General features: G+C 36.4%; 1 pseudogene across 1 annotated transcript; it reads right to left on the bottom strand.

Annotated features, from left to right (window-relative positions):
- Positions 1-40,328: 40,328 nt before the first annotated feature.
- LOC308416616 (protein tyrosine phosphatase type IVA 2-like) lies at positions 40,329-40,795 on the bottom strand (annotated as a pseudogene). The gene has a single exon. The product of its transcript is annotated as a protein tyrosine phosphatase type IVA 2-like (transcript).
- Between the last annotated feature and the right edge of the window lie 31,294 nt (positions 40,796-72,089).

Raw genomic sequence — 72,089 nt, 5'->3', positions numbered from 1 at the left:
TGGGCTGGATCTTGGAAATCTTAAACTACCTATCCACAGTGTATTAGACTGAGTTGATATTCTAGAAAAGAAAAAAAAAAAAGTTGAAAAGCTAAGCAGAAAAAGCAGGAAAGGAAGAAAGATGAGAATAAAAATGGCCACAGAGCCTAAGAGATCAAGAGTGTTGGTTGTTGCATGGCAATTTCAAAAGATCTGGTGCTGGTTCCCCGTGTTCAGCCAGCATCCAGAGTCACATGACACAGCATGCAATTCAGAACTGAGGAAAAGATGACTTATGTGAAGAAATTTATTTCTTCAGCTAAGAGATTATTCTAATGGTAAAGATGGAGGTATATACTGCATTAATAACCTTTATTAAAACAAAATTAGATCTGCAGAGGGGATGGATTTACTAGCTATTTGGGAAATTCAACAGTGATCTGTTCTTTACAATCAAGAGCAAGTACATAGAGAGAGGATGATAGGACTCAGGCTTGCAAAACAGATTCACATGGACTGAAAGTTGAGAAGAAGTTTCTAGAGATTAATTAGAGGCAATATAGTTCCATGAATTCATTTTGGATATTTTGAATTCAATTTGTCTTTTCGCTACTCAGCAAGAAATGTCCATAATTAGCTGTGCACATCAGAAATTCAAGACAGTAGTGTGGGCTACAGATAAGTATTTGAGACAGATTGGTATATACTATAAAGCTGGTACCAGGGAAATGAAATTATCCAAAGATTATGTGTGCTTGTGTGTGTGTGTGTGTGTGTGTGTGTGTGTGTGTGTGTGTGTGTTTGATGAGAAGGATGATAAACATGGGACTCTCATGGAATGGCATTATTATCCAAGGACCAATATGGGGTTCCATGGTTTTCATTTTAATTCAACCAACTAGAAAGAGAAAATCAGATATGAGAAGTAAGAGATAAATTTTAATCAAATAACAATGTATGAAGCTTACTCTAGAATTTTAAGTGGGTCTAGTACTATGTGGTGGTATTAAAAAGTGCTTAAAACTGTGAGACATTAGGAGAGTTATTGTGATGTAATCATTCACCTTTGGTAGTCTAATACACAGTAGTATTTTAAAAGTTTGCTGGCCAGAGTGGCACTCACTTACATTTCCAGTATTTGGGAGGCAGAGGCAGGAAGATCATTGCGTGCTGAAGAGTAGTCTGGACTAAATCACAAGTTCCAAAAATGTCAAGATAACAAAAGAGAACCTTGTGTTAGGGAAAAAAAAAAAAGGGAAAAAATAAGTTATATAATGAGATCAATTTTTCCCCAACCTGAAAAGAATACAATTGAGGCTCAAGTGTCTTACACTCAAGTCTATCAAAGCTGCAATAGGAAACCACAGTGCTTTCAAGGTTCCCAACAGTATTTCCTTGGTAAGATCAGTTGATCTCTTTCCTGGGGAAATTGAAGGACAGAATTAAACCAACTCAATCTACATTTCCTAAATGTCCTCAAAGCTGTACAATTGTGAATGTCCCCTGGTACTAATGAATAGTTACCCCAACTTACAAAAATACTACTTTAAATCCAATTAACTTCCCAAAGAAATAAAGTTTATGTCTGGGAGCAAAGTATTTCGTTTTGATTAATTATCATTCAATATTTATAAAAGTCCATGTTTCTGCTAAGCTGGAGCCCTAGCTCCCATCACAGGTTATAATAAATGATGAAAGATAATTATAATTTCAATTACCTTGCTTTTTTTCCCCCAAAGCAGTTCATGTGCACAAGAAGTTAAACACCATAAAAATAGTTTTCATGGCTTGACTCCAGAATGACTTGTAAACACTTGTTGATAATCTAAGATGCTTTGCATAAACAATATGCACAGAATGCCAAATGCGATCTGAGCAAGAAAGCATGTACTGGCAGTTGATTTCGTATAAGAACCACCTCTACAGATCCTACACTTTGTACATTAACTTTAAACTTTGGATTTAAAGAAAACCTGAGCAGGCAATTAAAAGGGTTCTAATGTATCCCCCTTTCTAGTTTGTAATTCAGCTGTCTCTAAAGCTTATGTGTTGGATGTTTGATCCTAAACACTATTGGGCAATAGTTAAAAACACCTGTAAGTAGGACCTGGTTGGAGGCAATCAGGTCAATAAGATTGTTTCCTTTAAGAAATGTTGATGATTTTTCAGCCCATTCCAAGCCTCTTAGCTTCCTGGTAGCTAGAAGTGAACAGCTTTGAGCCTCGCTACTCACAAGTATAATGTTTTTGTAGTTACTGTTGGTGTTTTTGATGTTCCAAAGGGTCCATGGCCAAGAAACCCTGAGCTAAAAATTCTGAAACCATAGCTCTAAATAACTCCTCTTTTAATTAGATTACCTTTATGACTACAACAGAAAGCTCACCCATCTTACATAGACGAATTACATTGGATATAACTAGTAAGTCAATACTGATCTATGACAATGAACTGAAGATCACAGGTTACCTGAGTCCCAACACTGACTTATTGTATAAATCCAGCATTATGCAGAGATGATTATTATTGTTTTTGTTTAGTTTTTGTTATTTAGGGGATTTGTTTGTTTTTCTGTTGTCATTTTTCTACTCTGAGATCACATCTGGGATGCCACACTACATTGAGCTGTCATGTCCCCTCAGGACTGTGATCTTTTCTTAAAGTTTTCTTGTTTGAGATGGCTCTGACCATTTTGAGAAGTGCTGGTCAGGTAAATTATAGGTTGCCCCTTTATTGGTATTTGTCTGATGTTTTCGTGATGGCTAGACTGGCATTAAGGTTTCAGAGAGAGTGTAATAGAGGTGAGGTGCCATCTTCACTCCCTCATATCAAAGAGAAATTCTATCAGCCTGACTCCAGGAGCTGAGCTCAGTCGTCTGTTAGCTGAAGTCATGTTTGCTCCAATTTTTCATTAGAGGCAAAGTTACCCTCCTTTCGACACTCTGGAACAAAGTTGTTATACAGAGCTGAAGGAGAAAGAATGGGAAGTTGGGCTCCTATTCTCTGAAGATTAAATAGTTACATAATCTTATTTTGGCTTCTTCTAAAATAGATTTTCCTGTTTTTGTCAACCAATGAGAATGAATAAGCTAAATGTATAGCAATATGAATTCAAATACATATTTTATGTGGTAACAGTTATTGATTTATTGATTTGCCTCATTGCTCAAACTATTCCTGCTTTGCCCATTTGGTAGTTTTACAGCTGGCTCACTTGCTTATGTTTCCTTAACTTTTTAATCATCATCTCTCTGTGTATTCCAGGTTAGCCTCAAGCTATGTAGCTCAGGCTAGCCTAACATTCTCAGTTAGACTGCCCCAGACTCCCAAGCATCAGCATTACAAAATTGGGTCTCTCATTGTTGTGCTGGGTAGAATTAGAAATAGCCCAAGATGCTCATAAAAGTATTTGGTCTTTAGGTGATGGTGCTGTTCCAGAAGGATATGGAAACATGCTAGTGGAAGCACATCACTTGGGCAGGCTTGAGGATTTTATAGCCTGGCCCCATTTCCTTTCTTTTCTCTATTTCCTATGGGTTGACAGACTGTGAACACTCTGCGCTCTTCTTGCCAGGCAGGCCTCGCACTTTTGCCACCATGCCTTCCCTGAATGATGACTTGTCTCCCCTCTGATTAGGTAATCAAAATAAATCCACCCTTCCCTGTTGCTTTCTGTCACAGTGTTCTGTCATGGCTACAGAAAAGTCACTAATACAGTTGCCTAGCTACTTGATTTATTTCTAATAAATATCAGTGCATTTTTGTGTGGTTTGAAATTATGAAAATAATGGAAAGAAGATAATAGAGAGGAAAAAATAGTGTTTCTCTCAATGAATATCAAATATTTGACAATAATAGACACATCTTATAGTTAGACAAACAAATATATACAAACTAGGTTCATATGTCAAAATAGTTCCAAGATTCATAAATGTGAGACAACATTTAAATTACTGATGATATTAAGTACAGTTTCATTCTTAAAATGTTATAAACAGCGCTAAAGTACTATAATTACTAATATAACTGAGTTAAATGTAAGATACTAGGCAAACTTTGGTAACATTATTCTGTGTAAGTAATAGATAAAACAGAAATTACAATAAAACATATTCTAATCCATGATGAATCCTTTACTAGGAATTAATCCAAACATTTTCTCTCAGCAGCTTATTAACAGACTGCCTGAAACAACAAAATATTTAAAAGAATATGTGCTAATCATTTCTTTTTTTTTCAATGTAGTTCAGAAATTTTAGAAGTTCATTTGTGGACATTAAACTTTTTACAAACATAAGAATGAAACAGGAATTTTGGTATGTACAAAGTTTTGCTGTCAAGGCAAGCGTGCATATAATCTTAGCTGTGTAGTTGACAGGTATCCAGAAGAACAAGTTTAATGGTGCTTATCCAATAGTAACAGTGTTAACACAGAAAGGAAACAATCAGAAGAAATTACTAAGATTATCTTTGCTAACGAGGTAAAAATCAAAGATAAATGCAGAAGCCAAAGTAAACAATTATAACAGTCATATAATTAGTTTAACAGAATATTTTTCATCCTAAATGACTTCTGAATCTTGGCCCTAGGTGCAAGCTCCACTCCAGATAGTGCTAGGGATTGAACACTTAGTGATTTTTACCTTCCAACTTCCTGACATGTACCTTTCAGGGATGAGAGGTAAAGTATGAACTAAAGCACAAAAGAGGCTGTTTGGAAAGATCATATAAACCTGGATCCAGTAGTTACATCTGAATAAAATGCAGAAAAATATTTAATCTATTACAAAGCAAGGCAATGCTGTACCCAGACTCTGAGCACAGTTAACTGTTATATAAAAAATAATTTTTTTAAGTTTTAAATTCATTCTTTCATATATTATATCCTGACTGTGGTATTCACACCACCTTTTTCTAGTCTTTCCCTCTATCCTATCTCCAAAATCCACTCCTCCTCTTCTCTCTTTAGAAATGAACTGACCTGCCATGGATATCTACCAAACACAGTATGCCAGGATGCAGCAAGATTAAGCACCTCCCCTCATATGAAGGCTAGACCTGGAGGAGACAATCCAGTGTGAGGAAAAGGGTTCCCAAAGCAGAAAACAGTCAGAAACAGCTCCCACTCCCACTTTAGGAGTTCCATGCTGTATAATATGCGTGTAGAACAGACCCATGCAGGCTCTGTGACTGCTGCTTTAGTCTCAGTGAGCCCCTGAAGCCTTGGTTAGTTGATTTTGTGAGTCATATTCTTATTGCATTTTTGACCCCTTTGGCTCCTACAATCCTTCTTCCTTGTCTTCCACAGCAATCACAAGCTCTGCCTTATGTTTGGCTCAGGTTCTCTGCATCTGATTCTATCAGTTGCTTGATGAAGCCTCTCTGATGATGATTACACTAGGCTCCTGCCTATGAGTACAGCAGAATCTAATTAGGAATCATTTCATTGACTTCTTTTTCCAGGTCACGTTTTGTTCTATTCTAGGTCTGTGGGTTATTAGGCTTCTGGTTTCTGGCCTTCCAGGCAGTGTCAGGAGTAAGCTCCCTCTAGTGGTGTGGACCTCAAGATGGAGCTGTCTTTGGTAGGCCACTCCCACCTTTTCAGTGCCACTTGTAACCCACTTGAGGAGCTATGAAATTTATAAAAAGGCAGCCATTTGGGTGTGGGGATTCTGAGGACATTTCCAGGAAAGATTATCTGCTACCCAACATTGTACAGCACCTTGTATGGGGTGACCCAGTTACAATGATCCAAGAAAAGGCAAAGTTGCTTGCCTACCTGCCTCCAATTTCTTGCTCCTAATTACATCTATTCTTCATGCTCTTCTTACCATTGTTGCTATCCTTAGCTAACATCAGACTCCAGCATCTTTAGCCTTTATTCTTGCACTAGAGAGTAACGACTCTATTAAGAATCTTCTAGGTCTTCAGCACCACACTACCACTAAAGAAGCATAAAGACTCACAGACTAGGCAGCTCCTTGTTGCTATCCTTTCCAGAATTCATGGGCCACTGTTGCTTTTTTCAGCCTATCCATAAAATGTAATATCCAAGTAAATCTGAGTTTATAATATATGTATGCTCCATCAATTCTACTGTTTTAGAGACTCCTATTTAGTGAGCCCCCTGAAGACATTCTCCAAATAACTTTATTTTTCTACTCAGGCACCACACTCAAATAGACCATCCAACTGTAAATTTAGTGATGTACCAACTCAATGAACTAAGGGTTTATATGATCTAGTTGCCCCTCAAAACCCACCAATTGAGAATCAGGACTTTGACATAGGAAACTTGAAACCTAAAACCTTTCTCCATTGCTTACTTTGTCCCAGTTTAGGGCAGACTGTATGTACATTACTATCAAAATTATGCAGACAAAATCTTTCTGCTAGTACTCATTCCTAACCCCATTATTGTCGCTGGTCACTGTTACACTGAGCAAGTGAAATCATTCACAAGACATGTTCAACTAGGGGTACAACCTACTTGCAAGGCAGATGTTCTCTAATGGATCAGTCATGTTGAGCTGTGTGCCTTTCTCATGGGTTTAAGTTTTAAGTGTTTTTCTAAGATAACTGTCAGTATAACTCTTTGAAGAGCTTCTGGAAGATGGTACCAGAGCAAAATGAAACTTAAATTCTTTTGTACTATAGTGTTCTTCTATCAAAGATTGAAATCTCATTGTATTTTGAGCATGGGGATCAGAGTAGACATGGTTGCAAATGTGTTACCATGCTGGGACTATATAGCTGCATCTCTGAAGAACTGTTGGACCTGTGCTAGTCTGATGGACCTCCTTGAGATCATCTTCCCTTGCCTCCAACCTTTCTCACATCACCAGTTGTTTGCTTATGTATTTGTAACAAGTTACTAAGATATTGAAAAGTTATAGATAGATTCTATATATGTATATATATATATATATATATATAGATGACAAGGGTGTGTATATTAGTCTAGGAATATTAGAGTATATTTAGCTAATGCAGCATAATTGAAGATGAGCAATAAACTAATTAAAACAATATTTTATATTTATACATTAGAAAACAAAAGTAGCCTGAGAAGCTGTACAAGGATCTGGAAAACTGTAAAATCCTTAATAAATAAATGTGAGAAATAATACAAGATCATTTTCTACAGCATAAAGGTAATTTAACCTATTAAAACCAAACAAATAAAACTCTACTCTTAGCTAGCACTACCAACAACAACAACATAATAGAGAAATAAATTTTTTCAGTGTTAAAAATAAATAAGAAAATTAGTGAACAAAATTGTGTTTGACTTCAAACTGTTTTAATAAATTAAAGTATCTCATCAAATAAAATCTAATATTCAGAATGTGGTACTCTGGGTCAAAAATATTTATCACATAAAATATGGATAATGCACAGAATTTTTATCAATTTCATGAACTGATATATATTATAAATCAATAAATTAAATGTTCTATGTATTGAATCTGATATACACTTGTGGAAGGTTACTTTGTTGTGGCGCATAACTAGAATTAAGTTTTGAAATTACTTGCTTGCACAATATGGAATTCTCACATTTCAAGTTTTTGTGACCTCATAAAGGCAAATAGCATTTAGTTATAGCTAATATATTGAAAAGACTGTTTTGGAAAAAAAAATCGGCCTTCTGCTTTTCTCTTGAGAATGAGTGTGAGCATTTGTAAAGATAGAAAATTAGGCATCTCAGTTTTCTCAGCCTTCCTCTGTTTCATCATAAACCCTTTGACATTTTAAGATGGACTGGGAAGTTTCTGAGATTCATATTCTATTTATTTGCTATGCCATACTAAATATTTCCCAACCTCCCCCTGACAGATGGTGCCTGGTGCATGGGACCACAATGAACACAGGCAGAGAACCTAAAGACAGACAAGCACAGATTTTTAATAAATGTCCATGGTGCCCCAACACGGTGCCTTAGGTCCAACCTGTTAGGCTTTGAGCTCCTCCTGCCTATACAGATCCATTTGGTTGAAACAACCTAGAATTATTTTCAGAATCACTGCCAGCGAGTTGAAGCATGGAGGAATCATTATTCATAATTTGCTGCCTATGGAAAATATCAGCACCAGTCTGCTCATTCTACTTACATATTCACTTAATAAATCATCCAGTAGACATGATTTTCAACCTTCCCCAAGAAAGACGAAATTCCTTCAGAAAATAATCACTCAATGATTTAAGCTGAAAATATAAATGTAGTGCACAGGGTACATAGAAATCTCTGTCAGCTATATAAATCTCGTAAACATTCTGCTTGTCTCCTGGGGTATGACAATACTAAAAGACCACAGCATGTTTATAAGCAAGACTATTGTTGAAATTCACAATGTCAAAATCTTTTCATGGACACTAAACTAGCCAAACCAAAACAATGCAATATCAAGTTAGATACAAACTTCTACCTCACACCTCCATTAATCAAGTCAAATTGGAAGAATGGATCTTTCTTTCTCTTTTATTTATTTATTTATTTTTAAATTCACAATGTAATGAAATTCCAGGTAGAGATTTTTGGGTTAAGAATATTAAGTAGACAGATACAGATGAGCAGAAAATTCAGGTGATAAAAGAAGGAAGGCAGGACATAAGCAAACAAAACAAGCATCACATATTTTATAAACGGTGAAAGAAGATATTGGTACCAATGATGAAATATGGGAAATTAGTGTGTAAATGAAAACTGAGGATGTCTGTTTAGTTTTCTTCTGCTAAGACCATGTCATAGTCACAAATAACTGACAATCTCAAGTGTGGCTGCAGGAAAGATTTATTTTTCACCCTTTCTAGCTTTAACCCAAATTGAAAAAGCAACCTTCCTGCCTTTGGAGCTCAAGCCCTCACAGAAAAGGAAAGTATCTGTAGTAGATTTGTGGGATGTCTTCTTGAAACACAGTTGTATTCAACTTCACTTTTATTGACATTCTATTGGCCAAAGCATGCCACTGTGCCAATGGGAGGAAGTACTCTTTTTCCTCACAAGGAGAGGGTCTGCAAACAGATTTGTCAGAGGGCAGAAGACATATGTTGATGAAAAATTATGCATGATTTCCCAGAAGTTCCAAGACATGCTTAGTTTCAAAACTAAGGTGTCTCTGTGGACACACATTTATGAAGTGACTGCAATGGAGTATGTTGTATAGCTATTACAAAAGACACCAGAATTTTGAGCATGTAGAAGACCTCATTTTTATGATTATAGTTAATATTAGAGTCACAGTACAAAGAAAACTGACTGCAACGTTCAGATCTGGCCTTCTTATCCTTTGGCCTATGTCTGGGACTTTCAAAACAATAGTAAGTGTTACCCACTTGCTTCAGTCTCTGAGAATGAAAAAATTATGAAACAAATATGGAAGAAATGAGATGAAAATGTGCAAGCATTTATGAGACAGTCATTGGGGAATATAACTCCAGATCTGGCAAGAAATGAATTTTATGACATTTATCCCTTTCCATTAAACAAAATTAATTACCTTATTGGCATTTTCAGGCTTTAGCCAGAAGGAGTAGTATAAGACCCAATGAATTGCTTCTAACCAAATCTACTACTTCTCTATATGACCCTATTTGAAATTTTTAATAAAGGAAAGGAATGGATTTTAGGTTGCAGTCTCAACTACTTCTTCCAAATCCAGCAATCAATACAGGACAAAAATATTTGAGGGGAAAAGGTGGGGGATAATGGAGATTGCATAACAACTCTACAATTATCTCTCTTTCTCTTTCCACTACCTTCCTTCCCAATGTTTATCTCAACCCTCCCCATCACAAAAACAAACAAACAAACAAACAAACAGGGTATTGCTATGTAACCCATTACAGTCTCAAATCCAGGATCCTTCCTGTTTTTGCATTCTGAAAAGCTAGGAATACAAGTATGGAGGACTATAGATGACTTCTATTTTTGTAATGGCCAACATTAAACATTAAGTTTGTGATCAAACAGGGTCTGAGGAAGTCTCTATTTTTACCTTTATTGGGGGTTTCCCCACAGAACTAAAACACTTTATGGCATTGTTTCTGAAGAGTTTATATTTTCCTCTGACTCCAAAGTAAGCTGTTCCTGTACATGAAATGAAGCTAGTGTCTTTTTGTACCTATGAAAATAATTACTTTCTACTCCATTTTTCATCACTTTATGCCTTTATTCAAGTTTTGCACCCTAGGATGTTTTACACTAGGAAGAATACTATGCTTCCAGGAGCACATTGGTTAGAGAAGTTCAATGATGCCTTTTTTCCTGTACCCTTCACATTTAAGAGAATTTAAAAGAGTCACACTACACATTGCAAACAGCCAATCCTAGTTCTAAGGGATTAATCCAAAGGCAAATGATGTTCCCAGAATTCATTACTTTGAGGTACCAAGCCTTTTACAGGGGTGATGAAAAACTCACCATGTATCCTCTTCAGCTGGGGATTCAGAAGGAAAGCAATGAGGCTCCTGAATCCCCTTCTAAATTCATCAGACAAGTAATTTATTCCTTTCCTCATTTTACAGAGAGAAAAGCCAGGCATGTTTGCATACCTGTAACACTTCTAACATAGTGTTAATGTAAGAATTGAGGAATAAGTATCATTTCCTAAAACACAGCCATAGGTCCTCTGGCTGGCTCTACTCCTTACACCAAGTTAGTCAGTGATAAGGGGTTTCTATCATGATTTCTGTAGGTTTTAAGCTTCTCTGTATTGACCTTTGCAAGATGCTTCTTCTATTCCTATCAATCAATAGATAGCACAAATAGATAACTGATAATACAAATTAGTCTCTAATTAATTAAGGCCTTCAATTGCTGAGCAAGTAATTCTTTCTAGATTCAATGAAGACCACTGAGTTAATGAAACAGTTCCAAAAGAGCAACCAGAGAGAAAATATATGTGATTATTGTGTAAATTACAGAAGAAATATATGATATATTGGACTATTTGTAAGAATGAAAAAATATTTTCATTTATATGTGAGAGAAATTTTGAAAACTCACTAAAAAATACAAGAGATTCAAGTAGTGCTTCCTTTACCTGGATGAATTCATCAATACATTCATATCTCCCATCTCTTTCTCCCTTTCTCTCTTTCTCTCTCTCTCTCTCTCTCCTCTCTCCTCTCTCACTCTCTCTATGTCTCTCTCTTTCTCAGACACACACACACACCATACCCTAATATTTATATATTTAAATTAATTATCTCAGAACAAAAGCAATAATGTAAAAAGAGTACTTTCATTATAGAACATTTGGCTTATATGAAGATTTGTTTAAGGCTGTTAAATATATAGACACTTAGTTTCATGTACTACATTTCTAAACTATCTACAAATGATACCGTGAAAAGCTACATTCTCTATGCTACTGCATGAAAGCAATACAGTAGATCTGACCCTAAGTGTCTAGTAACTGTAAAAGTTACTAAAGATGTTACCTCTGTCTTCTGATCTAGGGAAATTTTACCAAGTCTTCAAACTCATAACATGTAAATACAATATAATATTTATAATATAAAAATATTGTAAAATAAACTATAAATGTAAAAAATAAGTGTATGAAATAGTATACCTATGTAGTGTTATAACATGTATGTGTGTGTGTGCACATTCACATAGCTTGTCATAGAAATGCAAGTACAATCTGATGTAATATCTATGTGTATACCTCCAAAATAGCTTAGAGTAATTCTCAATAAAGTATTTGGTAGAAAAATAAACATGTGAGAAAATACTTTGAATCATGTTAATAACAATCAAGAAAAGACCAGTGCAACATCCTTGCAAATCTATAGATGTTTGTGTGTCTGAATGGGGAGGAGCGAAAAGCCAGATGGCAAATGTGACATTCAATATGCAAATTAAAGGGCCCAACTTGTTTTCCTGGCTAGAAATGGTGCTGTCCTAGCCCTAGACTATACACATGGAGGCACATTTGTTTTACTCAAAAGTGGTTCCTTTGCTTTGCCTCATGGGCAGAAGCAGAATAACAGGGGTCTGGAAATTTTTTAAAGTCAGAAAAGCTGTCTGAGAATTCCTCTTGTGGAGCATATGAATTTTGACTACTTTAGTTTTTCCAAATTAACTCACTGTAAACAAATTCCCTAGTAAATATGTGGTGGAATTTGATGTTTGCTTATTTCTATGCTGGGGAATCATATTTCCAAACAAGTTTTGTAATTTGACTATAGCTGTTCCTAAAAACAATGAAATAGTTTTTCTTCTATGGTTTTCTAGGGATGGTAGACTAGAAGTCCTAAAAATTTAATTAATAATTTATCAAGCAATGAAATGTTTTTTACTATATAAAGGTCTTATGCAAGGAGTTACATCTATAAAACAGAATGAATAAAAACTGCATGTATTATTGAAAAGATAAAATCACAATAACATAGTATGTCAAATGTTTAAATAATGCCTTTCTTACTCAGTATGACTGAATAGAGTACTCTTTATCCATCTTTGTTGATAACATTTAATCATGTTCAAATGCATCTGAAAGCTAAATTCTATCGTATAAAGATAGATAAAGGTGGTAAAAGCATGTGGTAAAATCTGACCACATTACTTTTTAATTCCATTTATATAATCAATGTGCTCTTTTTCTTTCTGAATGTCATTCTGGGAATTATAATAATTATAAAATGAAAAGGCATACTGATAACAGGAGAGAAACAATGCATACATAATGCATCATTGAAACTATTGCAAGCTAGGCAAGCTATCAATGATCAATATTGGAAATTATGTGTCACACTTACATAGAATATAGAGAAACACATAGATATGTACCAATTTTTTATTACTTTTTATGTGATTTTCTAGAGTATTTGAGATTTAACTATTGTTTTTCATGTCTTTGTTTTTCAGTCGTGTTCATGTACACAGAGAGCACTGTGACAATCGGGATATCATTAACAGATTTAATATGGATTATGTAAGTTACAATGTAGAAAAGTAATCATATTTAACCATATTTACTTTAAAAATAGCTTGCAACACTTAGAGGTATGGACATATGTCTGTTTTTATCCAACGTGTCTTTCTAGAGCAATAAAAAAACATACAAATCAATCATGTACAGTGTTATACATTATTTGGCCTAATCCAATGCTTTGCAATTTATCACTTTAACTTTTTGCTATTTAGCCTCACCCTTAAAACATAGCTTGTTTAGGAACACTCTATGACCTAAAAGAAGGCATCAAAGTCCTATGTCATCTGAGCTTTCTGTCTATATTCCAATAGGGTGTATAAATTAATAAACTAAAAAACTCAGAGGCACAGCCATGACATCACTATTATATCTCAGTATTTAGGCCAGTGTTTGCTGCAGGCCTGGCTCTATGCCAGGAAGAAATTAGATGACACACTTCCTGGTACCTTGTTTGTATTGAATTTGTTTTCTCTATATTATTTTTTTCTAACATCCTCACCATAATTTGTTGAATTATATCTTCCAAGAGATTCTATCTTTGGGTTATCTGTCACCTTATAACATCATCAACACAAAATATATTACATAAAAAATATTGAAATCTATGTACATTAAAATTTTTAATGAATTTAGCCACAGTAAAATATCATCAAGTCTTGTTTCATCAATTTTTCAAACTATAGATAGATTCTACCTTGACATCTGAAACATTCCACACACAATGTAATTAGGTAAACATGTAATTATAAAAGAACAAAATGCTTCATAAATGTACCTCCTTAATGTTAGCCTGGTTGGTCTTCAACCAGCAAGCATTTCCCAGTGGGTGGCTCAAAAGTAATCTTTCCTGTGTTTGGATGGCATGATAATCTATTAGATGCTTAAAGCTATTCTGGTGAGCTGGCAAAAAAAGTGCTACACATCACCTGCAAGATCGGAGATGCAATGAGTGATAACGATCTAAGGCTCTGCTCCATCCTCACATTCAATTTGGGGATCTTTCTGGATAAAAAGGCTATTATGTCCCTGAGATGTGATTGTCATCACTGTAGTCAATAGAAAAGCCATCTATTTTTAAGGAACTTTCTACCATATGTTAACCTTTCTAGACTGAAACTCTAAATTGTGCAGGATCAATTAGAACTAATCCAAAACACAATATTAGACTACACTTCCTTTTTGTTTATTTATTTATTTAATTCTACAGCCGGAAATAGATAATCAATGCTAAGTTTGCTTTGGAGTAGTCTCAAATATGGAAAGCATTTTCAGTATATGATCATTACACAATTCAGATATTTTCCTGAGACTCGCATAATCCATTATGCTACATAGAAAAATAATGTGGCCTTCATGCAGGCAACACTATGTGCTAGGAAGGAAGATCATGGGCATCCTGTTGAATTAGGACCATGAGGAGCTAGTTGGGAATTATTTTCTCTATCACCACCTGCTGCTATCTTACTCAGGTAAGGATTAATTGGCTTGCACTGAGTTAACAGAGACTGCAATTGCTTGATGAGTTAATGATAATCTCAGCTCTACCACTGATTAACCTGTTGGAAGGCCCAGGTGAAACGATAATGGGTTTTAGAAATTTGGATTTAAGATTTTAAAAGAGAAAATTCAAAATTTCTGGGGACAACATGGAAGAATAAGACAATAATCGGGAAAATCTGAGTTCATAATTTATTGAGATAGAAAAGGGAGCTCAAAATGCCAGTTCAGTCACCACCTATGTGTTTTCTTTTCTTCCCCCTTGAAAGACAGAAGTGGTTAAAATATTATGAAAGAAAGTGCAAATGCACACTATGTCTTTGAATCGACACCTGTGAGGAAGAAACATGGATAACCATAGCAAAGAGGTAACAGCTGAGAAACTGGCAACAGGTTATTATGAAGCTTATGTATACTCAGGAATTGTAAAGAGTTTTTAAAATTAGAATTAATCCTTACCAACCACTAATGTCCCTGTACTAGATTAATGCCACTATTCACAGGGGCTGATCATTCCCAAGGAAGTTCACAGTACATCAAACTAACACTCTTCACTAAAGGGCAATTATATTTGGTAGAAATAATCCCCTTACAAGCAGAAAAGGAAAAGAAAATCAATCACTTCATGATTTAATGGACTATCCAAAAGTAATGCTGGCCTTTACCAAGTATGAACTGCAGTGGTAATAATTAGAACATATCTTGTTAGAAAAAGAAATTCACAGTTTATATTATTTTAAATTAAAAACTCATTAAAATTTAATTTATATGGTCTCCACAATAAAAATTCAGCAATTTTGAAAGTTCACAAATTCTAGATTTCTTTTAATGACCTCGATCTTTTCATTTATTTAAGAACTACTTAATGGCTTTAATAAGTGCTTAGTCTTTTTTATACATATAAGGGAAGTTATCTCTTAATAGGGGTCTATATCCTTCTGATCAAAGTTGGTATGAAGAATGACAATGAGGTTTTATTTTAACATACAAGAATATATTCAATGGAATGGAGGACTTATATCTTACCACCTATTTTCTATCTAGTATATAAAACATATCTAATATATTGTTATACATTACCTTTCACTACCCTAACTGTGTATCTTTACAAAGTGTTTTTCAGACATAGCCCCAACTAAGCACGGAATTCAGCCTTCTGCTTTCACACCTTTTGCTTTACTTATTTTCTGCCCATCAGACTCAGCATTTCCATCTCTACCTGTCAAAACCTGTTCTTCCATCTAGGCTCTATGTCTTATCCAAATAGACTGGTAGATATTTTCAGTCACAGCTCATATCTCTTTCTGTATCTTCTCTTGTCATTGAATAGATACCTCTATAATTGGAAAGCCCATAGTTTATCATAGTTGGTTAAGCTACCAATGTTTCTTCTCTGGCCAATATCTATGTCTATTTCAGAACCCAAAACTACACAGAAATGTTCAGGTGAAATAATTACTGCAGAGAATTACAAAGGCCCCAGAAAATGAACACATCGTCCAATACCATTGATTAAATTATTCTCGATTTTTAGCATTTAAAAGTTAAGAAACAATCACAAAGCAGTAATACAAATAAAAAGTAAAATATCCTCTCTAGTGTGTTCCTAAGTTACAATATCTTATTCCTATGAAGGTCACACAAAAATAATTAGTGACAAATCAATATTACCCACCAATATAAAGTTAAATTCTTGGTCGTCATTTTATATTGATAGGAGGAAATTCTTTACACCCTTTAAGCTCAAATTCAACCTCTGGAAGTGGTAATGTTGAAAATATCACTGAAAAGTCACTTAACAAATTGTTTGTCAGAATTTAATGTACTGGATACACAAGGCACAGATGCCCAGTGGACTGACGCTAGGTTTACCACAGCCTTACTTAACCAGGGCTAATAAATACCCTAGGAGAAAGCTAGTATTAATTAAGCTCATGCACACTCACACAGTACATAAGTGAACCTAGAAATATATCTGTAGGATTCTCTTCCCTCATCAACGGAATTTTGAGAAATTATTTCTATTGCTTTAGACAACTGCTTGATACCTATTCTCAAAAACACAAACCCAATTGAAGGTCATATAACCCATGGAATGTTTTCAATTAATATTTCTCTTGATTATTCTCATTTTATAGACATTTTGTCTAGTAATGGACAAATATAATTGGAGGCTTATATTTCCAGTCAATGTAGTTACAGTTCTTTGTGCAAACCAGAACACTTGATTTTCTTAGTTAGATACTAGCAGATTTTTTCATCTCTTTAAACCCAAACACCCCAGGTTTCTTCAGGAATTTGATGAAGTTTTAGTCAATATAAGAAGGGCAATCACTATCTACTATTATTAAATGAATTTAATTGATCTTTATTCCTAAATATTTTAGCCATTATTGATGTGTATAAGCCATGAAGCCACTTCCAGAATGTGGAAAAACATTATTTCCAGCTGATCATGGAATTAGAAAATTCAAGAACAAATCTTTGATGACTATCTGCTCTCTTCAGTATTAAATCTTTGTTTCAATATTTCCATATATACAGGAAGCTTCTGTCACCTTGAAAAAACTTTATGTATGAAGATGTTTAACTGCTTCTGTTAAAATGTTAACTATTTTTCTAGTTCAGTAGAAGAATTGTCTTCAGCATAAGGACCTTGATTTATGCCTGTAAATAAATCCCTGCCTTCATTTTCCTAATGAGCAAAGCATAGTAGGAAATGAAACACATTTTTATTAATAGTGCTTTGATAGTTATCACTTCTTTGTTTATGAGAAAGCTTGTTAGTTCCCTCTAAGTTGTACTTTAGAAAATGATACTTTAGTCCTCAAATTCTTGATGAGGACTCTGAGTTCAATCACTTGTAGTTAGCTGTCTGTTAATGGACTCTTTTCTGGGCTCCATTTTTATTGAGTATAGTACCATGAGAAACTAAGGCATCCACCTTTCAAAAGTGTGTAGTTTAGTCATGGTGATAAGCAAGTAAAGGTGTTTTCAAAGAGCTGTGCCTTTAACTACCTAATGTCACGGAACTGGTGGTGTTTATAAAAGTCGGAGCGCATAGTCATTGAAGTGGGACTATGTAAAACTATCAAGTAAAACTTTCCTACTAGACACTCTGTGAAATCACTCAGCCTGTTGATATTCTTAGTTGTCACCTTGACTATGACTGAAATGAACTTCATCAGGAAATTAGGGCACACTTGTGATCCATATCTTCAGGCTGCAAGACACATACTTTTGATCTGGATCTTGAGGAATGGAAGCTATGAACAGCTTAGGTCCAGGCAAGCTGTAGAGTGTTTTAATTTCAGTAGACTGAGACAAGCAGATCTCTTGAGTACAATGCCAGACTGAGACATAGCAAATGTCAAATAAACAATAGCTTAGGACAAGGAAGGTGGAACACAACTTTAATCTGGGCCATACCTTGTGCTAAGACATTGGAAGAAGTAAGGTTTCATTCTTCTTTGCCTGCTTGCACTTAATTGTCAAAACATCTATTGGAACCTACTCTTCCAGGATTTTAGCTTATACAGAAGACCAAGTAAAACATTAGGCCTCATGGGATTGAACAACTACTAGATTCTTGGGCCTTCCATTCAGAGATGCCCAGTAAGTCAAACTGCAGACTCTAGGTGTTTCCAATAATGTCCCTTAATATATAGAGACATTCTATAAATTCTGTGATTTTAGAGAACCCTAACTAATACAGTTTTTCTCCATCCATGCATACTTCCCTTACATTCTCCTATTTTTGGTATCAATGTACACTATTAGGAAACAACCTATGGAATATTCTCATTGAAAGGTGTCATTTACAGGAAGCCTGCTGTCCAAACTGGATGATATTTCTTTCAGCCCCCAATTCATGGGAGACATACTGTGTCCTGGGCCCCATTCTACCACCCACCATGCCTTTCCAGCAGCTATGATAGCAGGTTATTAAGATATGGTTTACACCATTTCCAACATGATTTTTGCTTTTACATTCACCTAAGTTTGTCTTCTCTGTTAGATTCAGTATAAATCTTGGTTGCAAACACATAAGAAATTGAACCATCAAAAGTCTTCCTATAAAACCCTCTTCTGCACAATTATGAATGACCATAACTATACACTACATGTGAAATACATACCTACCAGGATAGATAGATAGACAGACAGACAGACAGATGATTGATAGATAGATAGATAGATAGATAGATAGGTAGGTAGGTAGATAGATAGATAGATAGATAGATAGATAGATAGATATTAATTGGATGAGATCAACCAAACTCATTCCTTAGTTGGACCTGATCCCTCCTTAAAGCACTTTAAGGAGATGAGCCTGGACTAAATATATGTCAGAACTAGACAGAAATGTAAGTGTGATATTCCAGGTTGTGAAATCACATTTACACAGTGCAGAATGGCAGGCAGTGTAGTGTTAAGGAAGTATGAAATTAATAAAAAAATAAAGTGAAATAAAAGTGATGTTTAGAGTTCTGCTGAGAATCAAAATACATTTAGAGGTTACAAGAGGAAGCCATTAATCCATCTCATCTTCAGGAAATAACAGTTATCATTATAATCTACCAAAATATGAAAAATGAGTGGCTAGATAGAGGGTTCAGTAATTAAGACAACTTGTTGCTGTTGCAGAAGATGTGAATTTAGTTTCCTGTATACATGTGGAAGTTCATGTGTGGAACTTAACTCCAGTTCTAGAGGATCTGATGTTCTTTTGGGCTCTATATTTTCCACACACATGGTGTACATATATAAATACCCAGATTATATATTTACATTCATAGAAATAAGTATTAAGGAAGTATGAACAGTAAAAGGTAGATTGAACTCACTCTTTTTAAAATAGCATTTGTGAAATAATGGTGATAATTTATCAGTTTGCAAATACAAAATTATAGCTTTCACTATGTGGTAGTCAAATAATCTTAAAGGAATACTGGCTAATAGTGAAAAGTATCATCATCTCCTAAATCCTAGATTGAATAACTTACTACTGATAATTAGTAACAACGTAAAAAAAAAGCAATTTGAAGATGAAGTATGAGAGTGGAAAAAAGGACAGATATACCCATAGATCACATTAGTTTATAAAATTGTGGTTAAAGCTGGATAGTATTTGTCAGAGTATGAACATGAAATTACATGCTCGCTCCTGAAGCATTTGATCATGTGGTTCTCAGAGATTGGTGTGCCTTTGAGACTTCTTTCGGACATGAGTTCTAGTTGAGAGAATTAGACCACTGGGGATACTTCGTGAGAGCCTTATAGTTCCAATATAGCACTGCTTCCTGATGAGCCCAGAAGTGAACAAGCTTGATTTAACCTTGTATCACCACATATTAAACATTCATTAAGCATCCATCTGTCCTGGTTAGATTTATTGTCAACTCCATACAACCTAGAGTCACCTGGGAAGTGGAATCCTCATTTGAATAATTGTCTCATCATCTTGGCCTGTGGGCATGACTGTGGGGACATTGCCTTAATTGTTAATTGATGTGGGAGGGCATAGCCTATTGTAGGTAGTAACACTTCTATGTAGGCAGCCCTAGGCTTTGTTAGGATGAAAATTATTGGGCAAGCTGGTGAGCAGTGTTCCTCCCTGAGTTCTGCTCTAAGTTTCTGCTTACATTTTCTACCTGACTTCTATCAACCAAGAAGTTCTATCTGCAACTGTGAGCCAAAGAAACTCCTCCCCAAACTTTATATCTGAAAGTTTTATTGAAATAATGGAATGAAATCAGAATGTCATTTCTACCCTGATAGACTGTAACTTTTAAAACTGTGATTCAAACAAACTTTCTCCTCCTTCAAGTTGCTCCTGTCCAGCATTATAATCATAATGATGAAAAAAACAGTAGTTATAGTGATGTCGAGCTTGGGTGAGAAAAGATGAGGTGAAAAATAGAATTCTGAGGAACATCAGAAATATAAAGTAAAAAATGTGATTTTGAAACTAAGATATGATACTTAAATTATTTATTCTGTACTTTATAGTACTGTGAATTGAACTCATTGCATCACACATTCCAAGGGAAGCTCTCCCCAAATGATCCATATTTTTACTTCTCATTACATCTTTGACTTGTAGATAAAATTCTTTCTATTCTTTTGAAGATTTCTTTTTTAACCTCTATTTATTTCAAGATTTATATAGTTCTTTTCAAAAGAAAGATGCCAAGTATATGATATGGCATATCTATCTATCTATATATCTATATCTATATCTATATCTATATATATATATATAGATATATAGATATATATATATATATCTATATATATATATATATATATATATATAGTTACTTATTTTGGAGAAGTATGGTTAAAATAAATGAGTCTAAACTCCCTTTCACAGCACTGTGTTCTAGTAAGTAAATTCTTTGTTTCATGATACTATTCAAAGTCAAGATTTCCATACAGTTCTGCTCTGTGTTGCTTCCCACATCAACATGTAGAGATGTGATTAGCAAGGTAAAGTCACAATGCAGAGATACGCAGATTTTTCAGAACATAATATCTTGTGGCTGAGAAGTTTCTTTCAGCACTATAGCAATAATTATACCTTAAAAGTCCAAGTAGGTAGCTTTCCTAAGTTGTTTGACGGAGGTGGGCAGGTATCCACATACTTGATGAAACTGTCACATGCAGTGTTTGATGATGTCACTCTGTGACAATAGGCCACAACATATTGTTCCAAAGTGTTGGCAGGACTTTTCATAGGACCAAGGCAAATGGGTTCTATGTACTAAGGATTTCATCAATGAGATGACTACAAAACAAAAATATACCTTGTAAAACTCCGCCTGTGATCTCCTTGGTCCTGTGGTGCATCTTCCTCAAAATCAGAAGGTTTCTGAACCAGGAGAGAAAGTGTATACACTATGACCTAGCAGAGAGGACAAATGAAACAATGCATGCATTTCTAGGCTCTACAGCTAGCTAGGTCAGCTGCAGTGCATGCCCTATGCTCCAGTTGTGAAGAGTATCATCTTTCTCTACTAAACCATACATCTGCACATGCCATTGTTTTTATTACTATGAGTTTTTCGCAGAAACTGAACATTATGTGGGACCTTCTATTATGGCATTGTCTAATAGACAATTTAATAAAGCGCTGAAGTTCAAGTATCTGAATAACTAACTAGTAACACCTTTATATCATTGTACATATAGGTAATAATATATATGTATCATGTTGCATATATACATATTACATACTATTAAAAATTCTTTATCCTTTCCCTGTGTCTTCATTGATTTTTAACACCTTTATTTAAAAAAAAAACAAAGAAATATGTACAAATTTAAAGCATTTTTGCATAAAAGTATACAAATACATTTTTGTCAGTGCTTGTTTTTTTTTTTTTTTTAAGGTTTGATAGTGTGCATTAAGATCTTACTAGTAACAATGAGCATAAAGTACATGTAAAAGAGGATGTAACCTGGAACTAGTCAAAGTTTTCTTGGTGTGTAAGGATTAAGCATAATGTTTTTTTTTTCTTTTTTCTTTCTTTTTTTCTTCAACTTCATATATACTGTGAGTTTTTTCTGGGGTGTTCAGAGCATTCTGGGGTTAGTATCCAATTATCAGTGACTGCATATTATGTCTGTTGTTTTGTGACTGGGTTATCTCACTCAGGATGATATTCTCTAGATGCATCCATTTTCTTAAGAATTTTGTAAAGTCATTGTTTCTGGTAGTTGAGTAGTAGTCCACTGTGTAAATGTACCACAATTTCTGTATCCATTCATCTACTGAAGGACATCTGGGTTCTTTCCAGCTTTTGGCTATTAGAAATAGAAAAACAGTACTGACAAAAATGTATAATTTTAAGCAAAAAATGTTTAAAATCTGTACATTTATCTTTGTTTTGTAAAATAAAGTTGTTTAGAAAAAAAAAAGAAATAGAGCTGCTATGAACATTGCGATGCATGTGTCTTTGTTGTATGTTGGAGCTTCTCTGGGGTATATGCCCAGAAGTGGAATAACTGGGTTTTCAGGTAGGATTATGTCCAATTTGCTGAGGAATTGCCAAACTGATTTCCAGAGTGGTTGTACCAGTATACAACGTCACCAACATTGGAGAAGTGTTCCTCTTTCTCTACATCCTCTCCAGCATCCGCTGTCATCTGAATATTTGATCTTGGCCAATCTGACTGGTGTGAGGTAGAATCTCAGGGTTGTTTTGATTTCCACTTACCTGATGGCTAATGATGTTGAGCACTTTCATAAATGCTTCCCAGCCATTCAATATTCCTCAATTGAGAACTTTTTGTTTAGCTCTATACACCATTTTTAATAGGGTTGTTTGGTTCTCTGGTGTAAAGCTTCTTGAGTTCTTCATATACCTTGGATATTAGGCCTCTATCTGATGTGGGGTTGGTAAAGATCTTTTCCCACTCTGTTGGTTGCCGTTTTGTTTTCTTGACTGTGTCCTTAGCCTTAGAGAAACTTTGCAATCTCATTAAGTTCCATTTGTCAATCTTTAACCTTAGAGCACAAGCCATTGGTGTTCTATTCAGGAAAATTTCTCTTGTGCCTATGTGTTCTAAGAGGTTTTTTCTACTTTCTCATCTAATAATTTCAGGGTACCTGGTTTAATGTGGAGATCTTTTATCCACTTACACTTGAGCTTTGTACAAGAGGATAAGAAAGGGTTTATTTTCATTCTTCTGCATGCTGAGTGCCAGTTGGACCAACACCATTTGTTGAATAGGCTGTTCTTTTTTCATTGAATGTTTACAGATCCTTTGTCAAAAATCAGGCGACCATAAATGTGCTCCTTTCTGGGTCTTCTATTCTATTCCATTGATCTACTTGCCTATCTCTGTACCAGTACCATGCCGTTTTTAGCACGTGTAATATAGCTTGAGATCAGGGATAGTGATTCCAGCAGATGTTTTCTTGTTGTTGAAAATGAATTTCGCTATTCTAGGTCTTTTGTTGTTGGAGATGAAATTGCACATTGCTCTTTCCAACTCTATGAAGAACTAGGTTGGTATTTTGATGGGGATTGCATTGAATCTGTAGATTTCATTTGGTAGGATGGCCATTTTTAAAATGTTGACACTTCCAATCCATGAGCATGGGAGATCTTTCCATTTTCTGATATCTTCCTCTATTTCCTTCTTTAGAGGTTTGAAGTTCTGGTCATGTAGGTCCTACACTTGCTTAGTTAGAATCACACCAAGGTATTTCATATTTTTGGGACTATTGTGAAGGGTATCTTTTCTCTAAATTCTTTCTCTACATGTTTGTCCTTTGAATATAGGAAGGCTACTGATTTCTTTGAGTTGATTTTATATCCAGCCACTTTGTTGAAGTTGTTTTTCAGCTGTAGGAGTTCTTTGGTGGAATTTGTGCGTCGCTTAAGTACACTATCATGTCATCTGCAAATAATGATGTTTTTACTTCTTCCTTTCCAATTTGTATCCCTGTGATTTCTTTTTGCTGTCTTATTGCTCTGTCCAGGAATTCCAGTACTAGGTTGAATAGGTAAGGGGAAAGTGGGTAGCCTTGTTGAGTCCCTGATTTTAGTGGGATTGCTTCAAGTTTCCCACCGTTAAGTTTGATGTTGGCTGTTGGTTTGCTGTATATTGCTTTTATTATGGTTAGGTATGGGCCTTGGATTCCTGCTCTTTCCAGGACTTTTAACATGAAGGGGTGTTGAATTTTGTCAAATGCTTTTGCAGCATCTAGTGAGATGACTATGTTTTTTTTTCTTTGAATTTGTTCATAAGGTGGATTACATTGATGTATTTTTGTATATTAAACCACCCCTGCATCCCAAGGATGAAGCCTACTTGGTCATGGTGAATGATGGTTTTGATGTGTTCTTGGATTTGGTTTGCAAGGATTTTGTTGAGTATTTTTGCATCAATGTTCATAAGTGAGATTGTTCTGACGTTCTCTTTCCTTGTAGGGTCTTTGTGGAGTTTAGGAACAAGGGTTATTTTAGCCTCAAAAAATGAGTTAGGTAGAGTTTCATCTGATTCTATTTTGTGGAATAACTTAGAGACTATTGGTGTTATGTCATCAATAAATGTTTGATAAAATTCTGCACTGAACCCATCTGGACCTGAGCTTTTTTTGGTTTGGAGGTTTTCGATGACTGCTTTTTTTTCTTTAGGTGTTATGGGATTATTTAGATGGTTTAACTGGTCCTTGTTTAACTTTAGTATCTGGTATCTGTCTAGGAATTCATCCATTTCTTCCATATTTTCCAGCCTTGTTGAGTATAGGCTTTTATAGTAGGATCTGTGATTTCTGGAATTTCCTCTGTTTCAGTAATTATGTCTCCACTTTCATTTCTGATTTTGATAATTTGGATACTCTCTTTTTGCCCTCTAGTTTGTCTGGCTAAAGGTTTGTCAATCTTGTTAATTTTCTCAAAAAACCAACTCTTGGTTTTTTTTTTTTTTTTGTTTTTTGTTTTTGATTCTTTGAATGATTCTTTTTGTTTCTATTTGGTCTATTTCTGCCCTAAGTTTGATTATTTCTTGCTGACTACTCCTCTTGGGTGTATCTGCCTCCTTTTGTTCTAGAGCTTTCAGCTGTGCTGTCAGGTTGCTAGAGCATGCTCTCTTCCATTTCTTTTTGGATACACTCTGTGCTATGAGTTTTTCTCTCAGTAATGCTGTCATTGCATCCCATAGGTTTTGGGTATGTCCTGTTTTCATTTTCATTGAATTCTAGAAAATCCATAATTTCTTTCTTTATATTTTCTTTACCCTGCTATCATTTAATAAAGCATTGTTTAGTTTCCATGTGTATGTGGGCTTTTTATAGTCTTTCTTCTTATTTAATACCAGCCTTAGACTTTGGTCATCTGGAAGGATGCATGAGAGTATTTCAATCTTCTAATATTGGTTGAGGCTTGTTTTGTGACCAATTATGTGGACAATTTTCGAGAAGGTGATGTGAGGTGCTGAGAAGAATGTGTCTTCTTTTGTTTTAGGATGGTATGTTCTGTAGATATCTATTAATTCCAGTTGCTTCATAATCTCTGCTAGTTTTACACTGTCCTTGTTTAGTTTCTGTTTCCATCATCTGTCCATTGGTGAATGTGGGGTGTTAAGGTCTCCCACTATTTTTGTTTGGGGTGAAATGTATTTTTTAAGCTTTAGTAGAGTTTCTTTTATGAATATGGGTGCTTTTGTATTTGGAGCATATATGTTAAGGATTGAGAGTTCCTCCTGACAAATTTCCTCTGCAATGAGTAAAAAGTGTCCTTCCTTATCATTTTTGATAACTTTTGGTTGAAAATTTACTTTATTCGATATTAGAATGACCACTCCAGCTTGCTTTTTGAGGCTGTTTGCTTAGAAGTTTTTTTTCCAACCTTTTACTCTGAGATAGTGTCTCTCGTTGTCTCTGAGATGAGGTTACTGTATGCAGCAAAATACTGGGTTTTGTTTATGTATCCAGTCTGATAGCCTATATCTTTTTATTGGGGAGTTGAGTCCATTTATGTTAACAGATATGAAGGAATAGTGGTTGCTGTTTCTGCTATTATTTCTTTTGTAGGTTAAATTTTCCCTGTGTGTCTTTTTTCATTTAGTTTTTTTGCTTAGGATTTTTCTTGTTTTTACTAGGAGGTAGTTTCCCTCATTGTATTGGGTTTTCCACCTATAATTTGTTGTAGTGCTGGGTTTGTGGTCAGATATTATGTAAATTTAGTTTTGTTTTGGAATATCTTCATCTCTCCATCTATGGTGATTGATAGTTTTCCTCAGTATAGCAGCTTGGGCTGGCACTTAGTGTTTTGACTATTATGCATTCGGAGGAATTTCTTTCTGGTCCAACCTATTTGGGGTTCTGTAGGCCACCTTTATTCTTGTGGCCATCTCATTCTTAAGGGTAGGTAAGTTTTATTCTAAGATTTTGTTGAAGATATTTACTGTGCCTCTTAGTTGATATTCTTTGCCTTCTTCTATTCCTATTATCCTTAGTTTTGGTCTTCTCATTATGTCCTGGATCTTTTGGACACTTTGGGTTAGGAGCTTTTCAGTTTTTGCATCGTCTCTGACTGCTTTGTCTATGTTTTCAATGTTGTCTTAGGGCCCCTAGATTCTCTCTTCCATCTCTTGTAGTCTGTTGGAAATGCTTGCATTTGTGACTCCTGATTTTTTTTTAGGTTTTCTACCTCTAGGGTTGTCTCTTTCAGTGTTTTCATTAATGTGTCCATTTCCACTTTAAATTTCTTCTTCCATTCCTTCATCTCTTTAGTTCCCTTTTCCTCTAGTTGAGTTCTTTGATTGCTTTTCTTGTTTTCTCTTTAAAAGCTTCTAATTCTTTATGCTCTTCCTCCCGTTCTCGTTTAAGGATCTCTATCATCATCTTGAGGTATGATTTTGGGTCTGAGTCTTCTTTTTCTGGAGTGATTGGCATTCTGCTGTTTGCTGTGATGGGGAAGCTGGGTTCTGGTGTTGCTAGGTTGTCTTGGTTTCCCTGGGGTACATTCTTTTGCTTTCCTCTTGCCATCTTGTTTTTTATGTTTATATGTGGTCTTGTTATCAGTGATTGGTTCTCGCCTCTCCCTTGTACCTGGCCTGTGTTCCTGGATCTCCGCATGTTTCTGGTGGCAGATGGCCTGAGTGCCTATTCTGTATGCATGGGCTGTCTGCTGATAGCAGATAGCCCAAAGCAGGGTTCCTGCTTCCCTGAACCAAGCAAGGGGGGAGGGGCGCACTTTCCCTGTGTTTGGCAGAGATCTCTCTGCTCCCTGGTTACTGGGAATGCCTTCTCACCAAGCCTGTATCCCTGGATCTCTGCTGTTCCTTCTTCATTAATTTTTTAAAGAAGGTTTTACACTCTGTCATTTTCATTCAGGCACTCAATGTGTTTTGAGCACATCCATCTCACTTTCCATCCCTTACTTTATTCTCATTCTTTCCCTTTCTAAAACATTTCTTTTGCCAAGTCTTCCTTAAAATTGTATTCCTCAACACATAGGTAATATGTTGTATCTACAATGGCTACTATTTACATCTTAGAAAAAAATGAAATATTTGTATTTCTGAAACTGACTTAATTCATTTAACATGGATATCCCTAGCTACATACTATGGACAAGTTAACTTTATTCTTATTTACAGTTGATTAGAAAAAGGTTTCTAATGTGACCACAAAGACTAATACATGACATGTGAGCAACCAGAGAAGCTATACATCTCCTCAGACCTTTGACTTACACTGGATACTACCCTGTCAGATGGTATTCCATGACAATTTTCCTACCATGGTTGTGTTTCATTATAGCACTCCCCCAAAGTCTCAGTTGTGTATCTATGACATCACTGAAATATTAGCTCAATATACTATGAAATATGAAACTTTGGAACACCTTGAGACAAGAGAATAGACACTAGAAAATGTTAGGATTTTCCCAGATATTTAAACATTCCCATAATGTTTGCAAATTTGCTATAGCACATGGGATGCCTCAAAAGACATCTTGCAAGCTGAAGATATGGTAGGATAACAGGAAGCAGTTCCTTGGTTTATAAACTATAACAGTAAAGTCAGGGTATAGAATGAGATTATGGAAGAATGATACAAACAAGGGAATATTAGATAGTTATCTTTTAAATATTGATAATTTGTTTTCAAGGAAAAAAGAAAACAAACAAGCAAAAAACTGGTAGCTCAAACCAGAAACTTAGATGCACCTGAAAAAGAACCTTTCCTTGCAGCAAGCAATTGTCCAATAAATCAAGCAATATTGTTTACTTAGACCTGTTGCTTGGAGAAGCCTATGGGTCATCTCTTCACAATGTCTTTATGGGGAAAATGAGACCCAATCTGTCAGGAACAGGTGTTTCCAGCAGGGGAGAATCATATTCTAGCAGAGACAGGATTTTCTCTTTTTAAGAATTTACCTTTGAAAGATGGAAAAGGTAATTACAGTCACAGATTTTGAAGCTTTGAAAAGCCAATAGAGAAACTTTCTGAATCAGATTCTTTGTTATGTGGCACATGTCTGCTTCCTGTCCTTCCCCTGTTCCTAAGGACAGCTATCAACTCAAACTTCTTTTTTTATTCCCTCATTCAGTCATTAAACATTCATTGATTCTCAGCTCTGAGCCAGGTGTGCTATTTTAGACTGTATAGGAAATGAAAGAATAGGATGTTGAGATGAGATAACCCAGGGATTCAAAGATTGGGTCATCTTCCACTTTTAAAACATCATCTTTGATTCTATAACTCAAAAAGCCCTTAAGAGTTTAGTGGACTCCAGCAGGGGTTGAGAAAAATGAAGCAGACAGTTCAAATGCTCTTTGTTCATGGAGATGTTTGTAGACACATATTCTCCTGGGCATGCTTCCTATAGGGTGGTCTTCCCTTGGGTACTAAAGATGAGTGTTGGCCATCTGTTCTCTGGGTATCACAAGGCCCCACAGTGGAAGAAAATGTGTTAGGTGAGACCTCCTTTTCATCCTCGCTTTCTCTTTAGCAGCATCATATTTTACCTTTTCTATCTTTTGGACATAAATAAAAAATTTTGAACAAGCAAAGGGATCCTCTGGATGAAAGATTTGACAAATAAATAAAAAAAAACTTGTTCTCTACCTTTCTACTTTCTCTTAATTCCAAAATTTGAAAAAATAGGCTCTCTTTTTTCCCTCAATCACAGTGTTTTGCCTCCTACTTGGGTTGAATTATCAGAAGATTGTTAGTCCAAGTAAAAAAGAAAAGAATTCAATGTAGTCATTTTCATCTCAGAGTTGAGAAAGTATGGGAAAATATAACAGTTTACTGAAAAGAAGTTAAGACACAGTTGTTTAAGAACAGTCATTATAACCAATCACACTCTTAAGTCCCTATGTCTTTTCTATGACAGTGAGAGACAAATGAAAGAAAAGAAATAATGACTATGTCAAATCTGTTGCTATTGAAGAATACCCACTGAGGCTGGTTAATAAAGTAGACTTGTTAATACTAAGTCCTAAAATTTAGGTCACTCACAGTGTCACAACCATTGTTATATAGGCCCCACCTGCAAGTCAACAAACTACCTAGAAGGTAGCTGGAGTTCTCTGCAAGCTGGAAGTCCTCATAGAAAAGCAAGTATATTGAATTATACTTCTTAAAGCATGAATCAGTATTTCTTCCTGGTCTGGAAACAGGGTGATGAAGTCATGACTCAATGGAGTAGGAATAAAAAGGGGTGGAGACTTCCTCTGCAGAATCATAGAAATAGGAAAGATCTGCAGTTACATCACATGGCATCACCTTAAAGTGGGGATCAGAATGCAATTCCAGTTGGATTAGAGTGTGGGGTTAGTAGGACTCTGTGAACCCATGTATAGGCAGACAGTGGAAAGAGACTATCTGTCAAAATTACTATCACATGCAGCTTCTTCTCCAACATCTGCAAGCAATTATATCAGTTGACCTTTGACAAGGTGATCATAAATTAGTAGTCAACTGGATTCTTAGTAGTAAAAAAAAAACCTCAGGGGAGCTTAATTTCTATTGGGATTATCACATTTCAGTGCTACCTAACATTATCTTCAGGGGGAATTGGTACCTGAACACACAATGAACTTAGAAGCATTCTGAATCCATCCCAGTGATTAAAATAAAATATACTAACAATGGAGGCTGTATTACATGTAAAAGAGGACTTCCTCAAAGAGTCAAGAGAAGGAAGATGATTAAACTTGAGAATGAGAATAAGAAAAAAATTACTTGACTTTATTCATTCCTCAAATCCTTAAGGAGACTCAGGAACTGCCTCATTTACAAACCATTCCTTTTGACAAGAGAGAATTATTTTTAAAAATCATTATTTTATCTTCCTCATCACTGTCCGCTAAAACCAATCTTTTTATTGATTTAGGGAAGTGATAGTCTCTACAAAGAATCTGAGTCAATTCTATATTCTTTTCTCACACCTGGTGAAATATATTTCTGATCTGTAGAATAGGATGCTCCAAATGCTCACAAAAAATCCTATCTCCTGGAACCTGATGCTGGGTCCACCTATTTCACAGAGGGCCTTTCTTATATGAATTTGGCCTTGGTCAATGGCCTTAATGATCAGGTAAACTTAAGGAGAAATGTGTATTTTTTTGTCATGTTCAGGTTCAAAGCATTAAGCAAGCAATTTCCGAAAAATAGGAAACTGGCTAACCAAGGGTCAGTGAGCAAAGAAACCATATGTCAGGAACAAGAAGTAACTTGATACTGAAAATGTTTCCAGGGTCTGTCTTTCATCTGAGCTCACTTTGCTTGTGCATTGAAGATCATTTTCCTGAAACCGGGAAAAATGCACAGGTTCTTTAAACAAACACATCTGAGAGGATGTCTGTACCAGGCATCAGTGTATGGGGAGGCTTGTGAAATGGACAAATGATGCCCCACCATAGGGGATTGCTAGGGTGCTGAGGCTAGAGTGGATGTGTCGGTTGGGGAGCACACTTATCGAAGCAGGGGGAAGGGGCTTGGGGTAGAAGGTTTGCAGTAGGGAAACGGGAAGTGTGATAACAATAGAAATATAAATAAGTAAAATAAGCAATGAAAAATTAAAATATGTTCACTTATTTTTACTTTATAACTGTACACACTGTGCACAGGTCTGGTACCCTTGGAAGTCAAAAGTGTGTGGGAAAATGCACTGGTATTGGAGTGACTGATAGTTGTGAGCTGCCTAGGTGTTCAGTACCAAAGACCCAGATATAAATAACTGTTACCTGAACCATCTTTCTAGCCCCAAAACACAAGACTTTTTTAGAATAGGTTTCTAATACCCAAAGGGCTTATTACATATATTTGCTTTCGTTATTTTTTTTCTTCTTCTTCTTCTTTTGTTTTTTTTTTTTTTTTTGTTTTTGTTTTTTTTTTTTTTTTTTTTTTCATATGAGCCAATGCACATAAAATTTATTTGTGGATGGAAATATTAAATTTAAAGAAGTTATGAAACTGCTATATTTCTCTCAAGATTAGCCATAATAGATACAAGGAAAATATACAAGCAAGGTCTTTAGTTCAATTGGACTAAAATTCACAGAGATAAAGGGAACAAGTGAAATGACAAAAGTTAAATATTTATAACCTAGTAAGAATAATTTATGAAGGCAGTTTCCATTTAATTATATAAATAAAAGAATAGGAAAATATTTTTGGAGTATGTCTCTGAGGATGAAAATACATGAGTTATATAATATCAGCAACAAAGCCTTTCTTTGTGAAAGATAATTTGGACAACATTTATGTGAGTTGATTTCTCTCGGTCACAGTTCAACAAGCAGAGTTGCCTCAAAGAGTCAGTGATCACTCTCACACTTAGATTTCCATATTGCCTGGCTTATTTGAACAACCTCATTCATTAAATAAAATCCCTTATTTTTTTTTTACTTCACTCATGTGTACAAGGAGATATGATCAAATTTACCATTATTTCCTATGTTCCCCTTTCATTTTTCTCCAGAAGCCCACCCGAATTTATTAAGTGTGATAAAGGAAGTCCAGTAAGAGTTGCCAATCGTTACAAGAGTATAGAGCCATCTGCCGCAGCATAGGAATCTACCAGTTACTACATCATCAAGAGTGGTTCTCTCTCTACCAGAGACCGTCCACTGTCATAGCTCCTTTGTACTGAATGGGGAGCAGAGATCAGTTATCCCATCTACGCTGCAATGTGAACTGTTCTGAGCTTCTGTGGTCTTCTTCAAGGACCATGACCAATAGCCGTGTGATGACCAGAAGACATAATTTCATAGAAGCCTACCACGACCATCCTCCACCACCTGCATTTTTGTGAGCATTTCTGCTACAATTTTCCCTAAGCCTTGAGAGACAGAGGAGTAAATATACATGATATATTTAGGTCAGCTGATCATGGAGTCTTTTACCTTTACCATTTTTATATCTTTTCACTGACTGTTGTCCAATAAATTTTAAAACAAAAGTTTCTTTGACCAAAGTAGAGAAAAGCCCAGGTCTTTAGATATAAAGATAATTATTTAGAAGGTAATTTGATGTAATTCATTTCTGGACTCAATCCCAATATATATTTTGAGGGTGATCCCTTGGTGGGTATTCTAAACAGAGCTATATAAAGGCAGAGCTTAGGAAAGAATGGAATAACATGAAAATGACATTGCTGTGTTGTCCAGCAAGTCTGCATTGCCTACTGAAAAATTAAAGTCTTTTTACTTGGACACCAGACTCCTCAAGACACGTTTCCAGCTTCATCCCTCACCAAGCCTCTGTGTGTATCATGCATCAGTATCTTGTCATTTTCTCCCTGTTCTGAAAACCTATCATGTAATTTCATTACTTAAATTTTAGCAGAAAGTCTTCCCTCTGTCTGGAATGACAGTTATTCCATTTCATTTCTGGAATGAGCTTATTCATTATTCAAAACTTCTTAATGAATGAAATAGAGGTAGAAGCAACCATAAGGGAGAAATAGAGAGAGAAATACATATGCTCTCTTTCTAAAATATATAATTTTGGTTTTCATATAGGCAACAAGCTTTCCTTTACTCATTCCCTCATTAAAACCAAAAACATTTAAGGTCAAGGATACTAAAAATTCTTCCCATGATCAAAGTGCTTGACATTTCTTCCTTCTGGGGACAGACTCAATATCCTCCACTTGGATCTGCTCTTACTTGGTGACTTGTTCTTATGAACAAAGTGCAGTAAATGTGACACTGTGCCAGGTCTGGGCCCAGCCTTTGAACATCCTGGCAGCTTGTGTGTCTTGCTCTTGGAATGCAGCCTTCTTACTTTCTCTAGAAAAGCCTGTCTATACTACTGTCAGGAGAGAGAGCACATGGAGGATACCAAGATGCCCAGCCAACAGCCAACACTGTCTGACATATCTGTGAATGAGGCCTTCTTGGATTCCCAAGGCCTGGCCCAGATCACGGTGCATAACAGAAGGAGGCTGCCCTTCAACTCATAAAATTATGAGAAATGAGATATGTGTTTTTAGCTACTAAATTTGGGGACATTTTGTCAGTAATAGATAATTGGAACATTATGCAACTGATGATATGCCAGCCACTAAAGATAAAGTTATACGTATGCATTTTCAAGGAAGTCAGTAACTAGTAAAGAAGATGGGTGCATGAATATTTAGTGACACTCACCAAACATTCATCACTGTGATGCAAACTGTGGAATTACTAACTTATTTTGGGTGTAAGATATTAAGATGAGTCTTCCACTGCAAATGATAAAGAATTAAACAATCAGTAAGTACAATGGCTTACTGTCTAGGGCTTTCTCAATGATACTACATTGGTTCAGTGGTTTTCAGCTCAGTGCTTACCTTAATTAGTTTTTAAAAATCATGAACAATTTTTTTTTCTGAAAATCACACTTGACAATCTGAGAATGTTAAAAAAAAACTATGACAGATTTTATCTTTTTTTTCTTTTTATATTTTGTCTCTCAGATTTTGCAGAAAACTCCAAGTTAATGTTTTGTTAAATAATTATTGATAAGTTACAGTCAAGGGCCTTGATAACAGAAGAAAATTTTTCTTTCTTTCTTTTTATATTTTTAAAGCATGGTTGTATATGTGAAATCTAGAATCTAGATTCTTTTTCTATATTAACAAATAAAACAAGGATCATTCTTTAGTAAGAATTATTCACTCCAGAGAATCCTGTTCTTACAGCTTTTATATTAAGCACATTTGTAAACCTAAGCATACGACAGGTCATTAACAAGGAATTTTAGGTAAGACATGTGTATTTCTATCAGCAGCTAAGTTGCAGAGAAGTTGAATAATCTGACAGGAAGTTGCCTCACATTGTGATGGGCCATACGTGCTACTGAATGACAGAGTGGGATAAGAGAAGAGATGATCTATGGGAATGAATGGAACTGTCTCTCACAGGTTCAGGTGTTTGAACCCTTGCTTCCAGTTGGTGGTTCTGTTTCAATAAGTTTAGAAGATATGTCATTTCTAAAGGAAGTATGTCACTGGTGGGGGCCTTTGAGACTTCAAGTCACATGACATTCACAGCTCTCTCTCTCTCTCTCTCTCTCTCTCTCTCTCTCTCTCTCTCTCTCTCTCTCTCTCTCTGTCTTGCTCTTGCTGTCTCTCCCTTCTCTCTCCCCACTCTCCTCTACCTCCCCCTCTCCCCTCTCTTTTTCCCCTCTCTCCTATCTCTCTCCCCCTCTCTCTTCTCTCTCCTATCTCTCACCCTCTCCCCCACCCCTCTCTCCCTTTGCTCTCTCCCCTCTCTCTTTCCCCTCTCTCTCCTCTCTCTCCTATCTCTCTCCCTTTCTCCCCCTTCTCTCTCCCCTCTCTGTCCTCTCTCTTCTCTCTGTACCCTCTCCCCCTCTCTTAATCTTCCTCTTCTCAAATTCTGCCCTTCAGTCACACAGTCTCTCTTTTTCTTTGTGTTTTTGTGTCTCTGTCTCTGACACTCTATGTGTGTTTCTGTCTCTAATTCTACCTCTGTCACCTTTATGTCACCTTTTCTGTTTCTGTCTCTAAGTCTCTTTCTCACAGTCTCTGTATCTGGGTTTCATTTTGTCTGTCTGTCTGCCTCTGTCTCTCTCACTTTCCTTCTCTAATGGTGTTGCCCTGTGTCTATCTTTGTTTTTCTCTCTTCTCATGTCTCTGTCTCAACTGTCTCCTTGTAGTTCCAGATGTGATCTGAGCTTGCAGCTCCAGCCATCCTGCCTGGTACCTGCTGCCATGATAGCTCTGCCATTTTTCCTAACCCTCTGGAACTCTGTGCTCACATAAACTATTCTTTCTATAAGTTGACTTAGTGATGTTATTTTGCCACAACAATAGAAAAGATAGTTCTATAGAAGCGTGGGTACAAAATTCAGGCTTGTTTCTCACTGAAGTTATTCTCCAATGGGGGAAAATATATGAATATCCACTAATTCCATGTGCTGATATTGCCATGGAATTAAAACATAATTGCATAGCTATAAGGGAAGGTCCCTGTAAATGAATTTTGCACTTTAAATCAGGGTGGAAACTGCAGCCAACTCTATAGAAAATAAAATGTATATCAAATCAGAGAAAGCTAACTCTTACTGTAGAGAACATATTTTCACATCCACAGATTTCTACAAGGGTTGGACTATGTACTTTAAGTGAATATGATAGATTTGTGCTAGTCATTAACACATAGAAAAAGAAGTAGTATGTTCCTGTTGTTTAATAGGACTGTCCGTATGAGGGCATAAGGTTAATATTCTTTTTAAAAGCAATACTTTTAATGAGCATCATCTTGTAACCTCATGATGTCCAGCTTGTCTGAGAGCGCATCTCACAATTCTTCAACTCTCTCTGGACTTCCAGGATCTTCAGAAAAAGATTGATTTGAGTTCTCAAGGTTCAGCAAGGTCTGAACTTTGTACCCTAGTGTTAGAAGGGTGGTACCTTCAGTGAATTCACTGTACACAGGTAAATATTTTTTTCTGTTATCTGAGTTCACATCTCTGTTCTTTGACACTATTAGACATTTTGTACTATTTGTCCAGGTTCACATATGGTTTGTATGTTTATTGGCATAAGGCTTAAATGAACTTTAATTAATTTTAAAATCCAATGTAGCAGCTTCTCCAGTAAAACTGTTAAGTTTTGATGGATCAATTTGATTCTTTCTATGTCCAATGTGATATTCATTGCAAGACTGTAGTCAAAGTATAGCGATATTCTTAGAAGCTACTGTTTAGAATGCACTTGTACTGTTGAAAAATTTTTTTTAAATTAATGTATCTCAGAAGGAATTATAATGTGTTAATCCCTCAAAGGAGAAAAGTTTGAAAAGCGCTCAAATCTTTCTAAAGTATTTAATACACTTAAATTAGGACTTTACACATGTTTAGCTTTAATGAGAATACAAACAAAACCAATAAGTAAAGATAAAGCTTTCATCATATTGGCAAAAATAGTCACTAAAAAAATGCACAGGGATTTAGTGTACATCTGTAGTTTTATTAATAGCATACATCCAAGGTTACATCAGTTATCATTTCTAAAGTACAAGTAAATGTTTGTAGCCCCAAACACTGAGTCTTAACACAGCAAGTTGATGATTACATGGATCAGAAACTTGGGCAAGATTCAACTAGTCAGAATACCCCTGCCCTTTTAGTTTGCTTGCCAGAATTTTGGTCCGACGATTACTTGTTACACTACTAGTTAGTTTGGGGTGGGCTAGCACACTGTTTTACTGCTGTGAACAGATGACATGACCAAGGCAACTCTTCTAAGAACATTTAATTGGGGTTGCCTTACAGGTTCAGAGGTTCAGTTCATCAAGGTGGGAACATGGCAACATCCAGGCAGGCATGAGGAGCTGAGACTTCTACATCTTTATCTAAAGTCTATTGGAAGAATACTGGCTTCCAGGCAGCTAGGATGAGGGTCTTAAAGCCCACACCCACAATGACACACCTACTCAAACAAGGCCACACCTACTTCAACAAGGCCTCACCTATTCCTACAGGGCCATGCATTCTAATAATACAGCACTGTAGGCCAAGTACACAGAAACCATCACATTGCTGACATTTGGAAAACTTTTCTTATGAGGAAGCCTGCCCCACCTTTATCAGGTGTTTTCATATCAGCTGTGATGAATTCTTTAGAAATCTAAGAATTCATGCAAGGCAAAATTGAAAAACATATTTTAAGGATTTGCTCGCACCTTCTTTGTTAATTGGTTGAAATAATCCATGGGCTAGGATCATATGCAAGAGGCATAAGGAAGAATCTACATTTAGAAAGAATATCCATAGCCTTTCTATTTTATTTTCCTGACTTTAATAATAAAAACATTAAAGATGGCATTGTATATAGACAAGTTTGTCTTATGAACATGACCCTGTGTTATTTCACAAAAAGCATTAAATGAAAAATAGAAACTAGAAAACAGAGGAAACCTTGACAAATATTATTTATCTTGTCTATAGTAGTACCCACCCTAAGCCATGATCTATATTCTTCACCATTGCTCTATATACTAAGTTTAGATTGTATCTTCATTTAGTAAGATAGAATTTAAAAATTTTGAAATCAATATAAAGTATCACATATTATAACATGCCTGAAATTAAACTGATCATGTATATGCTGTCATATTATCACATAGTTATTATTGTCTTTGATTTTATGAAGGCACAAATGTAATGTATCTTGTAATCTCTAGCATCTTACCCTGTATAACCATGAGAGGATCATCATGTACCACTTGCTAAACTTAAGGTGTTAATACATTCTGCATCAGAGAGGCACCAAATAAAGAGCTCAGTATGTGCCCATGGCTTAGCTTACACTAAGTGGAAGCCATTGTATGCTGCAGGATTGACATTTATTGCATCTCACTCTAAATGGCATTATAGTAAATCAAATTAATAGTTCTCTGTTATGTTGCAACATGCAGCTAAGAAAAGCTCTCTGTGAGAGTCATTTCATGAGCATATCTTATATAATTTGCATCTCACATATTTCAGTCATTTATATAATAAACAGTTTTCTCAATTTATTATCAGGAAAAACCCAATACGTAAAACTGATGAATCTAGAATGGCTCTAAGCAAGGATGGTTTGGTGAATGTTAAGGAGGCAAGTAGGCAACATTACACCAGAGGATGCAGTTTGGAGTGACAACTCTGCAGTCCGATTTCTTGAGTTTGAGGGTTTGTTTATTCATTGTTCTTGACTATATCATCTTGCTCTATGGATGGGTTGGTTTCAATTTTTTGGTGACTCTTTTGTTTCAACCTCCTGAGGACCTAAATTCCAGGTAGGTGTCACTAATCTCAGCCTGAGAAGGAAACCTTACAGCATATCACTATCACTTTTCTTCTGCTTTAATCTGGAAGTTTAGTGCCACCCACCCAATTAGCACAGTGCATACTAATCAATCAGCAGTTTCATTATATCATTGTAAGTAGAGGTGATGATATATTTAACTTTGCATAACAGCTGGGGTATGGGTTAAGGAAACTTATCAACAGTAAAATATCTTTGAAAACTAAAATCTTTGACCAACCACAGGAATGAGAGTTACTTCTTGTATGCTATGTGTGAAACACATGATAACGCCATATTAAAAAGGAGAAAAAAGAAGCAGAGCAAGAAATTTTAAGAGGTTTATAATAGCTTCAGAGGTAGGCTGAGAGTCTCAGAGTAATTTATCCACCAACTCATGAGTGACTGAAAGTAGCTTTGGTCAGACTCACAAGACACAAATGAGAAAGGAGAAACTATGGGGTGTGGTAACTATAGGGATTTTAGAGTCAGCAGATTCTCACCATTGTCTTCCTTTACCCTGTCACAGAAGGGCTTTTCCAGATCTTTCTGTATAGGATGCTTCTTAACAGAAAAAAAAAAAAAAAAGAATATCATAACTAACTTCTTCCTCATGTAACTTTCAATCTGAAATTCAAACAGGGTTTCAGAAAGAAATAATCGTTGCCAGTGTTACACAACATAGTCATCAAAAATTGTCTTAGCTAAGTCAATTAACAGCAGAGGTTGAGATCAAGACTTTGGGGTTGCTTCTGGGGAATGATCCTTTATGAAAAATGTTATTTTGTTCTTAGTAACAATTAACTTGGAAGAGTCTGTTAATGAAAGTGTAAGCAAGGTCAGTGTTCAGTTGGTTTTCTCCTCCGCTAAATGACTCATGGTACCTATAATTTTAAGTTATGCATAGTAGGTAGTGTGCTCTTGAAAACATTCCAATATCTATCACAGACCAAGTGTTAAAGCACATAGCCATTGAGCTCCAAGTATGAGCTGAAATCACCCTACATTAAAGTCAGAGACTTTTTCTATAGCTGTGCAATAATGGTTTAATTTTATTTTTGTAATACCACACAGACAAAAGCAACCATTGTCCCAAGATAATTTGCAAGTGGTAGCTGATGGGATAGCAATTACAAGTAAAATAATTCCCCCAAGCAGTCAAGGTTTAAAACATAACCTCCAAGTAAAAGATGTTGGGATTATCTTTGCAGAAGCAGCAGGTCAAGAAAGCATCTCCCTGTCTTATCTACTGTCCATTGTGCATACATCTACCAGAGTGGTGCCTTCCAAAGGAATTCTAGGGAGCAGGTTAACAGAATCTCAGGACAGAGATATTGGGCTTTTAAAACAGAATACTTAAACATATTCTGGGAGTCTTGGTTTCAATACATTTGAGAGAGGGCAAGAAAAAAAACTGAGTTTGTATTAGATACTTTAATAAGTTTAATTCAGAAACATAATGGAAAGCTGTATAGGATCATTTCATTTCAGAAGGTTAATATTTTGTTTTTAATTTCTTCCTAGACTCAGTTCTAGAGGGCAAGATTAAGTGATCCAGTTACAGTGCCTGATACATAGCAGGCATTTGGGACATATGAGGAGTGAATGGATGCCAATGTTGAAATGTTGAGTGCTTGCCCTTATGCCTTTCTGCATAATCTACTATTCTTGTCTGTTTTTATCCTACAGTGCAGAGTTGTGTGGTAAATACATTGGAAGAGTGACGGCCCAGAGGACAAAACTCTGGGTAACTGCAGTAGCCAACTGATGAAGATACGAAAAGTACCTACTGAGGACCAGTGCCTGCCAGTGTCTATTACCTGACTCCATACAGAGTCTATCAAGTTTCCAGAAAGGATGGGTCTACTACATGATTTCCGTCTGGTCAGACATGACTGTATCCTATGAGTTTCAGCCTCTGATTTCATACTTGTCCTTTGTTTTAATGATACTAACATCATATGACAATGGCATAGTTGTCTTTGGGAAATGAAAAGGAGTTGAAAGAAAATATTTTGGAATATTCAGAAATAATATTACAATATTATATTTCTTTCAGTCTGGCCTGGCAACTCATGCCTACTTATATTTCCAACATCCAGGAGGCTGAGATGAAGGGATTATGGGTTTGATACCATCATGAGTATTTCTCCAAGTAAAGTAGCTGTTTGGAATTGAATGCTCCTCTTATTTATTTATTTATTTATTGTTTTGTCTTATAAACAGAACAGCAACTTCATACTTCATTACACATTCAATCAATGCAAATGCAACCATCACAGGAGCCCTACCCAATCCTGCAACACAATGCACTGTAACACAGCATCCAGGCTCTTCACGAAATTTGGTTTTTAACAGATTTAGCCAATCATCTACTATCTGATTAGGGGGTGGAGCTCCACCATCAAATGGCCAATCTAGAATGTGGATTCCTTCTCTTTCAACTGGAGTTTTATCATATGTAGCATCACAAACTCAAACCAAAGTTGTCACTCTGTACTTCTTAAGTTCCTCTGTGAACTTGAGAGTCACATTGCTGGGGTTGTGAGTTCTCAAAAAACACATGTTGTCATAAGTGATCTACACAGAGACTGGATGGTTCATTATGGCAATGACTTTTCATTTAAAAAAATCTATGAAAGTTGTTCTTGTATGTCATTTACCCATTTCTGTAATGTGGCCATGTATAAACATATCTGCATGTTTGTAAATAAGTATGCTAAAATAGAATATAAGATAAATTTTGTACAGCACTACAGCCCCTATCATTCCTTGGCTAGACTGTGCTTCCCAGTGATCCACAGTAAATACAAGACCCATACATTGGCTCTATTTTCTTCACAAGGCCCCGCGTGACACTGGCTGATCTGGGTAACTCCTGATTGTCAGCCATATGAATTCATCCCATCAGACATTTAAGAAGCTTCTGATAATAGAACATTCCCCAAGTTCAAGTGCATCTAATCTGATTTTTATATTCTTCATTCATATGCATGGCCTCCTGCCTTAAGATTTCATTTGAAAACATAATACTGTGTCTTACTCAAGCCACTGACTTCAAAATTTCATTTATATGTTTCTGATCTCTAACAGGGGCAAAGGCTTTTTAGGTAACAGATGTGGAAAGAATAATTAGTACTTCATTTTATGGCTACATGCTGCATTTATGTAATTTAAAACCTTGATCCTGCCCATTGTAGTAAATTGGTTCTTCATAACCCAATAATTCAAGATGTGGAGGCTTAAGGTATTAGGAATATGTAGTTTAAGTTTCTGGTCTCCTCCATAAATTTACCATCAGACATATGCATGTACCTAGGCAATATTGGGGTGCATAACAAATAGATTTTGCGGTCCATCTTTTTTCTGGAAGGAAAGAGTGGTTACAGGTCTGGTAAGCTGCTCATGCACTCCACTTTGATGCCATCTCTTGAAGAAGGTACACTTCATGCAGCTCCTTACCCTCCTTCCCTACATCATCTTGGCAGAGACAATTGTCCATAATACAATCCCTCCCCATTGTGACTATTCTAACTTCTCTCAGGTTGAAGCACATTTTAAGCTAATACACCAATGCCATGTACTTATTAAATACTTCATCATTACAAGAGGAGTAAGCAAATAAAGAAAAAATTGTCCCAGCATGAAAAATGAATGAGCACTTAAGGACCTACTGCAGTGGTTCTCAACCTTCATAGTGCTGGGATCATTTAATAAAATTTCTTATGTTGTAGTTAACCATAATATAACCATTAAATTCTTTTCACTCAACTGTAATTTTTCTACTCTTCTGAGTTGTCATGTAAACATTTCTGTTTTCTAATTATCTTAGGTGACGCCTCTGAAAGTATTATTTGACCCCTAAATGTTCCATGACCCATAGGTTGAAAACTGAATATGTCAGCATTCCAAAACTCTGTCATTGTTGAACTTAAATCTCGAGATGAGGAATGCAGAACTGAAAATGCTATCATTAAATAAGCACATAGGTAAGCGAGCTTACATCAAGTTACAAATAACCAAGCAGAATGAAGTTTTAAAAATGTTCAGTTATTACTACTGTCCATGAGATGTGCCCATAATGAGGTTAGGCATACATAGCAAAGCTGACTGATGTAGGAGAAGAGAACATCTGTTCTCTTCTTCCTCATTTATGTGTATACCAGAGATCAAACCCAGGCCGGCAGAATTGGGCATAAGGACTTTTACTCAACATGTTGTCTGTACATCACCCAACATTAATTTAGTGCTCTGAGCACAAAGGGGCTAGGAAAATGAGAACTGATAGGCATAAGAAAGCCAAAAAAGTTTTCTTTACTCAGAAAAAGAACATTCCAAAAGAGAACAAAGACAGCAAGACTCCACTTATAGCCCTAGAAACCAGTTATTCATTCATGTACATTCACTGCTAGCTATAGTTGAAATAACATAATGCACTGCTCCTCAGTCATTCACATATCTTCCTTGAATTTATTGAGTACATTAAATGACGCGTTGGACATTGAAAATGCATAGATGAGCTGAATAGATTAGCCCTAGTCTTGGAGACAGTGGGCAGGTAAGCCTACATCATTGTGCCACAATTTGGTGCCTGTAAGGTCTTCAGAGGAGGCTTGGGAAATACAAGAGTGTGATTACATAATTCATTCTGGGAAAAATCAAAACTCACCTCTGCATAAAGTGAGGCTTGCTTGATAGGTGTCTAGAAAGCTAAATAGATTGTTGGCTAGGAAAGTAAAAACGTAACAAAGTCTGGGCATTGTGGATGTGTAACACATATCACTGTGAATGAGCATAGTGTTTGGCAAATTTGATGCCTAATAAAGTCTCAGATCCATTGACTCCAATGCAAGTTATCTGTACGTATCATTTTCTCCCATTTTACTTAATACTATAAATGTACTCTAATTTTCTTAATATTTGAGTTTCTTTTGAATGTAGCACAGTGTCCTTTCTTCAGGTAATCACTGATAATTTTAGGTTTCCTTTCTTATTTCATTAGGCAGAAAGATGTCTCCAATGTTTCAATCAACCTGCAAGAGACTTAGGAGTAATTCTCTCAAATCCTGACTGTGCCAAGTCATTGCAATTCATTATTCCTCCCAAGGAGGAAACTGAGGCACAGTAGTAAAGCCACCCTCAGTCTTGCCATGCCACTGGAAAACAATGTGCTTAGGTTCTGCTTCAAAGGAACTGTTCATGTCAAAATGCTGGGACAGAGCTGGTTATAAATCAGGCTGGCAGCCTATTGAGCTTGTGTTTTTGGCTGGCGTGAGGACATTGAAGAAAGGTTTGTATTAAGATGCTCTGTGATTTTGGCACAAGAGCTGTGGAAACATATGGGCCCCTGGAGAGGTTAGCGATATGAGCAAGAAATAAGAGGATGAGATTCAACTGGAAAAATGCTAACGAATACATCTGGAGACAAACAAGCAGAATCAGCCATGGTTAATGGGAAGCAAAGCAGCAGGGGCTATGAGAGTTTGAAGAAAGTGGACATTTTATCATGAAGACGTTGCCAAGAAAAGATGGAAGCAGATGAGCAGAAATCACTTGAGCTAGGGATGTAAAAAGGAGGAGAGACAAAAACAGCCTCTGCACGTCTTCTGTTTGGGATCTGCACTGCCATTTTCACTTTTTGTCTCTGCATTTTAAACAGAGGCTAGCTAGGGCTGGAGAATTCAGGGAGAGAGAATGACACAGGGAATTTAATACCAGAGGGGATGAACTCAAGGGGAACAAACACACAAATAAGCTCCTCTTACATTGCTACAATTCTGAAATTGTAGTCATAGCATAAAAAGAATGAAAAGCAAATGTTCAAATGTGGAGAATCCAGGGGTGAATGTGGCACTTGTCATTACAATGTGGGGCACTGGGAACCTGTAATTATTTCTTTAGACTGTGTTCTCATTAAGAAACAGGTTTCTTAAAACATGGACATCCTGGGACTGAGGCTCAGTCCTGCCAAGATGGAAGCTGATTCTTCCCTGTTAGAGCTCTGAGCCTCATCGGCAGCTGGGTGCACTCCTTACTGGTCACTCTTACTTGGTGATCAGTTATGAATGAAGCTTGTACATGTCTTGTGGCATTCATTCTCTGTGAAATGCGGCAGACCTCCATTTCAGAGCTAAACCTACAGAGCAGGAAAATAACACCATTTCCCAAATTCCACTGTATTTTTATCTCTGTTTGTCATTGGATACTGGGTGGACTGTAAGTGACCCAGGTATGTCTTAGCAATTTCTCAACCAAATGCTGTTTCCCGATAACCATCTATCAGGGAAACAGTCTTGCCCATTATCTTTTCTCTAACTGCTTGAAACAGATGGTACTTTATACCTTAAATTTATGTCCAGCTCATTTCGACTACCGCTGCCCTGTGATTTGGGACTTGAGGTTGGAGAGAAAAAAGCACGTTCACATTGTGAAGTGTGCAAAACTGTGTTTGATTTCATAGAGGAGCAGGTGATGGTGATTTGATAGGGTATATGTTGCTATGCAATAAAGGTTGGTGACCTTGATAGAAATACTTCCTGGGAACCTACCAGGACTGTGCTGTGGCACAAAATTCTCAAATGGAACTCATATATACTACTATATTCTGTAAGTGACAGGAATTGAATCAAGTCACCACCCTGCTGTATGTAAGCCTGGTGTTCATTCAGTCAGTGTTGTTACAGCAGAATACCTGATTCTGAGCAATTTATAAACATAGAGGTATCGGAGATGCTCTGATGTGAGTAATGAATCTCTGAGAGTCATCTTAACACTAAACTCATTTAGCAAAATGATAATATTGTATTCTCTCTAGGGCCTATTACCTCTATCAGTTGTTCCTAACCTTCCTAATGCTTTGACCCAAGTTCTCATTTTGGGGTGACCTCTAGCCTCAAAATTATTTTTGTTACTACTTCATAGTGGTAATTTTGCTACTGGTATGAATTATAATGTAAATATCTGATATGTAGGATGTCTGATTTGTGATCTCTATGAAAGAATCTTTCAGCTGCTACAGAGCTCATGACCCACAGTTTGTGAACTTCTTACCTACATAGCCACAGACTATCCTTCTCTTTAAAAGCACTGGGTGTGAATTTCTTCCCATGGCACGAACATCAAGCTATATATTAGAAGCTTCTCTTTGCCGTAGCTGGAAGTGTATACAGAAACCCCACACATGCAGAGAATAAAACACTGAAGTTCTCAGCCCCAAATGGGACCTTAGAATCAAACCCCTTTCTGCAAATCATAAATCTTTGAAAAATAGGGGATAGAAAAATCTTATGAGCCAAAAGTGGTCAATAATATCAACGGAAGTGTTCTTTCCAGATACATTGGGGCAGAAGCACATATGAGCTCACACCAATTGTCACAATATGAGTGAAACTTAAACAAAACACTAGACAAGATCTCAACATGGAGGTGGGGAGGTGGGGATGAAATCTCACTGCTAACTGGGGAATTATGAGTATTTGACAGCTGCTGTGAAAGCTACAGTCAGTTTTCTTTGATGATGTGACTCTTGGTAAGTCTCCCACATGCTCAGCAGACCCCACTTCCAAAAATAGCTAGTTAACACAAACTTGTTTGTTGTTGCCCTACTCACAATAGCCAGGAGAAGAAAACACCAGAAATGTCCTTCAACAAATGATGGATAATGAATACATGATGCATATCTTGTCACATATTATTCATTGAGCTATTTTTTTCTGAGAAGATAGATGGATAAATTGGATAGATGGATGGATGGATAGATAGATAGATAGATAGAGAGATAGATAGATAGATAGATAGATAGATAGATAGATAGATAGATAGAGTCTACAATTGAAAATATGAGACTCCCAATAGGTTTCATATTCACTCTGTAATGACTTCACAGAAGGGAAATATAGATTAAGCCTCTTCTGGACACAATTTCACATTTGATCTTTTTGACTTGGAGATTTTCATTTGACACTGACACTAAGGACATAAAAGAAAATCTCTTGTCTTTTCAAATTGGCTGTATCAAATGAGATAACATATCTAAAACCCATCATAGCTTTTAATTCTTTTATAAATGTATGGGATTATTCTCTTTCAATTATCTCATTTGTTAATTAAGTATAATATTAACAGATATAGAATTAAGATTTGATTTTGAAAACCAAACTATTAGAGAGGCAACATCGAGACCTGAGGATTTAGTAGATAGCATTAATTTTTTATAAGCAATAGTAATATAATTTGCAATGTATCAACACATAAAATAGAACTATTGAATTAAATTTCAAGATGTATAGTACCACATTTTAAATATATCTTCAATTGAGCCAAATGCGTTCTTTTGTGTTCAACATAGAAGCCTTGGATATGTCTCTGAATATATGATGCTGATACTACCATCTTTTCATTGTTACCACCTGCTCTTTCTTGTGTCTCACTCTGTAGGTTATTTTCTTTCCTACATTGATGCTTTTCTTCTGAAATCTAGCCTTGCATAAATCATTTACTAGCTCCATTTTTGACCAGTATATATTTGCAATTTGGTTGTTTTTGTACATTCTTTAGATTTTATATACTGGATGCTTACCATTTATGTCTTAAGCTAAACTTCTTTTCTTTCTTACTTTTATTTTTTGTGATTTTTATTGATTTACATTTCAAATGTTATCTTCTTCCTGGTTTCCCTTCCATAAACCACAAACCCCCATCCCATCTTTTCATCCTTGCTTCTGTGAGAGTGCTCCTTCACCTACCATGCCACTGCCCTAGAATTACACTATGCTGGGGCATAGAGCCTCCACAGGACCAAGAGCTCCCCCATCCCATTGAAGCTAGATAAGGCAATCCTCTTCTACATATGCAGCTGGAGCCATGGTTCCCTTCATGTTTACTGTATGGGTGGTGGTTTTGTTCCTAGGAGCTGTAGAGGATCTGGTTGGTTGAATTTTGTCATTCTTCCTATGGGGTTGTAAACCCTTTTACCTCCTTCAATCCTTCCCCTAACTCCTTTATTGTGGTTCCTGGGTCCAGTCAGATGGTTGGCTATGAGCATCTTGGGCATATACCCAAAAGATACACCAACATATAGCAAGGATACATGTTTCACTATGTTCATAGAAGCCTTATTTATAATAACCAGAAGTGGGAAACAACTCAGGTGTTCTTTAACAAAGGAATGGATTCAGAAAATGTGGTATATTTACACAATGGAGAACTACTTATGAAACAATGAGTTCACAAAATTTCCAGACAAATGGATGGAACTAGAAAATATCCTGGGTGAGAAAATCCTTTCACAAAAGAATGCACATGGTATGTACTCACTGTTAAGTGGATATTAGGAAAACAGCTAGGAATACCCAGGATGCTAATCACAGACCATGTGAAGCTCAAAAGGATTTAAGACCAAAGTATGTATGCTTCAGTCCTACTTAAAAGGAAAAATAAAATAGTCATGGTAGGTAAAGGGATGGAGGAACCTGGCAAGAAGAGAGGAAGGGGAGGGGAAAGGTGGACAGGTTCAGGTGTGGGAGAACATGGGGAAGAGGACAGAGGTTCAAGAAATTGAACATAGGTGTGTAGCAATGGAGGATAAAAGCCTGGGTTAGCCACTAGAAAGTCCTAGTTTCCAGGAAAACAAGAGGTTCCAAGGACCAAACAGGGATGAAATTAGCAAAAATACCACCAAAAGAGGAGAATGAACCTGAAGTGACCATATCCAGATGTGAAACATGGTCCCCTGTTGAAGGATAGGGCCACCCACTTGTCTCAGAAATATTAACCGAGAATTGCTACTGTCTAAATGGAATATAGGGACAAAGAATCGAGCAGAGACTCAAGGAAAGGCCACCCAGAGACTGTGCTACCTAGGGATCCCTCCTGTCTGTAGACACCAAACCCATACATTATTGATTATGCCAAGGAGGGCTTGTTAACTGGAACCTGGTTTAGCTGTCCCCTGAGAGGCTCTGCCAGAGCCTGACCAATACAGATGCCGATATCATTAATTTCAGTGGTAGTATCTGACTTCCCTATGTCCATAAATAATACGTGTATATGTTTTATATTCTGTTTATTGAGATTTTATTATGAGTAATTATTTAAAAATGCTGCCATGACATCTTCATTTTCTGAAGCACATAATGCTTATTTCTATAGATGGACATATTAGATTTTGTAAAGGCCCATGAAGGACTCTCAGCCATGGGCTTGATATAACATTTATGAAAACACACACACACACACACACACACACACACACACACACACACACACACACATGTTACCAAGTTGAAACAGCATTACTGAAAACTTGAAATCTCTCAATGCATTTGAAAACCCTGAATTAGTTCCTATTACCCAAAAGCTCAGATAAAGTCCTGAAGAAATAATGGTGTCTATGATGAACAGCAGAATCAGAAGATCAGAAACAATGGTGAGCTTTTGGGGATGTAGTTTTAATACATGTTCCATACTCAGATAGTTATATAGGATTCATCTAATTATTCTGAATTGAAGAACTGTTATTCTGTACCATGAATGAACCAAACACTAGAAGACATATGTCCAATAGATAGCCATCATGGAAATAAAATAGACTGAAGTTTCTATAACCCTTTACTTGTTGGCAAGAAGGCTCTGATGTGCTTGCTGAGTATTTCTAAACCTTTTAGTTATACCTTTAAGGCAAGTATGATATTAATGTCTCTTTTGTACAAATGCTATTAAAATACATCTGAAGTCCTTAGCACAGGGAAGTAGATAAAGATGCAGACAGTACATGTTAGCTACAAATTTATATAGTTATTTTATATAGTATAGAGAGTGTTCTGATTATCAACTCTTTTTATTTTATTTTTTTAAACTTTATTTTAAAAAACAAAGATAAAAGAAAAAAATTTTAAACATTTTTGCATAAATTTATACAAATACACTTGTGTCAGTGCTTGGCTTTTTTTTTTTTTTTTAAGGTTTGATATTCTGCATTAAGGTCTTACTATTTACAATGAGCAAAAAGTACATGTAAAACAGGGTGTAACCCGGATTAGTCAACGTGTTCTTGGTGTGTAAGGATTTAGCATGACTTTTTTTGTTGTTGTTTTGTTTTCTTTTCTTTTCTTTTTTTCTTGGACTTCACACAGTCTGTGAGTTGTTTCTGGGGCAGTGCGAGCCTCTGGGGTTAGCATCCCACTATCAGTGACTGCATATTATGTCTGTTCTTTTGTGACTGGGTTATCTCACTCAGGATGATATTCTCTAGATGCAGCCATTTTCTTAAGAATTTGGTTAAGTCATTGTTTCTGATGGCTGAGTAGTATTTCATTGTGTAAATGTACCACAATTTTTGTATCCATTCATCTACTGAAGGACATCTGGGTTCTTTCCAGCTTCTGGCTATTTCTGTAAATCATAACTCTGTCTCAGTTTCTGTCTCTCCTTACTCTCCCTCTTCCTCTCACCCTCTCCCTCCCCCTCCTTCTTCCGCACCCCTAAACCTTACAATGTCTAGAAGCCTGGAAAGTACTTTGACATTTCTTTGGCATTTGACTTAAACTCTATCCACAAAACTCTTCTAGTTGAAACAGGGAAGGCAAATCAGAAAAAAAAAAATTTGTCAGTGAAAGTCATGTCAGTAGGAAATAGTCATTGTTTGCTAGAGTTCAGAGAACTCTCTGGACATGATCCCTTAAATATAGTTCTGAAGATGGGGATCTTTTTGATTATCTGTAGAAATTCTTCTAATTCCTGCTTTTCCTGATTCCTAAAAAGCCAACAGCTTTAAGTGATCTCCCCATGGTTTTATTAACGGCAAAATTCCTTGTATGAAATCTTCCATGTGTGAATATCAAGACTTGTATCCACCTGAGAACATCTGAATATACTTTCTGCTCCTTCTATAATAATGATTTCCTTTGACTCAGTGGTGTCTAGTTGATGAAAAATGAGTAGGAAACTCCAACTTGCCCATTGGCTATAAATTTGAGCCAGTCCTCTATCTCAGTGTCCAAGTGAGAAAGTCTCTCTCACCTTGGAGACCTACTTCTCACTAGACAGAACACAGAGGGTTTCAAAAATCTGTCCTCATTAAGAGATAAGTAATGAGAAAATTTATCACCACAATTTTAACAAATTGTACTGTACTGCAACCTTGCAATCAAGGAGCAGAAAAAAAAACAAATTATAATTTTTATAAAATGTTCTAATACCTATGAAGTAAAGTAACAATGTTTCAAAATAAATACCTCAAGAAAATAACAATTAAAATATGAAGCTGGCATGCCTTTTTTTACTCTTTGTCTATGAGCAGCTTGATAGAAAATTCATATTAATCAATATTTACATGTCAATTACCTGGCAGAAATTATGGCAAAAGCAGATTTTTTTGAACTGAATGGAATTCCACAAATTCAGAATTAGCTTGTGTTAGGTTCAAGTTATGAGTGCACCCTTGTGCTTGGTCTGCAGTTTTACTTTCTACCAAGAGCTGCTGTTGGGAGGAGCATGTGGGAATGGTAAGAAAGAGGAGATACTTTGTTTGGGGGTATATAGTGTGGACATTGAAAGAAAAGAAATATGGACACAAAGTGTGGAACAGAGACTGAAGAAAGGCCATCTATAAACCAGTCCACCTGTGGCTCCATCCAATATACAGACACCAAACCAAGACCCTATTACGGATAGCAAGAAGTGTTTGCTGACAGGAGCCTTATATAACCATCTCCTGAGAGGCTCTCCCAGACCCAGACCAATACAGAAGCCAATGCTTGCAGCCAAACATTTGACTGAGTACTGGGACCCCAATGGAGGAGTTAGAGAAAGGACTGAAGGAGCTTAAGGGGTTTACAACCCATACATAAGAAAAGCAACAATATCGATCAACTGGAACTCCCAGAACTTCCAGGGACTAAAAACACCAACCAGAGTACACATGAAGGGACCCATGGCTCAAGCCACATACATAGCAGAGGATGACCTTTAGCTCATCAACAGGAGGAGAGACCATTGGTCCTGGGAAGATTCAATGCCATGGTATAGGGGAATGCAAGGGTGGGGAGGTAGGAGGAGTGGGTGGGTGGGTAGGGGAACACCCTCACAGAAGCAGGGGAAAGATAGGACAGGGGTTTTCCAGAGGGAAACTTGCAAGGGGATAATATTTGAAATGTAAATAAAGAAATTGTCCTAGAAAAAGAAAGTCCAGCCTGGCCTTTTTCTTTCCCTTCCCTCTCAATATTTGCTGGAGCCTTTTTGCTTTCCCATGAACTCCACACCATTATGTTCTACCTCAACACTGTTTCAGAGTTTCAAGTCCAATTACCCATGAACTAAATTCTCTACAAGCGTATAACACAGTATTTTTCCCTCATTTTAAGATGATAACCTAGATATTTTGCAACTGACATGACAATCTGATTCATTCTGTTTGGTTTTTTCAAAGGATACAAATGCTACTGGAAATATATGCCTGAATCCAAGTTGCTTTGCGTTATTTTATTTCTTCATTTTTTCCAGTGTCAACCTCTGCCACATGGAGCCTCTTCTTGGAGTATCCAGCAGCACAGGCTTTTGATTCCCACCAAGATTAGGGAAACACCTTCTCTCCATTACTTGTGAACAAGCCAGGTTTAATAGGCTGTCTTTTCTCTACCAGTACCCATTACTTTTGATGTTCTTGGTTTCCTAAAATAAAAGTTTTAAAAAATTTAAGAAAGTTTAATTATTTAAAAGATGTGCTTTAATTTAACTAGAAGGTTACAATAATGTTTCCTTCCTATTCGAACTGACAGAAGAGTTGGAAGTTATGGAGAGTGTTAGACTGTGATGAGATGAGTCTTTCTTCCCAGAGACATAATTAACTTCTTTGAGAAGGCACACTAAGTATAAATGCAGGGACATTTATTTGAAAACATCTGAAGCTCTGAGATTCTGCATTGTTAAATCCAAGCAATGAATTTTAAAGTCGATTAAAATATTTCAACACTTACCTCTTCTGTACTTTGTATTTTTGGTTTAAATGAACTTTAAACCTATCTCCATGAAATTATAGTAGGGTATTCAATAGCATATTTAGAGGATATATACAACGGCTTCTTTTCTATAGGACCTGAGTGTAATTCCTAATAGCTACAGTACAGCTCACAACTACCTATCAACCTACTTCCAGGGGTCTAACATCCTCTTATGGCCTCTTTGAAATCTCATCTAGTTCACAGATACACATGAGCTGAAAAACACAGCAATATTAAAACCATAGTCTTTAAAGCATCTCTTTCCCAGACTGTGGGCACACAGAGAGAGGACAGGATCTATTGACCCTACACTTTTTTTTTTTAATCTTTGGGAAATGGCAATGGTAGTGGGGTTATCATCAAAACTCTGCTTTTCAAATATCTCTGGTGCATAATGAATTACTAATATATCTATTTTCTTGTGGGGGGGAGCTCTGTCTTCAACTGCTCTCTGTATATTTTTTTAAATTCTGTGGCCCTAAAGCTCAGTTCTAAGTCTGGATATTATTTCTGATACACAGCTTATTTGAAATATCCATTCTCCAAAGAGATTGGCCAGAGCTATTGCCTCAATTCTTGGGTTCTATATTTTCAGGAAAAAATGTATCCAATAGATGAGTGTTTACATAAAAGGAGAATCCAGAGGATAAGGACTTGAAGATGATGGATCATCCAATAATTACATCAGTCAAACCTACTAATGACCCACCCTAAAAAAGCTTGTGGATAGAGTGTTGGTTTTATGTAACCACGCTGAATTTCAAATGAAACACAGTTATCATAGTGAAACAGAAGGTTAATGTGGCGTTCTTGTGTCCCCATGACAAAGGGATTGAAGGCATCAGTCAGGAAAGAAATGTAGGATATATAATAAATGCAGGCTGTCTGTAACTGCAGACGTCAGGATTGCCGGAAAAGGGCCATTCTTCAAGCACATACAAGCACACTGTAAACAGGAGCACTAATGCTGTTTGGATTCAGGTGAGAGCAAGAATTTCACAAGTCTGCGTTGCGATAATCCATCACTGTCTGCAGCTTTACTCTCTGGCACTTTTCTGTATGAAATATAACAATTAGAACTAATGATTTTTCAGTGTTCACAATTTTAGAATGCTTTATAATTTTTCAAACTGAGCAGTTCAATCTTAAGCAGGTGGGATATAAATCAATGCTTGCTTCCTTTTGGAAGGAAATTTTATTCCCTTTTTCTAATAAAGGAATGTAATTAAATAAACCAAGGATAGAGAGAACAGGGCTACCGCTGGCTAAATAAGATTAAAATATATTGGTGTTTTAGACCAGAGATCCCTCATACTTTCATATCTCTTCACTGAATCTGGAGTTCCCTGCAAGAAATTTGAAAATCCCCCTTCTGTACCCCCTCTTTAGATTGATTTACCCATAAATACAACTGCTAAATTTTCTGTTCATTATGTAGTCATTGAGCCCCAATAAGCCGATCATGATAGTCTAGACTCCGGAAAGGTGATAACCTTAGCTATTGTTTTGTTGATACTGTAAAGCCTTTGCAATGAGTGGGGTCAGACTGGAGATACTAAAGGTTGTATATGACTGGCCCCATCTCTAACACTAGACCAGTCGTTTCTGATAACTATGTGGGAGCTAATTCAATGTTCCTATAAATTTTGGCAATAGAGAGATACACAAACAAGTCTGGTGACTGCAGAAATCTGTGAACATGTCAGAAGCACACCAATGAGAATGACAGTGTATTATATAATTTTTATCACAATATAAACTCTTTTGAAGGTAATAGATATATGGATCATCCAACTCTGATCAGTCTATGACACAGGCAGCTTCACTGTCATTAAGCAGAAAGAAAACATCCTACTCCTGCACAAAATTTAATTTTTAATTATTATGTACTTTTTATCACCCTGAAAATGTGACCAAATATGTTATTAGTCACTGGACATATCACATACAATATGTCAGTTTTTTTGTACTGAACTCTGTGGACCAATATTTCTCCCTTTAATAGAGAAATAAGGTATAGATTTTATAAAATATTCCCTAGGTCTAAATCCTGGCATTTTTTTCTCCAAACTAAGAGAGGCATTCTAGTATGAAATCATGTTGTTAAGTCTTTAGGGCACCAACAACCTGACCACAAGCTTCAGAAGTCAAAACTAACCCATCAGAATTTGGATGGGCCGCCCACCCACACACGGGTCCCTGGGAGCTCATCATAGCAGCAGGAACTCTTTTCATGCTAAATGTAAGGGTGAGTCAATTTATTCTGCCCAAGTCCTACCCTTGAATAATCTGTACAGAACTCTGGAGTTTCAAGCAGCAGAATTGAATGTGGGTGTACACTTCCAGCCTAAGGCCAGACCTGGACCAGCTACATCTATACAGGTGGCCCACCCATTCACAGGTCCCTGGGTGCTCTGAAGGGCAGTAAGAACACTTTCCACCATAATCATAAGAATACACAAGAGATTCAGGCTCTATGAGAAGACCACAAGATCACAGATAACAAGATGGCAAGAGAAAAGCAAAAAAACCAAAAAAATGGAAACCAAGACAACTTTGGAACATCAGAATCCAGCTCTCCCACCACAGCAAGTAGTGGATTGCTAAACACAACAAAAAAACAAGACTCAGAGTTGAAATCATATATCAACATGATGATGGATATCTTGGAGAAGCACACAAATAGCTCCCTTAAACAATTTCAGGGAAACCAGGAAAAATCACTTAAAAACTACAGGAAAACACAACAAAACAGATAAAGAAATTGAAAACGGAAATAGAAACAACAAAGAGAACACAAAAAGACACAACCAAGAGATGGAAAACCGGGAAAGAAAAGAAAAAAGAAAAAGAGAAATTAGGAGTCACAGATACAAACATCACCCACAGACTACAAGAGATGGAAGAGAGGATCTCAGGGGCAGAAGACAACATTGAAAACAGATGAAATAGTCAGAGAAGATACAAAAAACCAAAAAGCTGCTAACACAAAATGTCCTGGAGATCAGAGATACAATAACAAACCTAAGAATAATAGGTTTAGAAGAGGGCAAGGAATATCAACTAAAAGGCACAGTGAATAACTTAAACAAAATCATGGAAGAAAAATTTTCTGCCATTAATAACAAGATGACCATGAACATACAAGATGTGTACAGAACTCCAAATAAATTGGACCAGAAAAGAAACTCCTTCTGACATATAAGAGTCAAAATACCAAATATTCAAAACAAGGAAAGCATTCTAAAAGCTGTAAGGGTAAAAGGACAAGTAATATATAAAGGCAGACCTATCAGAATTACATCAGACTTCTCAACAGAGACTATAAAAGCCAGAAGATCCTGGACAGATGTCATACAGACCCTAAGAGAATACAAATGCCAGCCCAGTTTACTATATCCAGCAAAACTGTTAATCACCATAGATGGAGAAACCAAGATATTCTAGGACAAAGCCAATTTTACACAATATCTGTCCACAAATACAGCCCTACAAAGGATGATAAATGAAAAAAATACAACACAAGAAAGGAAGCTACATCCAAAGAAAAGCAAAAAAAAAATAATAGAGCAAGGAAACCAATAGAATAAAAGTACACAAACATAAGTCTACCTCTTAACATTAATGGACTCAGTTCCCCAATAAAAAGACATAGACTATGAAACTGGATATGTAAACAGGATCTAGTATTTTGCTGCTTATAGGAAACTCATCTTAGAGACAAAGACAGACACTACCTCAGAGTAAAAGTCTTAAAGAAAACTTTTCAAGCAAATGATCCCAGGAACCAAGCTGGAGTAGCTATTCTAATATCAAATAAAATAGATTTTAAACAAAAAGTATTCAAAAAGATAAGTAAGGACACTTTTTACACATCACAGGAAAAATCTCTCAAGACGAACAGTCAATCTAGAACATCTATGCTCCAAATACAAGGACACCCACATTTATAAGAGAAATCCTACTAAAGTTCAAAGCATATATTACACCATACACAATAATAGTGGGGGAATTAAACATCCCACTCTCATCAATGGACAGATAATGGAGACAAAAACTGAACAAAGACACAGAAAAATTAGAAGAGGTTATGAACCAACTAAAATTAACAGACATCTATAGGATATTTCATCCAAAAGGAAAAGAATATACTTTTTTCTCAGCACCTCAAGGTATCTCCCCCAAAATTAAACATGTAGTGAATCACAAAACAGGCCTCAACAGATAAAAGATTGAGATACTCCCATGCATCCTATCAGATCACCATGGATTAAGGCTGGTTTTAAATAACAACAAACACAACATTAAACCCCCATACACATGAAAACTGTACAATGCTCTGCTCAAAGATAGCGTGGTCAAGGAAGAAATAAAGAAAAAAATCAAGGTTTTTTTTTTTAATTGAAGGAAAATGACACCCCTACATAACCAAACCTATGGGATGCAATGAAAGCAGTACTGTGAGGAAAACTCATAGCTCTGAGTCTCCAAAAAGAAACTGGAAAGAAAATACACTAGCAGCTTGACAGCACAGCTGAAAGATTTAGAACAAGTAGAAAGAGATACACCCAAGAGAAGTAGACTGCAGGCAATAATCAGTCTCAGAGTAGAAATCAACCAAAGAAAGACAAAAAGAACTATACAAAGAACCAACAAAACCAAGAGCTTTTTTTTTTTTTTTTTTTTTTTTTTTTTTGAGAAACTCAACAAGATCGATAAGCACTTAGCCAGACTAACTAGATGGCAAAATGGGAGTATCCAAATTAACAAAATCAGAAATGAAAGGGGAGACATAACAACAGAAACTGGGGAAATGCAACAAATCATCAAGTCTTATTATAAGAGCCTATACTTAACAAAACTGGAAAATCAGGAGGAAATGGATAAATTTCTAGACAGACACCAGATAAAAAAGTTAAGTCAGGATTAGATAAACCATCTAAACTGTCCTATAACACCTAAAGAAATAGAAGCAGTCATCAAAAGCTTCCTAAAGTGGAGAGTTATATCAAACTTTTATAGAAGACCTAATACGTATATTCTTCACACTGTTCCACAAAATAGAAACAGAAGGAACACTACCCAACTCATTCTTTGAAGCCACAATTACTCTCATACCTAAACCACACAACGACACTAAAAAGAAAGAAAACTGCAGGCCAATTTCTCTCATAAACATCAATGTGAAAATACTCAATAAAATTCTTGCAAACTGAATCCAAAAACACATCAAAGCAATCATCAACCATAGCCTAGTAGGCTTTATACCAGGAATGCAAGGATGGTTCAACATATGGAAAGTCATCAACATAATCCACTATATAAACAAACTCAAAGAAATAAGATGCATGATTCTATCACTAGATACTGAGAAAGCATTCACCAAAATTCAACACCCCTTCATGATAAAAGTCTTGGAAAGATCAGGAATCCAAGGCCCATATATAAACATTGCAAAAGCAGTATACAACAAACCAGTAGCCAGCATCAAACTAAAAGGAGAAAAACTTGAAGCAATCCCATTAAAATCACAGACAAGGCTGCCCATGGCCCCCTACCTACTCAACATAGTACTGGAAGTCCTGGCCAGAGCAATTAGACAACAAAAAGAAATCAAAGGGATCCACATTGTGAACTAAGAAGTAAAAATAACATTATTTGCAGATGATATGAGAGTATAATTAAGTGACCCCAAAAATTCCACCAGTGAACTTTTACAATGAATAAACAACTTCAGCAATGTGGCTGCCTATAATATTAACTCAAACAAATCAGTAGCCTTTCTCTTTTAAAAGGATAAGTCTTCTGAGAAAGAAATTAGAGAATTGACACCCTTCACAATAGTCACAAAGACTATAAAATACCTTTGGATGACCCTAATCAAGCAAGTAAAGGACCTGTATGACAATAACTTCAAGACTCTGAAAAAGAAAATTGAAGGAGATCTCAGAAGATGGAAAGATCTTCCATGCTTATGGATTGGCAGGATCAACATTGTAAAAATAGCCATATTGCAAAAAGTAATCTACATATTCAATGCAATCCCCATCAAAATTTCAACTCAATTTTTTATAGAGTTGAAAAAATCAATTTGCAAATTCATCTGGATAAACATAAAAACTAGAATAGCAAAATCTATTCTCAAGAATAAAAACACTTTGTGGAGAATCACTATCCCTGATCTCAAGCTACATTACAAAGCAAATATTATTAAAAAAAAAAAAAAAAAAAACTAAAACTGCATGGCATTGGTACAGAGATAGGCAGGTAGATCAATGGAACAGAATTGAGGACCCAAAAATGAACTCACTCACCGATGGTCACTTGATCTTTGAGAAATGGAGCTATAATCATTCACTGGCAAAAGGACAGCCTCTTCAACAAATGGTGTTTGCTCAACTGGCAGTCAGCACACAGAAGAATGCAAATCAATCCTTTCCTATCCCATGTACAAAGCTCAAGTCCAAGTGGATCAAAGATCTCCACATAAATCCAGGTACACTGTAACTATTAAAAGTGTGTGTGGGGAAGAGTTTAAAACACATAGGCACAGAGGAAAGTTTCCTAAACAGAACACCAATGACTTATGCTCTAAGATCAAGATTTGAGAAATGGAACCTCATGAAATTGCAAAGCTTCTGTAAGGCTGAGGACACTGTTAAGAAGTCAAAATGGCAGCCAACAGATTTGGGAAAGGATTTTTACCAATTCTACAGCTGGTAGAGAGATAGTATCCAATATATAAAAAGAACCTCAGAAAGATAGACTATAGAGAATTAAATAACCCTATTAAAAATGGGGTACAGAAATAAAGTATTCTCAGATGAGGAACACTGAATGGCTAAAAAGCACTTGAAGAAATGCTCAACATCCCTAATCATCAGAAAAATGCAAATCAAAACAACCCTGAGATTCCACTTCACACAATTTAGAAAGGCTAAGATTAAAAATTCAGGTGACAGCAGATGCTGGCAAGGTTGTGGAGAAAGAGGAATACTCCTCCACTGTTCGTGGGGTTGTAAGCTGGTACAACCACTCTGGAAATCAATCTGGCAGTTCCTCAGAAAATTGATCATATTTCTATCTGAAAATGAAGCCATTCAACTTTTGGGCATATATGCCAAAGATGTTCTAACATATAATAAGGACACATGCTCCACCATGTTTACAGCAGCCTTATTTATAATAGCCAGAAGCTGGAATGAACCCAGATGTCCAACAACGGATGAATGGATACAGAAAATGTGGTACACTTACACAATGAAATACTACTCAGCTATTAGAAACAATGACTTCATGAAATACAAAGGCAAATGGATGAAATAGACTATCATCCTGAGTGAGGTACCCCAGTCACAAAAGAACACACATGGTAAGCACATACTGATAAGCGTATACTAGCTCCAGAAAGCTAGGAATACTCAAGACCTAAGAAACAATTCACAGACAATATGAAGCTCAAAAGGAAGAAAGGCCAAAATAGGGATGCTACAGTCCTTCTTAAAAAAGAGAACAAAACTCTCATGGGAGATAATGCAAGGTCAAATAGAGGAACATGGATTGAAGAAAAGATCACTCAGAAGCCACCTCACCTGGAAATCTACCATATATGCAGTCCCCAAATCCAAGTACTATAGCTGTTCCCAAAAAGTACTTACTAACAGGAACCAGACAGAGATGCCTCCTCAGGAACTGTTAGTGTCATATAGATACAGCTGAGCATTCTTACTGCTAACCATCGGTCTGAACTTGGGGATCCCAATGAGGTTGCTAAAGAAATGACCTAAGGATCTGAAAGGTATTGCAACCTCATGGGAAAATAATAACCTTATCAACCAACCAAACCCTCCAAAACTCCCACAGAGTAAAACACCAACCTCTGTGTGCACTTTTAGACTATTGATCCAGTATGTAGTTGACGATAGCAGTGTCTGGCATCAATGAGAGAAGAGGCTTATGTTCCAGAGAGGGCTTGTTTTCCCAATGTATGGGAATGGCAAGGCAATGGGGTGGAGAGGGGAATCAGAATAGAATGCACCTTTGTGAAGCCAACTGGAGGGGGAAGCGGGATGGGAGCAGGGCAGAGTAAAGGGATAACATCTCAAATGTAAATACAGAGTATCTAATAAAAAGAAAAAAGAAAATAAAAGAAGTCAAGACTACCAAGACACAACTAAGAGAGAAATGAGGATCTCACATATTTCAAACTGTGTTTTATTGTAGAGTATTTTATACCTTGAAGAAAGTGCTAGAGTTATAAAGTCACATGACTCAATACCTAGAAGCCGTTCCAGGAAGCAGTGTCTCTAGGTTCATTGATACTACTCCTTAACATTCTGTAACTCATAGTTATTGGGGTTCACTATGGAAGAAACAAGATGGTGGATGGATGGTAAAACATGTGCATTTATGGAAATGCTCAAAGATCCATTTACAGAGAAAATCAGAACAATCAGATAATGTAGTCTATAAATCATTGCAAACAAGAAGAACATTATAGTCCAACATCCAAAAAAGGAAAACAGGAAAGATAAAGAACAAAAGCAAAAACTGAGGTTATCCACATTGGCTTCTGTCCACACTGCAGTTAGTGAAGGCATTAATCCAGACACAGACACTGCCCTGAATAGGCAAGCACTTCCCTTGAATGTACCAAATAGCATTAGGTTCAATCCTGACTATATGAAGTATTAGCTTTGAATGTGAGAAAACTGATTTTCAACTTACCAAGCCTCTGTTTTCTCCATTGTGAAATAAAATCTTCTTTAGGATTATAATGCTTTAGTGGCAAGATAACAAATGGAAAGTACTCATTTTACTTAGTAGTATTATCTTAGAAGCATTTTTATCATTATTCTCATCTAACCTGTGGGATTAATAACAGCCAAGACTTGTAGAAAGATAGAAAGAAGCTCCTTGTTCTGGGGTAGGGTGCATAATCTAATAATCAGAGAGCAAAGATCTGAGGTATCTCCATGCCCCAAATGTTCTTAATTCCTCTAAACTGTTCTGTGTTGTAAAACAACATGATATAAGAGAATGTCATATTAGAACATCAGAAAATGAACACATAAACATCCAATGTTATCAGAACCTTAAGGAAAAGAAAATGCCAACACATTATAGAATAGCCAGCATGAAATTTACTTTTATTTGAGGGAAAATAATCAACTTGGATGTAAACATAATCAGGCAAGGCATTGAGAAAATAATCACCTTTCAGGTTTTTCAGCTACTGCTGATGGAAATTCTTAGAAAGTGTGGAGAGACAGAGTTTGTTCTTTGGTGCTCTCTACATCATGCTTCAAGGAGGTGCCAAAGACTCAAGGCAGTAACCCAACAGAGTCATGGGCTTTAACCCTACTATTCACAACGATGCTCTGTCACCTCCAGTACCCCAAGTTTGCAGCGCCAGGTACATCTGCCAATCTGCTATTGGTTCAGAAGCCAAAGAACTAATCTTTCCTCCTTATTAATTCAAACATGACCAAAGTAGCCACAAACATAGTTAGTTTCAAATTAAAAGTTCAATTCCTGTCTTTAAAAAAGTAACAACCGGGGAACAAAAGGGTGGTATATAGAATATTAGCAACTTTAAACATTTACAGATGTTTCTGGGATTTGAAGTGCTAGGATTCTCTGCAACCTCAGTTATCCACCCTAAGTATGCGGCTAGTGACTTAATCGATAGCAGAATCTTTTGATATTTTTATTATTATTTAGGGAATCTAGCAGGTGAAAACACATTATAAAGGGCCCTCGATAAATGGAGCCCCATAATATACTAGGAAGTAACCCACAGTAACTCTTTGCTATATGCTCTTAGAAAATTCTGTCCTCCAGGAAGCTAGATGACTCAGAGAAGGATGAAAAAATAGAGGCCTATACAATATGGAAGAAAATAGTGTTGAAACTGTAGTATATTAAAAATATGTCCCCCTTTTTCATGTCATTTTATAAGGTGAATGAATTTTAAAAAAACTTTAATATAAAAATATAACAAAAGAAATAAAAACCTGGCATTAACATATGACTCAGCATTAAATACCCATATTCTATAACTATGCATACATAATTACATGTATGTATTTTTAAGAAGGATTATATATAAATATCTGCATGCAGCTTCTTTTTGTTACCCATGTACAATAGATGGTCTTCCATCTGAAACAATCACAGCCAGTAACTGGCCAATTAATCAAGCAAAGCTGTAAAAGAGAATCATTTATAAACACATTCATTCCTCAAATGCTTTGTTTTCACTTAGGACCTCTGCAGGCTTTGCTGATCATGGAAAGCCTTCTCTGCATTCAGCTTTCACTAAATATCACCTTGTACGTGACATATAATGCTGTGTTTCCTTTCTCTTTCTTATGTCATTAAATGAGAAAGAAAATGCAGAAGTTGCAGTGAGGCAAAATGAGCCCAGAAAGTTGGATTTTGCAGTGTCTTTTTTATGTTTAGATTTGTCTAACTACAAATATTGTGATAATTTTTAGAACCTCACGACTCTAGAAAAAACACTTGAAATGCTTTTTCTCTGCATTGACAGCTAATTGACTTACCTAATATTTAACCGAGGAATGCAATTAGAATGGTAACACCAGTTTAAAAATATTCATTGCCTTATATCAAGGTCATTTTCAGAGGTAAAAGTATGTAGAAACAGGAAAAAAAAGAGGGGTGTAACGACCATGGACAGTTCTCATTATGTCTAAGAATCTAGTAACTGTGTTCTTCTATTGACTTGGTTACAGAGAACCTGGTTGACATATCTCCTAAAACTGTTAGATGTATCATGTTACAACAATGAGAATGTTCCCTGGTATTTAATTAAAAAGAACTATTATACATATTGGGAAAGACAGGTAATTCTCTAATGCTAAAATATCTCCAAAGTGCTGTGACTATCATTTTAGTCATTGTTTTAATAAAGCTAGTTGCATCTATCGCTAAGGTTGAGCTTTCAGAGTGAAGAGTCTGGCTGTAGCTGTGGTTTGCAATATATAGCAACAGATGACTAATTTCCCCTATTAAAACCAAACCTTCTGCTTCTAGCATTGGAATATACAATGGTCCACCATCATCCATGGGTTTTGTATGAAAATTCAGTAAGATTGCTCTGTGCTTAAAGCCATCTAAGGGTGAATCTAATGACCCAGGTTTTAGCCTTAGAACCTATGTAACTTGTCCTCTGACCTTTATAAACAGTGTTAGACACATGGGGACACACACACACACACATACACACACACACACACACACACACACACACACACACACACACACACACACCACAAAAAGCTCAGGAAGAAATATTGATGTGTGTTGATGTCCTGATCTCAGATCTATGTGTACCCCCAAGGTTCTGAAGTTTTCACACTTTACCACCAACACACCATATCAGGAATCAGCACTGTTCTCAGTAATGTGCATGGCCAAAGTACTAACCAGTATTCAATGACCTATTCATTAGTAAAGGCATTAATGCACCTAATAACCCTTAATTGTAAAACAGACTGTTCTCTATGAATGTTTACTCCACAACATTTACCACATTATTTACTGTCAATTAGTTGCTGAGGAATTGTAATCATTATCTCATGGTCAAAGGCTGCTATAAAAGAGCTGCCCTTTTGATGATCTAGCTTTTGTTTTCCAAGCCTATATGCCTGGAACCACAGTCATATGATGACTTCCTCAACATACTGTATTTCACTTCTTTCATTTTCTCTTCTACTTATAGTCCATTTCTCATAATTATCTATTGTCTGTTGAAAGCAGAACCAATTCAGGACATCTCAGCATGGGAATGGTCTCTATTAAACACTCAAACCCCATCACTGCTCTTCCAAACACTATAAAAGCTTTATATAGAAGCATAGTTTAAAGGTGTGTGGGTATCTGTCTGTCTTCCCCCGCCACGGTGTGTGAGTGTGTATGTGTATGTAAAGACGGACATGTACACAAGATGATACATTTACATTTATATATAGATGCATAGATCGGTGCATATTCAGGTATGTTGGTTTTTCTTTTATTGGATTTTTTAAAAAAATACATTTCAAATGTTATCGCCTTTCCTGGTTCCAGAAACCCCCTATTCCATCCACCTCCTCTTGCTTTTGTGAGGGTGTTCCTCTACCTGTTAGCCCACAACCTCTTGCCTCCCTGCCCTGACATTCCCCTACACTGAAGTATCATGCTTTCACAGGACCAAAAGCTTCTCTTCCCACTGATGCCAAATAAGGCCATCCTCTGCTACATATAAAATATTCATATAGTGTTATGTGAAAATGCCTTAAAATTCTGTATATGTATCCCTATTTTTAAAAATAAAGTTGTAAAAGAGGAAAAAAGGAAAAAGATGGAGCCACGGGTGGGTCCATCCATGCTCTGGAGAGTCTGGAGTACTACTCAGTTATTAAAAAACAATGACTTAATGAAATTCCTAAGCAAATAAGTGGAATTAGAAAATATTATCCTGAGTGAGGTAACACAATCACAAAAAAGCACACATGGTAAGCACACTAGCCCAAAAGCTCGGGTTATCCAAGATACAATTTACAGACCACATGAGCTCAAAAAGAAGGGAGACCAAAATATGGATGCTTCATACTTTGGGGGGACAAAATTTGCAAAGGAGGAAATACAGAGACAAAGAGTTGAGCATAGACTCAAGGAAAGGCCATTCATAGACTGCCCTACCCTTGGATCCATCCCATATACAGAAGACAAATCCAGCCAATACTGCAGATGCCTAGAAGTATATGCTGACAGGAGCCTGATATACCTGTCCCCTGAGAGGCATTGCCAGGGCCTGACAAATACAGAGGTAGATGCTCACAGGTTCCCCAATTGAGGAGTTAGAGAAAGGACTGAAGGAGCTAAAGGGCTTTGTAACCACATAAGGACAGCAATATTAACCAATCAGGTATGTTTTTAACATGGACTTGTTTCTTTTTGTTTCATCTTCCTTTATGGCTCCACCCCACAAAGAAGGAGATATGCTTCTACAGTAACAGACAAGCCTCTTTCTTTTATGCCCTATGTTTAGTAGGTCTTCACATCATCAAGAATTTACTTCTAAACACTCCTCACTTCTCTAGCCCATGTTCAATCTTCATGGCTTTTAATCCAGTGCTGTAAATTTTCATGCAGGCTTCACAGGTTCATTTTTTTCTTAAAGAAACCTCATATATAATATGCTTCATTCTTTACAAAATATATCTTGTGACTCCTACTTTATATATGTTCTTATTAACATAAAAAGTATTAGACCAGGCTGAAAATGAGGATCATGACAGGAATGGTAAACCACTGTTATATGCAACAGAAAGTAATGTTTTAGATTTTATTCTTAAATCTGGTTCCAACCATATCTGGAAAACATAATACACAAAGACATGAGCAAGTCAAGCTGTCTACAGAAATCTGACTTTTAAGTCATGGAGGAAATAAGTTCTAAATAGATGTAGTGTTGAAAGAGATTATAGTTTTTTACAGGCTGCATTTCATCTGTCCCCCAAATCACATGTGAAAGCCCTGATTTTTTCAGTAGAGCAGGATATGACTTGACTGCTCATTAAGCAGTGACCAAGTCAAAATGAAGCTGTGGAGGTGGGCCCTATTCCATTATGCCTGTTACCTCTATTGAGTAACCTTGGATAGCCAAGATGATAACATCTTATGAAATAGTAAACATCTTGATAAAAATAGTTACAAAATCTAAAATATTTACAAAATTACAAAGGAAAGAAGATAATACTAAAATTCATGAAATAAGGCTCACTGTGACAAGACAACTATCTGTAAGCCAAAGGAGAAGCCACCATGCCTGCCAGCATACCCAGTGGTAAGAAGATGCCTTTGTCAGTGAAGTCACTAAGCTGTACTAATTTTTGTTAGAACAACACCAGAAAACTAACGGAACATTTCTCCCTCACTCCAGGAAAGGAATGATGGATGTTCTTTTAATTGGTCACCCCACTTATTCACATAAAACAATGTAAAAAGAAAGAGGTTCCAAACTGGAAAAAATCCAGGGCTATGTGAGTCTCATAGGGGAACATGCTAACAAAAGGTTTGTAGAAATTAAACTTTAAAAAGCCTCTCAAGATCTCCTAAATTCAATGTGCACCTTTGCCTAAAGCCAAGTACTAAAAAATATATCCCCTGCAGAAATGTGCATTTTGTGCTCACTCTGGAATCTAATCATTTATTTGACAACCTCTTATCTTAACTGGAATACCAAGGTAGAACTTTGTAGTTGCTAGGGTAAAACTGTAATGAGCCATGCTAGGGATATAAATATGATAGTATTACTACTAATGCCACCACCACCACCACTACTACTACTACTACCAATAATAATAAAAATAACAATAACAAGTTCAGGTAGACCAAATATGTTAAATCGTTGACATATCTCAAGCAGAAATGGGAATCAAACACAAAACATACTTTATCCCAAGAAATTATTTTAAGAATCTGAGCCCCAAACTGAATTATCTGCTAGACTTTATGATAGACAAAGGGTTGGATTCTGTATTAGCCTTGGCTCTTCAGCACACCTATCTCTCCTTCGTGGTGACCACAGGCTCAGAAACTTCTTTGTCTCCTATGGTGCCCATTTCTAATTACTTACTGTACATTGGGAGTGATTGAAGGTTCTCATCAGGGCCACTGTGGGTCATAATCCTTTAGTAGAATGTCCTGTCCATCAGTCCATAAGATTCACTGCACTGGAAAGTCAGTGGGAAGAGATCATTCTGTGAGTTTTTAAAACTTTTTTTTTGTCACTTTCAACGTTTAATCTAATTTTCCACTCTACATACTGTTCAAATGGTTCCTGAGAACTTTTCTTTGGGTAGAACGACTCTTTGTTAAAATATGCTCAGATGACTACATATGGACTGTGTATGCTCTTATTCCCTCTTCGTGACCCTCACTACCCTCTCTTCATGTGTCTGAAGGAACCCTGAAACTATCTGAAATTTTTGTGTTCCTTGGTAGGAATCGCATTCTCTAATTCAATTGACAAATGTATAAAGGTAAAAGTATCATCTGGAAATCCCTAAATCAAATATATCATTTACAGATTCAAAATTTGGAGCAAGCAGAATAGTTCTCAAAGGATGAGAACAGGAGGAGACCCTGAGTGCAAGCTTCTTAGATGATGTGGATACCACGTGGTCATTGACTCAGCAACACTTCTCCACTTTACCTTCAATTCCCCTATAAGCAAACTGACTCCAATGTGACTTCCCACAAAGTCCCTTTCAAAATGTAAATATGTAGGCTGAAAAGGGATAATAAATTAATTTATGAGATAAGGGATCTATGCTCTTTCCCAGAAGTAAAAAAAAATCTACATATCATTTTCTTCTAATGTAAGATAGGGGAATGCTGACTGAGAATTGATGAAGCAGCCCGGGAAGAGGATTGCAGGGAAGGGCTCTTTGTGGCCAGTGTTAATAATCACTCTAGAAGGTCATTATTTTGACTAAGTTCCTGCTCTGGGTCTCAACAGATCTGATTAAATATCAAAATTTAGTCACCTATGCTTAAATTCTGTCATAAATCCAAACCAAGTTATCTTGCCTATGAAGGCTGGAGGGAAGACTATAAGTCATTGTGACAATGAGCCCATCTCCATTTTGGTCCTCATGACAAGAGCAATGGGAAACTTGGAGTCAGCCTGGTTACTTCCTGCTGTTCTGATTCCATGGCCCCATCCTGCATGAAAATTAATATGCAAATGATCAATCCATGCCCTGACTTTTGTTTCAGCATTCCGGTCTCTAAAGCCTCTTATGCTGCTTTATGACATGAAGTGTTCCTCTTTTCTCAAATTACAAAGCTAATTAAGATCCTCAAACTACAGTTCATGTAATTTTACCCTTTCATATCCAAAAATGAGGAAATCATAGTTCTTATGAACAATTCATCTAATATCTTGCCAGACAGTAAATTAGTTCTTGTTTGATAGATACAGGACTCCAATAACCTAAATTTTCCTGTGCATTCTTAGTCTTAGGCACTGTTTCTGGTTACTTTTAAGAGTATATGATGCTGGCTAAACAGATATATATGTGCATTTCATTCAAATTGTATTCCTAAAGATTTCTCACATAGAGTACTGCATCAAAAAATAATACTTTGTAAATTTAGATAATTTTATTCAGAAATTAAGTTCAACCTGTTCCAAGCTAGAAAAAAACCCAAAACATTATGACCTGCTTTGTGTGTTCCAGATACAGTTAGGGCTCTAGTTTGTTTTTTAAAGATACAATTACTAGCTTGAATTTATGAAAAGTTGGTTGATAATGTGTCAAAAGATTAATTAGGAAAAGAACAAAGACTGAATCTTAAAGCAGAATTGGGTAGCATTGTCACACATAAGCTGACTGTGCCACCCAGGGTAGCATTTCCATAATCATGGGTAATCCCTCTCTGTGGTACATTAGGATAAGTAAAACCATATTTTAGAGGGTAGCATTAAGCAGAGAAATAATAATATCACTTCTACCACTACCCACATATTCAAAAAGGATTTGGGAAAAAATTAGACTTTGATAATCCTTAGCAAGTAAATGTGCTGGCTCTCAGTTTGCACCTTATATAGCATGTCACTTATCTTCAGCACACATGAACTAGAAGGCAGAAACCTGACCTTCAGCAACTTTTTTCGAGAAACCCAACCACAGACATCACTGTGTGAGTCTTACACCAATCCACTGAGTCCTAGGAGGAGTCGTTTTCAACCAGTCTTTGTTCATATTCTATATCTAACATGAGAATTTTCTTAATTTGGCTTAGGAGCAATGAACAAAAAAAAATATTACTCCATCTCGTTATTGAATTTCTATACTTTTAAAATCTCAATTTCTATTTGGGATATTCTAGTATTTTCTGTCTTTTTAATTCTACCACTCACCCCTTTTTTCTGGACATGGAATCATTACTTCTGTTTGAACTCTAACCTGTGATTTCTCGTTGCCTCAGAAACCACTGAACTCATGTTCAGATTCACAATCAGCTGTATACCCATTACCATCTTTGTGAGGTGTAACTCCCAAATCTGCATGTGTATCATTTCCAAATCATTACAATGATCTTCCTAATAGGAATCAAGTAAATGAACTTTTCTTTACCTAATTATTCTAAATTATAGTCACCCTACATACTAAAATGGGCAGAGCAACTGAGCAAGATGGAAAGATTCTCTCAAACCAAGAATGTTCCTCATACTTTTGATGTCTCCCATTCTTAGAATTATGGGGTCAACTTTAAATATAACAACTTAGAAAATACATGCCTTTATGAAACTGGGAAGTCTATGAACTAGAATGGAATCATGGCTCATACAGATACAGAAATGTGGGAAATGTTTAGGCTTCAGTCTAAGACCACTGCAGGGAAATCAAGGAGATAAATAGCCAGCTCTGTTCCATCACTGATGATGCCAGAAATGGAGCCTCTGTGCATCAAGACTTCCCAAGACATTTGCTCTGTGAAGTCCAATCTCAGCCGACACTGTCACTCATACTGGTCCTCAGCAGAGAATTCTGCACAACTCTACTTCCCAACTCCTCTTAGCACAGCAGGAAAAGGCACCTTTGAACCATACAAGCCCATAGCTTCAAAATGCCAATTTTATATTCTTTCTCTTTACTGATGAGAACAGAGAAAGCACAACCCCAGTGTGAGGATCTTTTACAAATTAGCACTGACTCCCAAAGGCTGGCAAAAATTCGCCCCTGAAAACTCTCTTACAGTCACAGAGCCCTATAGTAATACTGTTGTCATGGCAACCAAGAGGCCGCCAAGACCTGAATGGATCTTATCACCCCACAAGTGGTGCTTCAAGTTTTCCATCCCATTGCTCTTTCCATGTGACAAACTACATCATTAAGTAGTCCTAGATTGTAATTAATTACCAAGTGTGTTTCCCTACATCTCCTAATATGGGAATGCCAGAACTATTTTGAAGATGCAGGTAAAACAAGATTTATCTGCTTGCATGGTCTAAAAATTCAAATTAGGATGCAAAGGAAGATCCTAGGGGTCATCTCCCTCTTTTCACTTTATTCAGCCTTGTATGAGCATGAAGATGAAAAACCATGGAGTGGAACATATGATTGCCCTTTTAGAATTCCCAGAAAAAAAGCACTATGAATCTTCAATGCCCCCTGGAGTACAGAAAAAAAAAAAAAAAAAAAAAAAAAAAAACAGAAGAATAGCCAAGGTCTCAGGAAATCTATTTCTCCCTAGTACAGCCAAGAGAGAATCGGAATTAGAAATCTGGGATACATAATGCTTTGGGGTTAAGTCATTTTAATATAAAATCTATTTCGAGTATTTTAATAAAATTCTGCATCATGTTGTGCGCTTATTTTCCCCATTCTTGTTTTTTGCTCTTCATATTCTTAGTGCTTTAAAAAATCTTATTTTTAGAGGCCAAGTAGAAAGATCTATTTTCCTATGACTCATCCAAAAACTTGAAAAAAATATGATGTTTATAAAGGTCAAGTTTTATTGTGTAATAGACAGAGAGCATGCTGGGTGATAATTTAGAGCAAAGATACCCAGCACACCTCACCCTCCCAAAGTGATAAAAGAATTATTAGCAAGCATCCTGGAAAAAAGGGTGTGGGAACTGATGGGGTGTTAGTTTCATCTAAGTGACAGAAAACACATGCATATACACAGCAAAACCAAAGGGTGAGGTGGCAGAGTCTGGTCATGACCAGTTTTATCTAGTGACATAAAAGGGTTTGATTATGTGGCTAGAACAAGCAGGCATTGATCAGATTTAGTCTTGCATTGATACTTCACTTAGCAGGTGTGTTCTTTAAGAAAGTACAAAATGGAAGAGGCAACATATTTGAGGAAATAAATGCCCTGTACCATTGTATGAAAAAGGAGACTTTACTTATGGCTGATGATTATAGAACTATTGTTTGTTTAGCTGTGGATGAGCAAACTTTAATTTTCCTCTACAGAAAATGGTGGACTGGGCTGTCTAATGGTATAGCCATAGGCTTACGCTGGTTGGGGCAGAGTAAACCCAAATAAAAGGAAACAAAACTATTTCTGTTTTTAATGCTTGCCCCAAAGCAAAACAGTAAAATCTAGCCCAAAGGGCTGGGCTACAGATGGTCGAGTACCAGAGCATATGCTACACAAGTATTTCCAAGAATCACCTATATCTCGGCTTAAATACTTTGTAGCAGAGAAAAACGTGCTGCTAATTTATATATTCAATATGTGTTCAAGTGTGTACATGCCCAATGTTCACACACAGCTGAAGCTTTGCGAGCTACATCCACAACACTTAGCTTCTGGGTTTCACTCCTCTTCTGCTGCTTCCTCTGTTTCTGATGTCTTCATATGCCCTCCCCCCCATTCTCTCATCTTTCACTCTTGGGGAAGTGTTCCTACACCAAGCTCTTATCTTTCTGGAATGCTCTAAGCTTCTGGGGAGTCTAATTGCTAATTCTTGTCATAGGATTGAAGAAAAAGACATTTCTTCTTGTTAAAGAATATAATGCATGGGTAAGCATAGAAGAAAAGTCTGTCTATTGACCTCCAAATACAGAGTTCATGGTGTGGTTTCTATGTACATATATTCCTGGAAGTATGCTAGTGTGCTCAGAACTCATGAGAGCCAGGATTCATCAGTAAGGATCCCAAATGTCTCTTTGCACACCACATCTTTGTCAGTTCCATCATTCCCAGTGGCACCAGTAAGTGGGATAACGGCTGCCATTGCTCCACAACAAAGCAAGCAAATGAAAAAGACTATAGCCCTGGTGGGAACTGCCAAAATCTTTGTTAAACAACCCATTTTGATTACAATATCCAATACCTGTATTACTCTATGAGCTTACACATTC

This window comes from Micromys minutus, assembly GCF_963924665.1.
Source record: "Micromys minutus genome assembly, chromosome: 1".
In the NCBI taxonomy this organism is placed as follows: Eukaryota; Metazoa; Chordata; class Mammalia; order Rodentia; family Muridae; genus Micromys; species Micromys minutus.
Note: the sequence above shows the minus strand (reverse complement) of the source record. Positions and strands in the feature narration are given on the sequence as shown.